General features: G+C 47.3%; 1 protein-coding gene across 1 annotated transcript; it reads left to right on the top strand.

Moving 5' to 3' along the window:
- The first annotated feature begins 27,160 nt into the window (after positions 1 to 27,160).
- Positions 27,161 to 48,476, top strand: CCL28 (C-C motif chemokine ligand 28). Its single transcript, XM_078677292.1, has 3 exons — positions 27,161 to 27,322; positions 32,082 to 32,208; positions 46,634 to 48,476. Exons 1-3 carry the CDS (start codon positions 27,187 to 27,189, stop codon positions 46,821 to 46,823), a joined length of 453 nt encoding a protein of 150 aa, XP_078533418.1. The 5' UTR covers positions 27,161 to 27,186; the 3' UTR covers positions 46,824 to 48,476.
- The last annotated feature ends 23,613 nt before the right edge of the window (positions 48,477 to 72,089 follow it).

Genomic DNA, 72,089 nt, shown 5'->3' with positions numbered 1-72,089 from the left:
GCATTTCTACTGCCCATATTTCACTAGCAGTAGTGATGTTTTCTTCCTCTTCATGGGCATGTAATAAATTAGAATTGAAGTCTCCTGTGAGAATTATCTCCCAGGTTGAATGTTCGAAGCAAAATTCTGCTATAGCAACGCTGACTTTTTAAAAAAGTTCTTGTTTTATTGTTCTTTTCGGGTGTGCGTATATATTAATAAGTATGATTGTACCTATACCAACGGGTGGGCCCATTTCCGGTTTTATTATTTGCATGTCTGGGATGGTCGCGGTTAATTGAGAGGACTTGATTTTTAGTGCCGTGGAAATGTAAACAGCCAGACCCCCCTTGGCTCGTCCATATTGCTGAGTTCGAGTGGCACTGACGTGATGACCTACTCTACCTGGCACTTCAACAGGAGTAGTTAGCCATGTTTCATGTAATACAATGATTTCATTCGGTTCCCAGGACTCGGTCTTGCCTTTGTCACTTAAGATATCTTTTGCTCCAGCGATGTTCCAAGATAGGATTTTTATGGAGGCTTGATCAGTTTTATCGCCCAGAATATGATTTCATTCCTCTCTGGTTCCTCTGTGTGTTCTGTGTTAGTGGTCATATTTTGAGTTTTCTGCCCCCTTGACACCTTGCAACACTGAGTATATGATATCTTTTTCTGCTGAAATTTTTTCTCTTGGGGCACCTGTCATTAGGAAAGGGAGAGGGTAGCCTGGTATAACCTCTTCCCTGAGTGAGATTCCCCACTCTTCAAATTTTGTAATTTCTTATAATATGTCTCTAACTATTTCGGCGTTCCTCCAAGTTGCTAGGGTGCCTTCCTTTGCTGGGTTGTTTCCTGGATTTACAAATTTTATCGCTAGTAGGTCAGCAGTGGTTATGTATTGTAAACTTGGGATTTCTGCCATTAGGCGTAAGATGTTTCCTCTGTTCAGGTAGTCTTGTGGGCCTTGTGATTGATAGTTTGGGATGAGAAGTATCCTTCCTTTTATATTCGCTGTATTATTATCTTTTGACACGGGGAAAGTTAATACCTGGTCATTTTTCCGGTAGCCTATTACGGCTTTTTTATCTTTGTCGTTCGAATCATTGGGTGGATTTTTTCCTTGTACCTGTGGTTGTCCATCCCAATCTTCGCTCGAGACTCATTTAACTTTGCTGGAACATTCAAATTATCTATCTTCGGGGCACTGGACCTAGTGAGTAGGACGTGTTCTTGCTTGGTTAGCTGGTAGGCAATTTCCTTTTCCGTGCCTCTGGTGTTCTTTGGGCCGTCATATTCCGAGTTTATGTTGACTAATAGCTGGTTTCGCTGGCTCTTGTCAACTTTCACTGTGACTTGCCTAGAGTTTTTAGTGACGCTATTAGTAACATTTGCTCCAGGACTGACCGTTTTATGCTGAATGAGGCTTACTTTTTGTTTTTGTTTTTTAACATTGTTTGTTGCCTCTCTTTGTGATCCTCTTTTACCACTCTCGAGATTTTGATATTTGATAGTTTTTCTATCTGTTGCAAGACCGTTCTCTGAGTCAGTTGCGATATGACCATTTTCAGGCTCTGTTGACTGAACAGTTTGTTTTATTTTGTTACCGATGTTTTTGGATTGTCCCATTGGGCTCCCAACTGATCTATATGTTCTTAGTGATTCGGAGTCACCACTCTCAGGACTCCCGTTTGTGCTACTCCTGCCAGGCGAGTTCATCTTCATTACTCTCCTCCGTATATGCTGTTGTATTTAAACTTGGCACAACTGCTTTCCCGCGAGGTTGTACTTCCGTACAGGTGGACTGGATTTCAACCTTTTTAGCAGTTTGTTTTTGGGGATTACATGCGTTCTTTGAAAGATTAAAAATTGGGTAAATGTCCAAAACCTGCTTATTACCAGGTCTGCTATTTAGTTGTTGATTTCTGGCTTTACTAGCACTTTTTTTTGTCTTTTGGTTAAGACCAGCTGGTGGCTACCTATAATTTTTGTCTTCTCATGCATTTGTTGATCTATTTCAGTGACCAGCGAGTCAATGTATTTGGGAATTGGTCATTTGGCGATATCTCATCCTCAATTGATTCTCCCGATTTTATCTTTTTTCCCGTTTTTTGTAGAGTATTTCAGTTCAGGATTCTTTATTCGATAATTAAAAATCATCATAAAAGTACATATAATATACATTCCCCCCCCCCCCCATTTATTCCCCTTTTTTTTTTAAAACTATTAAATTTACATGAATCCCAATATTAATACAAACAAAGTCATAATATTTGTTAAAAAAGGACATAACATGGCCTATAGAACCTTTCGCTAAAATCTCACAGTCCCCCCCCCCCCCCCCCCCCCTCTGGTTGTCCTCAAACGTACCGCTACTTTAATGAAATTAATAATGCAGCACAATGTGAGGGGATCGGTCACTTGTTGTAGAAAGATCAAAGCTTCTTGAGCACTTTTCATGTTAGCATGTTTTAAAATATCAACCAAGAATCTACGCCTGGGCTCGGAGTAAAAAGAACATAACAATACAAAATGAAGGGAATCCTGCGGAGACCTATTGTCGCAGCCGCAGGTTCCCTTCTGCTCAATTGTAGACGAATACCCTAGTGGTGATGCCAATAAATACGGTAAAAGATTGAGCCTAAAACGGCTCATTAAAAACCTGTCCTGAGCATTATATATCAGATATAGGTAGGGTTCCATTCCTTCTGCAATCTTTACAAGGTTATAGGCACACACTGTGGTCTTGGCCCTTTCTTGCTCTTTTCTCTGTGTAGCCCTGTGTACCAGAAACGCTTTTTTACAGACATTTCATGCTGAGGGATAATTGCTCCCGGGTCGGAGAATAGATTCCCAAGGCCCAAGGTTTCCAATGCAGACTTAACATAACTGAGCCTCGGGATTCGCATCCATTTATCTCTACCCAGGCAGTCGTTCATGATTTCCCTGCTTAAAGTCGCCTCTGGGTTTACCCAAATTTTTAGCCAAGCTAAGATTGGCCTAACCTTCACCAGGTCTTCAAGGTAGGGTATCCCTAACTCCCTGTGTGCAATTGATGCAGCTAGGCTCTGTGGGGCTTTCAGAACGGAACGTAGATGTTTGTTCTCCTCCCGCTGCAGTTGGCAGGTGTTCACGAAGCCCCACACCTCTGCACCATAGGTGACCTTAGAGCAACACATGGAGTTATACAAGTTCAGAGCCTGTTCAGGGCACCATCTCCCCAACCTTCGTCCATATCCTGCAATTGCCCCGTTAGTAACATTCATCTTGCGACAGCGTTCCTCCACCAGACAATTAAATTTTAGAGCACCGTCAAATAGCATGCCCAGATACGAGAATGATTTAACTTTCTCTATCTTATGGCTTCCTATCACGAATGTACATTTGTTACAGGGTTTAGTGCACACAAATAAGACGTAGGATTTACCCAAATTAATAGACAGGTCCAATGAACCCATAAAAAGTACAAAACCATCTATTAAAATCTGTAGACTCTTTGGTGTGCCTCCGAGGAGGACCGCATCATCTGCGTAAAGTAACACAGGAACATGACGCGTCCCTACTCGTGGACAGTCAGTTCTCAGCTGTAGTAGATGCTGCTCCAAATTATTAATATAAAGGGAGAACAGAAAAGGCGCCAAAATGCAGCCTTGGTGTACCCCACTTTTGCAAGGGAAGGAGTCAGTACAACCACCCTCCATGTTATACCTAACTCGCGCTGAGGTATTACTATGCAATTCTCTTAAGATGTTAATAAGGCCGATCTCTATCCCCATTCTGGTCATCATGTCCCAGAGCTTGTCCCTGTTTACATGGTCAAAAGCAGCTGCCAGGTCCATGAACCCCATATAAATTGATTCATTACTGGCCTTCGTGTATTTGGCTGCTAGCATGTAAAGGTTCAAACATTGGTCGCTCGTGGACCGGCCCATCCTGAAACCATACTGGGTGTCTGAGATAATATTATTTGCCTCTGTCCATTCCGACAGCCGGTTTAGTATCCCCCTTCCTAAAATTTTGGCAGATACATCAATCAGGGAGATCGGGCGATAACATTGGGGATCGTCCCTGCTACCCTTTTTAAAAATAGGGACAATGATGGCCATTGACCAGGACGGAGGCAAGCCCCAGCAAATTGCAGTATTTATAACTCTTGTCATTAAAGGGGCCCATAATTCCACAGCACTTAGGAACAAATCTGGCGGGATGCCGTCTGGGCCGGGGGCTTTGTTTTTAGACAAGCCCTCAATCCCGACCTTGATTTCCTTTAATGAGAAAACTACGGGCTGGCCCTGATCAGCATTACCATATTCATCAGGGGTTCCCGTTTCATGATTATATAAACCCCTATAATGAGTGATCCACATGTCAGGCTTGATGTTTGTTCCTATTTCAGGTGCCTTGTCATCCTGGAAAGTGGGTCCATTAATAATCCTCCAAAATTCTGTCATATCCCTCTTTTCCCCCGCCTCCCTTAAGTCTGCCCAACCTTCTGCTTGTAGTGCCCTTTTCCTCCTACTCAGCTCGCTCTTATATTTTCTCCTACAAGAGGCAACTCGTAAAGCATCCCTTGGCCTCATTTTAATACTATTTTTAAGCTCCCTCAGGGCCTTAGAGCAATCCCGGTCAAACCACCTCGGCTGACTACAAGTTATTTTTACCGGGGCACTAGTCTTTAACAGGCCATCTACTAAACCAACGATCTGTTCGAATGCTGTAAGTAGCTGCTGCCCTTCTTTTGTTATATTTAAGCACTTCTCAAAAGCTGATTTCCACTTTTCCATCAGTGATCTATAAAAACAAATCTCCATCGATTTTGGACCACCTGAGGCGTCTGCCCTGATCAGTGACCCTCTCAATTATCGCATAAGGCTTTCTCCCTCTGGGACTTGCCCGATAAGGTACATCAAGTACCAGGGGGTTATGGTCACTGAACGGGTTCCAATCAATCCCAACTCTAGAGATTCTATTTATAAAAACCCTTGAGACAATGATATAATCGATATATGAGGAACATCCCCTACCCTTGAAAGTTGGTGGCAAGGTACCATCCTGCGGTATATGCGCCATATCCATGGTGTGAACCAGGTCTTGGTTGTGCAAGAATTTTGTCAATGCATTCCCATCCACTGAGTGCTCAAAATGAGCCCCATTATCCTCTGGGAAACGTGACCAGGCCTCATCTAGTGGGAAAATAGCCGGACAGAGATGACAATTGAAATCCCCCATGACCAGGAAATTTTGACCAAGGCTCCCAATTTCACCAATAGAATCCTGGCACAATCTGCTTTCCAGTTCTCTTATCAGTGCATTACAACCTCCGCCCGCTCTGTTGTTATAAACATTGAATATGGTCAGTTTTAATCCTTTACCATTAAACCGTACCTCTTGAATGTCTTGTGAGTTACAGTTTAAGGTCGACCATGTACCAAGGAGGTTCAGGTCTACATATAAAGATAGCCCTCCCATGGCCCTACCTGAACTAGATTTCTTTGCCGGAACAAAGAAACATTTATACCCCTGAATATGTAGGGGACTATTGTCAACTGCCCAAGTTTCTTGTAAGCAAATTACATTGTATTCGCTTATATACTGGCGCCATTCTTTGTTGTTAAATTTGGCTGCCAGACCGGCTATATTCCAGGACACTATTCTAATTGCCTCATCATCTACCTTCCCACTTTTACCTCCCAAACCTAGAACTTGTACAGGATCGGTTTGCCCATCATCTACAGCCACATTATCAATCAATCTGTCCTGAGGGCATATGTGCTTTGGGGAAGGGACATATGAATTGCCATTATGGGTTAATTCTACAGTTAGAGAAGACACCTTTTGTGAATCAGCAGTGTCCACATCTGCTGGACCCCCTAGGACAAGTCAGTCAACTCCCTCCATGCCCGCTAAAGCCGAAAAACGGTTATAAGTGGGCAAGGAGTAATCAAACTGTTGATGAAGAATCTATCTAGATCCACCTTCCCGCATTCGGACTGAAGACTCAAAACCAAAACCAACATTCTGATGTCGAGGTGTGGGACCGGTATAGTTGCTCTCGTGATAAAACGGGGGCCTAGGGTTGGGTACCGGAGCCACTATTCCTCTGGGGTAGAAGTAAGTCAAATCATGTACGGTGATTGAGTTACTCGCATTATAGGGGAACTAATTCACAATGTGTCTGACTGCTCTTACGTCACGAAAATGTATTATAATAATATCGCCCGTTATGTCTTTAGTTCTTTGACCTAACCAAGGGAGACGCCTAACATTAAGAATTACCCCATTTATATTTGGTGGTATTGGACAATTCTGTTTCAGCCAATATATGACTTTGTTTTTCGGCTGATGCTGGTCTTCCCCACTACCATCCTCTAGAACTGACACTCCTGTGAAAACCACTACATACGGAACTGCTTCCGGGGGCAGTTCTACTCTAGGTCTCTTGGATGAGAGTTCCCTAGCGGATTTATCCTGGCCAGTAGGTTTAGGGGCATTACCTAAGGGATTCGATTTTACACGTTCCTGTGCCTCCCTTTCCTTAGTTTTGCTGTTTAACCCTGCTGTATTGAGGGGCATTATTTTCGAGGGTTTCGGTTTGGGCAAATTAATCTTTTTTGATCCATTTTGGGCGATAGAAGTTAAGGACAACAAGGGGATGGGGACACTAGTGGTGATTTAGCTAAATCCTTGATTGCCCCTTTGATTTCCCTAACAGCCCGTTCTAGTTTCTCCAATTGGTGGGTTAAACCTTTTAGTCTCTCTACTAATGGCAGTGTGAGTGATTTCATTAATGATTCTATACTGCCCATTAGATTGACACTAGATGGGTCGTTTGTTGGAGTGAGTGTTGGGTTAACCGTTATGGGAGATGTGAGTACATTTGATGTGGAGCTTTTGAAAAGGCCAGAATTATTATTATGAGTAGACTTATTTTTCCGTAAGGAGTTCCCCATCTTCCTTCTTCTTTTGGGCGGTGGGCCTTGAGCTCTTGGAGTTTTAGAACTTGTCTTTAAATTATGAGCTGGGTCAGCTCGTGGTGGCAATGTGTCGGGCAGAACTTCTACCTCCGGTGATATGTTACAATGGAGTGCTGAGTCGTTTGCAATCAAGTCACTGATTGCGACTACTGGGGGAGTTCTCTCCTGCAAAAGTAATGGAATACTAGCATTGAGGGATGCCTCGCAGTCCTCATTTACAGAGGGGGTACTGTGAATTGGTGAGATCGCTAATTGAAGCGAGCCCAAGGATGATCGCTTATTCTTAATAGATTCATTGGAGCGACGTCTCTCAGCCCGTCGCTCTGCAAGAGCGATTTCCTTATCTGTTCCTGTGGCTACCCTGATTATATAATTATCCAATGTGCGTTGGTTAGCTCCTCCTATTGGTAATAGCATATCCTTAATAGAGGACGACATCGCCATCGCTTGTGAAACCTGTTCCAACCTCCCTGGTACGGCCCACCCAAATGACTCGAGTAACAGACTTTACAGACAATCCCGTTAGATATTAATAGCGCACCAGCTTACTACTGCATCATGCAAAGAGTCTGAGTCTCCAATCGATCATTAAAAAGGGGGGCCAGCCCGGTCTCCTGCGGTCTCTGAGGGCCTCAGAGGGCCCGCCCTTTGCCCGGGCTTAGCCCCGGGCGCTCCCACGCGCTCCCGCGCGCTCCCGCGCCGCGGTAGAGAGTACTCAGTAAAATAGGGCAGGTAACGTGCTGTGGGCGTGGCGGACAGGGAGCAGGTGTAACAGGTCAAGCAGGGACTCCTTGGAGAGCGAGTCCCTGCAGCGTTGCTCTAACTGCCTAGCCCCACAAACACACAGCTCCTCCGGTCTCCTCCCGCTGTCAATCAGCGAAGCGGCACTCGCGGAGCGGGTGCGGCGAGCAGTCGCTGCGGGTCACAAGCAGGTCCCAGGCTCCTCACGGGCAGAACTCCACACAAACACCCAGACGTTCGTGAAGGTAGGCAAGATGTCCCACTGCTCCGGGGGAGGGGCGGTGTTTTAGGTCCTCGGTGTGCTGTGGGCGTGGCGGGCAGGGAGCGCTGACCAGGTGTAACAGGTCAAGCAGGGACTCCTGGGAGAGGGAGTCCCTGCAGCGTTGATCTACCTGCCTAGCCCCACAAACACACAGCTCCTCCGGTCTCCTCCCGCTGTCAATCAGCGAGCAGTCGCTGCGGGTCACAAGCAGGTCCCAGGCTCCTCACGGGCAGAACTCCACACAAACACCCAGACGTTCGTGAAGGTAGGCAAGAGTATTTAAATCTATTGTTTGTGACCTTTTTTGGATAATTTTTCCCTCCTCTTTTCTGTTCTGTCTGTTTCATCATAGCATGTTTCTTTTTGGTGAGCTATGGTAATGATGTCTCTTACATCAGATGTGCGACGTTTAACATTTTGCTCCGTATTTACTGACTCACAATTTGCACGTTTGCATTCCTGTAAAATATTTGTGAGTATTATTGGTAAATCCCTTAGCTTTTCTAATATGGGGCTACACGGGCAATTTGGGGGCAGAACCCAAGGATTACTTTGATCCTGAACGTTTGTAAGTGTGTTTGTCATGGTGTCCAGTTTTTGTTTATGTCTGAAATATGCTCGGCGGTGAGACTCATTAGATTTATTTGAATATCGAGTTTGTCGGACTGCATGTTCAGCGTTTTAATAGATGTTTGTAATATTTTCCCCTGCGCACCATGTAATTTTATTAGAGATTCCAAGTTGTCATTAGAGTCATGTTTTCCCTTGAGAGTTTTATCTGCCTGCAGACAACAGTTGGTGTTGTGGTTGGATTGGTGCCCTGTACGCTTTGTGTTTTCAGCCGTGAATTCCCTTACCGTGACAGCTCGTAGTTCCGAGTTTGGTTCTGATGTTTGGCGTGTCTTGTTATATGCTTTTGAGAAGGCTTGATCAGCCTGTTCCAACATGCTCGATATCTCTATTATTGTTTCCTGTCTTTCCTCTTGGCATATTTTAATTGATGCTTCCGTGGGTGCTTGTTCTACCTGTTCGAACCCGCTTGATATTTCAATTGCATTTTCAATTTCTGATTCTGAAATTGGTCGTTTGCACAATTGGACGACTGCTCTTTTTTTTCTTTGCACATCACTAGATGCACTTGTCAGCTTATCAAAGGTTTTAATTTGCTTGAGGTCAGTTTCTCTTGTATCCTGGGTTTGTTTATCATGATTAGACGTTGTGTTCAGTACTTGGAGAATTCCGTTGTTATCCTGAAAGGCTTGAGACGCCAGCCACGTGTCACAGACCACATCAATTTTATTGAAATTGACCTTTTCTTGATTTGATCGTAACTCTTGTCTAGGTGTTGAGTGATTGTTGGGTTTTTCTTTGTACCCAGCATCAGATTTGCTTATGTCATTGCCGTCTGGGCTTGCCCTAAACCCAGGGGGCTCAACATGTGAGGGTGATGTGCCGCCCCCGATCGGTCCTTATTGGTGTCACTGGTTAATGGTAATGGTAGTGCAGTTGTCGATGTTGCACTAGTTTGGCTTATATACATTGTGAGGTTTTCCAGTGCATTTTCCAAAATACTATCCGTGATTCTGTTCATAAATTCATGTGAGTTATTGTGTTTTACTAGTTCTTGCTCCTGGCCGTAGCCGCCCAATTTTGTATGTACTTGTGCTTGCGTTTGAAATATATGCTTATTATTCCCCTGGTTCGTTGGCCTGATGGCCTCTTGTGCTGTTAGCTTGGTCATGCTTGATCCTTCTTTTCCAATGATATGCACTGTACTTGACGTAGGGTGAGGTGAGGGAGTTAATTTATCTGTGATCATCTGTGTAATTCCTTTGCACGGTGTCAGTGGTCTTCGAAGACCGTTTGGCGTTGCTGGCATTGAGTAAATAGCCGCGACTGGGTCTTTCAAAAACGTAAATTTGCCAGTTCGTTTCATTGAGCCAAATATCGAGTAAATTGGTGGAATTAATGAAGCTGTTGATAGATTAGTTGCACTACTCTGGGAGGTATTATTGTCTGTTTTGAGTTTGGTTTTCCGCTTCGTGGGTTGTGGCGGGTTCCTTCGTGTCCTACCGGACCTCATTATTCTGAGGGGAATTGACTTGGGCTGCCCTTTGCTGCCAATGGGGCTAATGTGACTAAGCCTGCTTTGGTCTGGGTTATCACTGGGTTGTCACTAAGCCAATCTACCTCCTCCTGCAAGCTCTGTAACAATTAAACCATAGACCCGCCGCTGCCTGCCATTGCCAGCTGCTGCTGCCGCGGCTACCTCCTCTAGACGCGAGTGCCTTTGTAGGTGGCTCCTGCAGCGTTTCTTATTTCCAGCGGCTTCGGCCGCGTTTGAACCTCAAGCGGCGCCAGCCGCGTCAGCGTTTTGTTCTTAGCGGCTCCTGCCGCGATAACAACCCCCAAGCGGCTTCAGCCGCGTTTGAACAGAAAGCGGCAACGGCCGCACCTGAGGGTTACGAAAAGCGGCTCTGGCCGCATCAATTACCATCAGCGGCTTCAGGCGCGTTAGCCCAACAAGCGGCAAAGGCCGCGACTGAGGTGTTCAGAAAGCGGCTCCTGCCGCGTTGATTTCAAATCCCAGAAAGTATTTTCTCACTGCTTCTAGCTCCCAGAGTCTTTTTTGGCAATGATAGGAAACCTTCTGATTCTTCTGCGTAGACTTAACCAGCAAAATACTCTCCTCTTGATCACCTGCGCTTGCCTCCGCTCACCTCTGCTCCACTCTCCACATTTGGTGGTGTTAGGGTGGCAGCAAGCTGATGATTCAGGGTGGTGCAGGGCTACAGGGCTTGCAGTTTAAGTCTAGTTTAGTTTTTTAGTTGTATGGTTATACGGGGCTGCAAGTGCAGTGCAAACGTACAGATGTATATGGCATACAAAATGGGAAAACAAAGGAGGAAAAAGGAATCACGAAGAACTCACGAGCGGCTGGTCAGTCTGCTCGCTTTCACCACAGCAATCGGCAGTCAAAGTCCGTGGTCAGAACCAAATGGGCTCCGCAGCCGTTATTTTATGCTTTTTCAGAACATACAGCAGACACATAAAATATGCATCAACAAGCCCCCCGCGTGATAGATGAACCCCAGGTAGGAGTAGACTAAGCTGCATACTTCTGAGTGAATCTTAGGACCATGGGACTCACTCGCAAGCACAGCACATTGCCGCCCTGTCTAATCGAAATTCCCTAAACAGCTACCCCAGTAAATACTGCAGCCCAGCCTGGAGTAGTGGGATACCGCAAAGTAGCGAGCTGAGTACATGTGACACGCCTGGAGGGAGGGGAGGGTGGGGAGAAGTTGTGTGATGGGAGTTTAAGGGCGGGACTGAAGTTTAGCCTAGAAGTCCCAGAATCAAGTACTTTCCAATGTATGTACACTGGACTGCGGGAGAACAACAGGGCAGTTGGGAAAAATGTGTTGACTGGCAATCCTCATGTTTGGTTACTACCTTAATTGTGTTCCCAGCCGATCAAATGTAAGCCTGAACTATGATGAGATTCTTGTATAATGGATAAATGGTATCTTTATAAAACCCAATAAAGTTTGTTAAAAAAACAATATGCCCCCGTGTGACAACATAATACAATCATCTTTTGCAAGATACAAGAAGATACACACATGCCTCCCCCCGTTTCGCTCCGAGGCCACCGAAGTCATCTGGGGTGTCCCGCAAGGATCTTCACTCAGCCCCACCCTCCTCAACATCTACATGAAACCTCTCGCAGCCATCGCACGCCAGCACAACCTCAACATCATCTCTTACGCCGACGACACCCAGCTGATCCTCTCCCTCACCAGAGACCCCGACACCGCCAGAACCTGCCTACACGAAGGGATGAAAGACGTTGCCGAGTGGATGAAGGACAGCTGCCTGAAACTGAACTTAGACAAGACGGAAGTCCTCATCCTCGGACCATCACCCTCCGCCTGGGACGACTCCTGGTGGCCCCCAGCCCTAGGCACCGCCCCCAAGCCGACAGACCACGCACGCAACCTGGGCTTCATCCTGGACTCCTCCCTCTCCATGACCAGACAAGTCAACGCCGTCTCCTCATCGTGCTTCAACACCCTGCGTATGCTTCGCAAGATCTTCCGCTGGATCCCGACCGAGACCAGGAAGACTGTCACCCAGGCACTCGTCACCAGCCGACTGGACTACGGAAACGCCCTCTACGCCGGAACCACAGCCAAGCTACAGAAAAGACTCCAGCGCATCCAGAACGCCTCCGCCCGACTCATCCTGGATGTCCCCCGACGCAGCCACATCTCCAGCCACCTGAGGAACCTGCACTGGCTCCCCCGTCGACAAGAGGATCACGTTCCGGCTCCTCACCCACACACACAAGTCTCTCCAGGACCTGGGCCCCAAGTACCTCAACGACCGCCTGACCTTCTACACGCCCACCCACCAGCTACGGTCAACCAGCCTCGCCCTCGCAGCCGTACCACGCATCCGTAGAGCCACCGCCGGAGAAAGATCCTTCTCTTACCTGGCTGCCAAGACTTGGAACTCCCTCCCCATCCACCTTCGGCTGACCCAGGACCATCTCGCCTTCAGGAAACAACTCAAGACCTGGCTGTTCGAGCAGTAGCATTCCCCTCCCCCCAAGCGCCTTGAGACCCTCCCGGGTGAGTAGTGCGCTATACAAATGGCATGATTGATTGATTGATTGATGTAGTGTTACCAGTCCTGTTACATTTGGATACGGGTACATCTAGGCCATTCCCCCCATCAGCAGGGACTTCCTTGACCTCGGTCGGACCTGGGGATCTGGGTTCGAGTCTCGGTTACGACGCCAAAAATAAAACCTCCTGTGATTCTGGGCAAATCACTTAATCTCCCCGTGCCTAAAATGAATGTGTGTCCGTCCTCATGTAACGTAACTGGTGCTATGTAAAGTGCTCTGATACCTGATTCGGTTCGGGTCTAGTTCACGCTATATAAAACTCTGCAAAACAAAAAAAAAAGCAACAGATATGCAGTGAGTGGTGCCCAGATATCCTTAGGCCTGGACGATCAGCTGTCTTTTTATGTTCTCGGCATAAAAAGACAGCTGATCTCTGCAGATGACAACGTCTTTCAGCCAATTTTGAAATTAGGTGTGCGCCACCTTTCTCTTTGCCAATAGCAATACGATCAGCACCAGACGTCTACTCTATGGCTTCAGATGCTTCACAAGCCCCAATAAACACATCTGTGGTGTACAACCCACCTCCTCCCGGATCATGTCAGTCAGAGGCTGTGTGACCAACACCCAGAATCTCGATGTAAAAGGTGTCATGCTCTGGAGGCAGACTTCATTCATTTAGCCTGGTTGTGCGATAGGGTGCACAGGTTCTGGGTGTGGTACGAATTGGGACCGAATTATGACCCCACAGTGGAAAGAAAACATTGGGGTGAAAGAGAAAAGAGCAAAGAGTTGGTGTAATCTGGTTGGTGTCTTCATTCGTTAAGTCAGGTAAGGATGGGCCAGGTATGTTTGAAAAAACTGTGGTGTTGATGACGTCTTAAGTGTTCTAAACACGCCCACATATGTGATGCATTTTGAGTACAATGGAGGACTTGTAGGAGGTGTTAAAAGTGGTTAGGATTAGGGAAAGAGAGAGATGAGTAGTGCAAAGTGGTAAAGGGTTTACGCAGACTTTAGCTTTGTGGACAGCAAGGACAGAGAAGACAGAGGAGTGGGATAATGCACAGTTGAAGGGAATGGAAGGGAAATATGCTTCAACTAGACTGGTGAGGAGGCTGGAAGGGGGTGGATAAATTCAAGGCAGGTTAGGAGGAGGGGTAGAGGGGGTTGCTTTTTGAGGTGGAGTGGGGAGGAAGAATGCTAGGAGGAGGCAAGGAGTGTAGGTGTGGGAACTGAGAGTTAGAGTGATGATGAGTGAGCTTAGGAGCGAAGAGACAGGAGAGAGCACTCAGGAACACTGAAATGAGATGTTAAGCCTTCATCTGACATTGAACATGGGTAGGCTGGAGTGGTGCCAGAATGCCTGTAGGTGTGAAATGAATGTTCCATTGCTCATGGTTTCTTCATGGGGTAATGAAGAATCTAGGATGCGGCCTACTTAAAGACACATCTTCATCAAACCAGAAATGTGATTATCCTACAGGAGATGCAGTTTCCCAAGCAATAAGTAATTCAGCAACTATCACCAGCAGCAGGGGCGGCTCCTCTGCAATGGCGGAGGAGTGTCGCCCCACTGGCTCAGAGCCAGCCGAAAAACAATAAAACAATATTTCATTATAGTTTGATTTTTAAGCCACTGGCTCAGCCAGCGTGTGCGGGAAGGGGCGGCGGGGCATGGGAGGGGGAGGAGAAGTGCACTCCGTAAGTGTGCATATGTGTTTGGCCACCCGTCTCCGGTCGACCAAAACACACATGCACACTTAGGTTTCTCTAACCCGGCTGTATTGAACAGCCAGGGTAGAGAAATCCCACAGACTCCCTGACCTGAGCGGAGCGTCTTACCAGCCCGCTCAGGCCAATCCCCGTGCTGCATAGCAGTACAGGGATGGAACAGGAAGTCTGTGATGTAGCCACAGTGTCTGCTGTGACAAGGAAGTCCCAGCACCAAGGCGCGATGCAGGAGGCGACCGGCAGCAGGTAAGTTAAGCTTTTTTTCTACGTATTATTATTATAATAGTCCCCCCTCCCCTGCACCCCCTCTTGAGCTCCTCCCTCCCCCTGTGCCCGCTTGCCCCAAAACGTTTTGTATGATGCGGCCGCAACTGAGCAGCAGCAGCATTGGTACAACCCAATGGAATATGCACTTTCCCAAGCCCACAGGTAACTTTAAGACCAGCAGTTATATAGAACTCTATGGATTGTTTTAGACGTGGTCAGGGGTTCCACAGTGGAAGGTACAGCTTCCAGAAACCAAATGATAACTTGGGGATAATGGAGTTTACTTAGAAGTGGCTAAGATGTAAACTATTGGACACAGTTTCTCAACAACCGCCAGGTAAGTTGAGAGTCTATGTAGTCGATTTACTAGAAGGGTTGCTTGCCATTAAATCACTGATACATTTCTTATCCTATGGGTCCTCCTAGAAGTAGCCACGGATGAAGCATGATGATGTCATTGTTGTGACAGGGATGTCCCCTGCATGGTACATGGGTATGTACTGGTGCCCTTTGTGTCCAATCGCATGTGATACCAGTTTTCAGACTTTTATTTTAGCCCTGTGTCACTATAATCTACAATGTGTGCAGCAGATGCCTAGTCCTTCCCATCACACTGTGAAGCCCAGGAAATGTCATAGGACCTGGAGGGGTGCCCCAAGCTTGCCCTTATAGTCGTGATGGGGCAGGATTCTATCTAGACTTTCCTTACCAATTTTTAGAATCCATGGTCGACTGGACCGTTGTTGCCTGCTAGGAAGTGTAGAGAGAAGATTACCAAATCATAACTCATAACAACTTGGGCATAAAACCAACCAATTTGGAAGAACCACTGACTCACTGAAACATGGATGAACGCCTCCTCAGCCCCCGACATCGCCATCGCCATCCCGGATGGATACAAGATCATCAGGAGGGACCGCGTCAACCAGACCGGGGGAGGCATCGCCATCGTCCACAAGAACACCATCCGCATCACGACCGACGCCGACGACACCTACACCGCCGCCGAACACCTCCACTTCCAGATCCACACCGACCCAAAGACGACCCTCAGAGGCACCCTCATCTACAGACCCCCGGGACCACGCACACAATTCAGCGAAGACATCACGGACTTCATCAGCCTGCACGCCCTCCCCTCCGCAGACTACATCCTCCTAGGGGACCTCAACTTCCACCTGGAGAACAACAAGGACCGCAACACCGTCACCCTGCTGGACAACCTCGCCAACCTCGGACTCAAGCAACTGGTCAACACCCCCACCCACTACGCCGGCCACACGCTTGACCCCGTCTTTTCATCCAGCAAGCACATCGCCTTCAGCCACTCCACCGGACTTCACTGGACCGACCACAGCTGCGTCCACTTCAGCTTCAGAAAAACCACCACCCGCAACAGGTTCCCCACAGAAGCTGGAGCAAGATCACCGCCGACCAGCTCACCGCCTCCCTCAGCCAGAACCCACCTGCCAGCACACTGGACCCCAACGAAGCAACCCGCAACTTCACGCAGTGGCTGACCGCCTGCGCCGACGACCTCGCACCACTGAAGAACCCTCCCAACAAACCCAGAAGCAAGAAGGCCCCCTGGTTCACCGACGAACTCAAGGACTCCAAGAAGACCTGCCGCACCCTCGAGAAAGCCTGGCTCCTCAACCGGACCACAGACAACATGACCGCCCTCAAACACGCGACCCGCAAGCACCACCAGCTCATCCGCACCACCAAGAAGAAATCACTGAAGGATCGACTGGACAACAACGCCCACGACAGCAAGGAACTCTTCAGCATCGTCAAGGAGTTCTCCAACCCCAGCACCTGCAACAACGACATCACCCCCTCACAGGATCTCTGCGACTCCCTCGCCTCGTTCTTCCACCGCAAGATTGCCGACATCCACAACAGCTTCGACACACCATCCCCGCGCCCAACCGTCGAAACCAATGCACCCCACTGCCACCCTCCGCACCTGGACCGCAGTGACCACCGAAGACACAGCCCGCACGATGAACACCATCCACTCCGGATCTCCGACTGACCCCTGCCCCCACCACGTCTTCAACAAGGCCGACGACACCAGCGCACCCCAACTCCGAGACATCATCAACGCCTCCTTTGACACCGCCACCTTCCCAGAGAGCTGGAAGCATGCCGAGCTTAGCGCCCTACTGAAGAAACCAACAGCGGACCCCACCGACCTCAAGAACTTCTGCCCTATCTCGCTCCTCCCTTTTCCCGCAAAAGTCATCGAGAAGATCGCCAACAGACAGCTTGTCGCCTTCCTCGAGACGAATGGATCCCTCGACCACTCGCAGTCCGGGTTCAGAGCCAATCACAGCACCGAGACCGCCCTCATCGCAGCCACCGACGACATCCGAGCCCTTCTCGACAACGGGGAAACAGCGGCACTCATCCTCCTGGACCTCTCCGCCGCGTTCGACACGGTCTGCCACCGCACCCTAGTCCAACGCCTCAGCAACACCGGTATCCAAGAGAAGGCACTGAAGTGGATCATCTCGTTCCTCGCTGGAAGAACACAGAGAGTCCGCCTCCCCCCGTTTCGCTCCAAGGCCACCGAAGTCATCTGCGGCATCCCGCAAGGATCATCAATCAGCCCCACCCTCTTCAACATCTACATGAGACCTCTCGCAGCCATCGCACGCCAACACAACCTCAACATCATCTCCTACGCCGTCGACACCCAGCTGATCCTCTCCCTCACCAGAGACCCCGACACCGCCAGAACCAGCCTCCACGAAGGGATGAAAGACGTCGCCGAGTGGATGAAGAACAGCCGCTTGAAACTGAACTTAGACAAGACGGAAGTCCTCATCCTCGGACCATCACCCTCCGCCTGGGACGACTCCTGGTGGCCCCCAGCCCTAGGCACCGCCCCCAAGCCGACAGACCACGCACGCAACCTGGGCTTCATCCTGGACTCCTCCCTCTCCATGACCAGACAAGTCAACGCCGTCTCCTCATCGTGCTTCAACACCCTGCGTATGCTTCGCAAGATCTTCCGCTGGATCCCGACCGAGACCAGGAAGACTGTCACCCAGGCACTCGTCACCAGCCGACTGGACTACGGAAACGCCCTCTACGCCGGAACCACAGCCAAGCTACAGAAAAGACTCCAGCGCATCCAGAACGCCTCCGCCCGACTCATCCTGGATGTCCCCCGACGCAGCCACATCTCCAGCCACCTGAGGAACCTGCACTGGCTCCCCCGTCGACAAGAGGATCACGTTCCGGCTCCTCACCCACACACACAAGTCTCTCCAGGACCTGGGCCCCAAGTACCTCAACGACCGCCTGACCTTCTACACGCCCACCCACCAGCTACGGTCAACCAGCCTCGCCCTCGCAGCCGTACCACGCATCCGTAGAGCCACCGCCGGAGAAAGATCCTTCTCTTACCTGGCTGCCAAGACTTGGAACTCCCTCCCCATCCACCTTCGGCTGACCCAGGACCATCTCGCCTTCAGGAAACAACTCAAGACCTGGCTGTTCGAGCAGTAGCATTCCCCTCCCCCCAAGCGCCTTGAGACCCTCCCGGGTGAGTAGTGCGCTATACAAATGGCATGATTGATTGATTGATTGATGTAGTGTTACCAGTCCTGTTACATTTGGATACGGGTACATCTAGGCCATTCCCCCCATCAGCAGGGACTTCCTTGACCTCGGTCGGACCTGGGGATCTGGGTTCGAGTCTCGGTTACGACGCCAAAAATAAAACCTCCTGTGATTCTGGGCAAATCACTTAATCTCCCCGTGCCTAAAATGAATGTGTGTCCGTCCTCATGTAACGTAACTGGTGCTATGTAAAGTGCTCTGATACCTGATTCGGTTCGGGTCTAGTTCACGCTATATAAAACTCTGCAAAACAAAAAAAAAAGCAACAGATATGCAGTGAGTGGTGCCCAGATATCCTTAGGCCTGGACGATCAGCTGTCTTTTTATGTTCTCGGCATAAAAAGACAGCTGATCTCTGCAGATGACAACGTCTTTCAGCCAATTTTGAAATTAGGTGTGCGCCACCTTTCTCTTTGCCAATAGCAATACGATCAGCACCAGACGTCTACTCTATGGCTTCAGATGCTTCACAAGCCCCAATAAACACATCTGTGGTGTACAACCCACCTCCTCCCGGATCATGTCAGTCAGAGGCTGTGTGACCAACACCCAGAATCTCGATGTAAAAGGTGTCATGCTCTGGAGGCAGACTTCATTCATTTAGCCTGGTTGTGCGATAGGGTGCACAGGTTCTGGGTGTGGTACGAATTGGGACCGAATTATGACCCCACAGTGGAAAGAAAACATTGGGGTGAAAGAGAAAAGAGCAAAGAGTTGGTGTAATCTGGTTGGTGTCTTCATTCGTTAAGTCAGGTAAGGATGGGCCAGGTATGTTTGAAAAAACTGTGGTGTTGATGACGTCTTAAGTGTTCTAAACACGCCCACATATGTGATGCATTTTGAGTACAATGGAGGACTTGTAGGAGGTGTTAAAAGTGGTTAGGATTAGGGAAAGAGAGAGATGAGTAGTGCAAAGTGGTAAAGGGTTTACGCAGACTTTAGCTTTGTGGACAGCAAGGACAGAGAAGACAGAGGAGTGGGATAATGCACAGTTGAAGGGAATGGAAGGGAAATATGCTTCAACTAGACTGGTGAGGAGGCTGGAAGGGGGTGGATAAATTCAAGGCAGGTTAGGAGGAGGGGTAGAGGGGGTTGCTTTTTGAGGTGGAGTGGGGAGGAAGAATGCTAGGAGGAGGCAAGGAGTGTAGGTGTGGGAACTGAGAGTTAGAGTGATGATGAGTGAGCTTAGGAGCGAAGAGACAGGAGAGAGCACTCAGGAACACTGAAATGAGATGTTAAGCCTTCATCTGACATTGAACATGGGTAGGCTGGAGTGGTGCCAGAATGCCTGTAGGTGTGAAATGAATGTTCCATTGCTCATGGTTTCTTCATGGGGTAATGAAGAATCTAGGATGCGGCCTACTTAAAGACACATCTTCATCAAACCAGAAATGTGATTATCCTACAGGAGATGCAGTTTCCCAAGCAATAAGTAATTCAGCAACTATCACCAGCAGCAGGGGCGGCTCCTCTGCAATGGCGGAGGAGTGTCGCCCCACTGGCTCAGAGCCAGCCGAAAAACAATAAAACAATATTTCATTATAGTTTGATTTTTAAGCCACTGGCTCAGCCAGCGTGTGCGGGAAGGGGTGGCGGGGCATGGGAGGGGGAGGAGAAGTGCACTCCGTAAGTGTGCATATGTGTTTGGCCACCCGTCTCCGGTCGACCAAAACACACATGCACACTTAGGTTTCTCTAACCCGGCTGTATTGAACAGCCAGGGTAGAGAAATCCCACAGACTCCCTGACCTGAGCGGAGCGTCTTACCAGCCCGCTCAGGCCAATCCCCGTGCTGCATAGCAGTACAGGGATGGAACAGGAAGTCTGTGATGTAGCCACAGTGTCTGCTGTGACAAGGAAGTCCCAGCACCAAGGCGCGATGCAGGAGGCGACCGGCAGCAGGTAAGTTAAGCTTTTTTTCTACGTATTATTATTATAATAGTCCCCCCTCCCCTGCACCCCCTCTTGAGCTCCTCCCTCCCCCTGTGCCCGCTTGCCCCAAAACGTTTTGTATGATGCGGCCGCAACTGAGCAGCAGCAGCATTGGTACAACCCAATGGAATATGCACTTTCCCAAGCCCACAGGTAACTTTAAGACCAGCAGTTATATAGAACTCTATGGATTGTTTTAGACGTGGTCAGGGGTTCCACAGTGGAAGGTACAGCTTCCAGAAACCAAATGATAACTTGGGGATAATGGAGTTTACTTAGAAGTGGCTAAGATGTAAACTATTGGACACAGTTTCTCAACAACCGCCAGGTAAGTTGAGAGTCTATGTAGTCGATTTACTAGAAGGGTTGCTTGCCATTAAATCACTGATACATTTCTTATCCTATGGGTCCTCCTAGAAGTAGCCACGGATGAAGCATGATGATGTCATTGTTGTGACAGGGATGTCCCCTGCATGGTACATGGGTATGTACTGGTGCCCTTTGTGTCCAATCGCATGTGATACCAGTTTTCAGACTTTTATTTTAGCCCTGTGTCACTATAATCTACAATGTGTGCAGCAGATGCCTAGTCCTTCCCATCACACTGTGAAGCCCAGGAAATGTCATAGGACCTGGAGGGGTGCCCCAAGCTTGCCCTTATAGTCGTGATGGGGCAGGATTCTATCTAGACTTTCCTTACCAATTTTTAGAATCCATGGTCGACTGGACCGTTGTTGCCTGCTAGGAAGTGTAGAGAGAAGATTACCAAATCATAACTCATAACAACTTGGGCATAAAACCAACCAATTTGGAAGAACCACTGACTCACTGAAACATGGATGAACGCCTCCTCAGCCCCCGACATCGCCATCGCCATCCCGGATGGATACAAGATCATCAGGAGGGACCGCGTCAACCAGACCGGGGGAGGCATCGCCATCGTCCACAAGAACACCATCCGCATCACGACCGACGCCGACGACACCTACACCGCCGCCGAACACCTCCACTTCCAGATCCACACCGACCCAAAGACGACCCTCAGAGGCACCCTCATCTACAGACCCCCGGGACCACGCACACAATTCAGCGAAGACATCACGGACTTCATCAGCCTGCACGCCCTCCCCTCCGCAGACTACATCCTCCTAGGGGACCTCAACTTCCACCTGGAGAACAACAAGGACCGCAACACCGTCACCCTGCTGGACAACCTCGCCAACCTCGGACTCAAGCAACTGGTCAACACCCCCACCCACTACGCCGGCCACACGCTTGACCCCGTCTTTTCATCCAGCAAGCACATCGCCTTCAGCCACTCCACCGACTTCACTGGACCGACCACAGCTGCGTACACTTCAGCTTCAGAAAAACCACCACCCGCAACAGGTTCCCCACAGAAGCTGGAGCAAGATCACCGCCGACCAGCTCACCGCCTCCCTCAGCCAGAACCCACCTGCCAGCACACTGGACCCCAACGAAGCAACCCGCAACTTCACGCAGTGGCTGACCGCCTGCGCCGACGACCTCGCACCACTGAAGAACCCTCCCAGCAAACCCAGAAGCAAGAAGGCCCCCTGGTTCACCGACGAACTCAAGGACTCCAAGAAGACCTGCCGCACCCTCGAGAAAGCCTGGCTCCTCAACCGGACCACAGACAACATGACCGCCCTCAAACACGCGACCCGCAAGCACCACCAGCTCATCCGCACCACCAAGAAGAAATCACTGAAGGATCGACTGGACAACAACGCCCACGACAGCAAGGAACTCTTCAGCATCGTCAAGGAGTTCTCCAACCCCAGCACCTGCAACAACGACATCACCCCCTCACAGGATCTCTGCGACTCCCTCGCCTCGTTCTTCCACCGCAAGATTGCCGACATCCACAACAGCTTCGACACACCATCCCCGCGCCCAACCGTCGAAACCAATGCACCCCACTGCCACCCTCCGCACCTGGACCGCAGTGACCACCGAAGACACAGCCCGCACGATGAACACCATCCACTCCGGATCTCCGACTGACCCCTGCCCCCACCACGTCTTCAACAAGGCCGACGACACCAGCGCACCCCAACTCCGAGACATCATCAACGCCTCCTTTGACACCGCCACCTTCCCAGAGAGCTGGAAGCATGCCGAGCTTAGCGCCCTACTGAAGAAACCAACAGCGGACGCCACCGACCTCAAGAACTTCTGCCCTATCTCGCTCCTCCCTTTTCCCGCAAAAGTCATCGAGAAGATCGCCAACAGACAGCTTGCCGCCTTCCTCGAGACGAATGGATCCCTCGACCACTCGCAGTCCGGGTTCAGAGCCAATCACAGCACCGAGACCGCCCTCATCGCAGCCACCGACGACATCCGAGCCCTTCTCGACAACGGGGAAACAGCGGCACTCATCCTCCTGGACCTCTCCGCCGCGTTCGACACGGTCTGCCACCGCACCCTAGTCCAACGCCTCAGCAACACCGGTATCCAAGAGAAGGCACTGAAGTGGATCATCTCGTTCCTCGCTGGAAGAACACAGAGAGTCCGCCTCCCCCCGTTTCGCTCCAAGGCCACCGAAGTCATCTGCGGCATCCCGCAAGGATCATCAATCAGCCCCACCCTCTTCAACATCTACATGAGACCTCTCGCAGCCATCGCACGCCAACACAACCTCAACATCATCTCCTACGCCGTCGACACCCAGCTGATCCTCTCCCTCACCAGAGACCCCGACACCGCCAGAACCAGCCTCCACGAAGGGATGAAAGACGTCGCCGAGTGGATGAAGAACAGCCGCTTGAAACTGAACTTAGACAAGACGGAAGTCCTCATCCTCGGACCATCACCCTCCGCCTGGGACGACTCCTGGTGGCCCCCAGCCCTAGGCACCGCCCCAAGCCGACAGACCACGCACGCAACCTGGGCTTCATCCTGGACTCCTCCCTCTCCATGACCAGACAAGTCAACGCCGTCTCCTCTTCATGCTTTCACACCCTCCGTATGCTCCGCAAGATCTTCCGATGGATCCCGATCTAAACCAGGAAGACGGTCACCCAGGCCCTCGTCACCAGCCGGCTGGACTACGGAAACACCCTCTACGCCGGAACCACAGCCAAGCTACAGAAAAGACTACAACGCATCCAGAACGCCTCCGCCCGACTCATCCTAGACATCCCTCGACGCAGCCACATCTCCGGACACCTGAGGAACCTGCACTGGCTCCCCGTCAACAAGAGGATCACGTTCAGGCTCCTCACCCATGCACACAAGTCACTCCACAACCTGGGCCCCAAGTACCTCAACGACCGCCTGACCTTCCACACGCCCACCCGCCAGCTACGATCCGCTAGCCTCGCCCTCGTACCACGCATCCGAAGAGCCACCGCCGGAGGCGGATCCTTCTCCTACCTGGCAGCCAAGACATGGAACTCCCTCCCCATCCACCTTCGACTGACCCAGGACCATCTCACCTTCAGGAAACTACTCAAGACCTGGCTGTTCGAGCAGTAGCGCCCCCCTCCCCCAAGCACCTTGAGACCCTCCGGGTGAGTAGCGCGCTATACGAGTGTTATGATTGATTGATTGATTGATTGACTACAAAATAAAGTTTGACAATTTATTACAAAGCCAGAAATAACTGAACATACAAGTACCTCAGTAAGAGGTTCAAGAAATAAACCGGCACTAATACAAACATAATCCTGCGCAAGAGTCTCAGTCGACTCAATATAAAAATCAATGTAAGTTCAAGAAGCATCAAGCAAACTATAACAGACCCAGCTTGAAGCCTCGACTGCATTTGTTCAAGAAAAGACAAGGTTAGTCTGTCCCTACACTAACTCTAAGGTGACATCCCTACTTAGCATTCCCTCCCAGACAAGAGAAAAGGTGTCAGCAGTGATGACTTCGTAAGAAGTACACTCACTTTACATAGGTAAGAAGCTTAAGCTACAGAGCTCGTTCTAAGATGCCCCTTCCTACACCCCTCTCCTGTCCTGTCTCCCTCAAGTCTGAACCGAATCTGCTCTCCACCCGCGGGGTGCTGTCCCTAATACAAAATCCCAAAAACAGTAAACACGCCCTAAAACACACCCCTTCAGGCAAGTGCTTCCTTGTGGAATTTTCCAGCAAGCCTCCAACATCGTCCAAAAAAACGTTGCTGTGTCCTTGGGTCCCAGGCACCTTCTCTGCCAAATGTATCAGCTGTGCATTCCTTGTCATTCCCCCATCATTCGAGTCTACCAGTCTAACTCCTAAACAAAGGACTATTCTACCTAAGGAGCTATGTGTCCTTGCACCTGCAGCAGAAAGCGTATGAGAAAACAATTTTGCACACACACACAATACAATTAAAACCTTACTGAGAACGGAGCCTTCCCAAGGTAAAATACATTTCAGGTCTGCAACGTTCAGCTAAGCCAAGAAATTACAGTTAGGCCTCTGCTGGCGTTTTCATGGCTCAGGCCTTTACACTTTTAAATGCATTTCTAATGCTACAACATAAGCTTTACATTTAATATCATTCTAAAAAAGCATTATTTCATTGCACTTATAAAGCATTATTCTTTCTCATGTTAAAGCATTACTTTATTCATTAGTAGGCAACCTACACGTGCAACTTTAACATGGCACGTTCAATCCTAATGCAACATTTTTAAACACGAAGCAACCTTTTCAACATTATCTAAGGCATTTTGTCGGTTAAGGAACTACTTTAGTCTTTGATTAACATGAACAAACATCTAACTTTTGCAATATACTAGGTCTAATACTACATTTTAATAATCACACGTTAACACAGTCCTCTAACTATGCAGGTGCTGACTACTTGGGATTATGATGCACCCCTACAAATTCCAGAATAACATGGCGCTCTATCAGTCGACAGTGGACTTCTGTCGCTTTCCTTGGTTTATTACGTAAAGCAGTGCTGTCATCATACCATGTTTGTGGTTAATTGTTTTACCAGACCTTTTTCTCTGTGTCAGTGAGAGGGCTGTCTACTGACCACTCTCAGGTAAAGTTACACTGTTATGGGAAACCCAGAGTCTTGTGCTGACATCCTATGTGCAAGATGAGTGTGTGTTTCCAGTGAGCGTGTAATAAGTGTCAGTAGTACCACTCTGAGTAGGTGTGTGTGAGTATTGAAGCCTGTGAGATCCATTTTGAGTTGCCCAAATCTTAACAAGACACAGGATGGAGGGTGGGGATAGCTTACCCAGCCAGTACAACTGGTTGGCGTGCATTCCTGTGGCTGGAGGTTGCAGGAGGAGAGAGTTTCCGGGAAGACAAGCATAGCGTGGTCCCTATGTGGGAAGCCCCAAAGAAAGCTATTGACCCAAGAGAGCGATCCAGGAGTGACCAATGCTGAAAAAGGGGATCACCCAGTTTCTCTGCGCAGTACAGGAGTGAACTGTGCCAAGCCTATACCAGCAGTCTGTTCCAAGCTAGAGAGACTGATATTGCTGACAGGGAGAGGTTTACTGAGTAACCACCACAGTGGAGAATTCTGATTGGCCCGGAGGTCCCAAAGTCAGGTGTTGCATGCATGACACCCTCAACCAATCTGAGATTGACCTGTGAACCTGAAGAAAGGCTTCTCCTGAGGTAGAAAGGCCAAGTTGTTAGAGCTGGAGTGTGACCGCATCTGCTGCCCTGTCAATAAACCCAGACAAAATGCAAAGCTTAGCCTGCTCTGAGGGACATTAGACTGAGGGACGCCGGTGAGCCCCGCGCGTCTGCCTGAAGTTATTGTTAAAGTAATAATAAGACACATTGAATTAATTTCTCCTTGAAACACTGAAAACTTTCTGAGCTATCTGCATTTGGGACTTACCGTTTCTAATTCCACAGAGGGGTAAGGACAGTAATAGTATGAAATCTGACCCTAGTGGGAGGAGAACATTACCAGGAATGAGGGGGCTGTAGTACCTCACTCTAAGGGCACAACTTTTCAACTCTGTAGATGCCTATGGAATTGGATAGTATTTAGTTCTGCTGTGAGATTAAGGTACTCTCTTTTCACATAAAAGATATGCGCTGGTTGGGTGTTACTTTGTGTCTGTTGATTGATTGTTGAGTCTGAGCCCTACTCCATCTCTCTGAGAAGCCTGTGACTGCTGGAAATGGTTTTTCTTGGCCCTGTTTGCAGGAACATAGTAAGATGGGTCCCAGGACCCCGGTGGCAAAGGACCCCCGCCAGCAGGGCTGGGTTCCAGACTAGCCCGTCTGCCTGTAGGCCCAAGAATAAGGTCTGACAGTCACCATCAGGCATGTGGGGGTTCAGAATATCACAGTCGAAATAACGACCTGCAGCATGACTAGCGGTCTATTGTCAGGGTAAGTGAAACAGACTTAAGAATTGTAAATGTAACACTCCCCTAGGTACACCTACCTTGATGATGCAGTGGTGGTCTATGTTGTGGATGCCGTGTTTTTGCATATCGATATTACGACAACGATATTGTGACGTATAACAATCAGACACCACAGTGAGCATTTAACAAAGAGGGGAAACCCCGTTTTCATAAGCACTATTGAATTGATTATAAGCTACTTTCTAGAGCAAAAGGGGACAAAAAAGTGGATGAACTGTAGCGACGATGGTTCCTGTCGAGCAACCATGTCCACAAGTTTACAGCATTGTTATAAGGAGAAACATCCTTTGACAACAACGACAAAAGCAGTTAAACAGGAACAGAGAAAATATGTACTTTCTGCTAAAAATAAACCTTTGCCAGCTCTACTTTTCTACATCTAAAGACTTGTCTAATGATGATGATGTACATTTTAAAACACAGGTTGAATGTGGAAAATCTGGCGGATTTTGCCCATCTATTGATCTAGAATTAGTCTATAACATCAGAAAATACTGAACATATATGGAGACAGTTTAAAACGTGTATGCATGTGTGTTTTTAGTGCGGAGTGTTTCGCTTTCTGTCTCAGGTAAGACAGGACCTGATGCTCAGGTTTCAGCTCCTGCGGGGGTGGGGAGAGGGAGCGAAGAGTATTTAATCCTCGGCACCTCTTGCACAATGCACAGGTTCGGAGCTAACGCCACAATAGTTGTATCGCGACAACGACAGGCGACAGCCCGCACGATGGATCCGAAAGCTCTGACAGCCCTCGCCGGACTCGTGCTCGCGTGCTGCTGGTTCCAGCCCTCCGAGGGTGAGTTGGGCGTCAAATCTTGGTGTATTCTTTGATACCAGGAAGTTTATTTCCCCAAAATTGAAGCCCCATAATATTCGGCGCACCGAAAAAAAGCATAAGGCCGTCCGTAGGGTGCCCGTGTAACCTGTCGTTTTATGATGCCAAGTTGCAGCTTGTTGTTAGAGTTTCTAAAACGACGCCACAGCCAGTGTGCAGAAACAAACTTCAGCGTGACAGTTGCAGTTTTGATTGCGCATGCGAGCACACGAGTAAACGCGCCCGTGTGTGCGGCTGCCACATGGGAAGCACCTTGCGTGCCCGCCTTAGAGCAGCCGCGTGCGAACTGGGGGCATTTCCGTCAGCATGAAGTGCGTCACTTCTCTCAGTGACTTGGAAAGCCCCCACGCCCAGACATCGCATAATCATGCATTCCTCGCTTTTGACCATCTCAGGGCTCTGGTGCTCTCTACTGACCACTCGGACTCAGATTTTGACGTGTGTCACATTACTAGAACCCTTCGAGGTAAATGTACGAATACAATATATATAGAATTATAGATGAGCAATAGTGAGTAATGTGAAGCCATATACTGCATGGCTTCGCCTCGCCGTCCCAAATGTAAAAGAAAACCTGCACCTCAAGCCACCCAACCCACCACCCCCTGTGTCATCCAACCACCCTTTCCCAAAGCGGTGCCCTCTGCCCTCAATCGAAGCAGAGCCAGCGCTGCACTGACAGGCTGCCACAAAGACCTGTCGGAGGAGTCTCGAGTTCCTTTATGATGCAGCAACAGTAGGTAAACATGTTTTGTTACCCACTGTTGCTAGAGAAGTGTGGCTCAATGGTTAGAGCGGCAGACCCTGATGCAGAGGTCTAGCCCGGGACCAGGGTTCAATTCCCTGCCTCGGAGGGTCTTGGGCTCAAAATTCCACAGACCTGATCATTCTCGCCTCGGTGCCTATTCTAATCATGGGTCCCACTCTGTGACTCTGGGCAATAGCTTGCTTAATCTCCACAACGGCCCCCACAACGCTAAGGATGCGTGGCCTCCACCTTGGGGGTGCCCAGGAGTGGACACCTCACAGGGAAAGCCAGGATGGGTTCCATAGCGGTATTCGTACAAGCGCCTTGAGACCCTTGCGGGTGAGTAGTGCGCTATACAAGTATCAATTTACAATCAAAGCAGTGAATAGCCAGATTTAGAATCTGTTGTTCATACTAGTGATTCTCAATGAGAGCCAAAGACACCATATAGATTTACAAATGGGTAACAGTAATTTAAGGGCATGTTTTTGTCAATGGGTTCTGAGTGACATCGGACAGAAAGAGACCAAAGCTCGAATTCCCTAGGATGTTACTTGGAACCTCGTACTTCATTTTTTACCCATCTATAATTTTATGTTCTATATGGCCCCCCCAAATAGTTTTTGCTTTCAACTGCTATGCAGGGGGAGAAGACTAAAGGGAGCGCCTTTCTTCACTTTGCCTTTCCTCCCTTTTGCCTCTAAGTTAAGTCGACTGCTCTGTGCCAAGCTAACAGAGTGAGAGAACAGGTTAATTTAGGGCTCACCTGCTTTTCACCCTGGCTAGGATTGTGGTTGCTGCTTGACTAGGGCTCATATCACAGTCCATCTACAACCCAATTTCTAACAGATGTGAAGTATGATGTGACAGAAATCACCTACTCTAAGAGCCCCTTGTTAACTAAAGGGGTACTCCATCTCTCATCCGATTGATTGTAGTGGATAGAGAAAAAACAAATTGAAGAACATCTTCTTGACAACAGTCTTATGAAATGCCAATTTGGTGTATTATGAAAAAGGAAAACAGCAATTTTGCTACAAAGTGGACAATTTTCATCAATACTTTTTCTGCACCCAGCCTCATATCCTTGGTCTCTATTTGGAAAACGTTATTCCTAAACTTGAAAACAAGATACAGTAAGAACAATATTTAGACTAAAGAATAGGAAGAGTGTTCAACAGTAAAAAGTAACAGCGGCTGTAGTCTGTTTTCTGTGTCCAATGTGTGATACTGTGAGAGGAACGAATGGAGGAAAACAGACTATAGGATAGGGAAAAATACAGAGGTAAGCAGGTTTTGAAAGTTATATATACCCTGAAAAAAACAAAGGTTAAAGTAACTTTATAGTTAAGTAAATATTTATGTGATAACACAAGCATTTTGAAAAACACTTACATTTGCTTGGTATAGTTAGCAGCGGTAACTACAACTTGTGCCGCTGCCATGCTCTGCTTATGACCTCACATATGACATTACTCATGACATGTTCCATGACATAATTTATGACATCACTCATGACATCTCAAATGAGATCACTGATGACATCATCAAATGAGTGTGCTAGTTTGTTTTATAGTTTACATGGTGGTGGGTAAGTACCATATTACTTGTCCCCTATATAGCAACACCATGCTGTGCACATCTTTTAGCCATGTGCAAAGGGGGGTTGGACATTGAGCCTTGCCCTGGCATGCACATCCCCCTGTGCATTTTATTTTGAATGAAAGGAAAGGCGAGCCCCCTTTGCTGAGCTGTTATTGCCCCGGGGACCGCATCCCCCAGGGCCACTCTTTTAAATGAAGTGGAGGGGGTGCTCATAGCCCCCTCCCTGGCCCGATTTTGGCTCTGAGGACCACATTCCTCAGGGCCCAGCATACTTTTTATGGGGGGAGCACCCATCCTCCCCGGGCTGATTTAAGCCCCAAGGACTTCAACCCCGGGGCCCAGCCGCATTTTTAGGGGGAGGTGGCACATATGACCTTCTCCTCAGGCCGATTTTGGCCCCAGGGACTCCATCTGTGGGTGCTAGGTACTATCTGGAGGGGAGAAGGGGCACAAGATGCCCTTTCACAGGTATTATAGCCCCAGGGACCACATCCCCCATGTCTCTGTACCATTTTATAGGGGTAAGGGGCATGTGGCTATCCTTCCTGGGCCGATTTCGGCACTAAGGACCATATCCCCCAGGGCCATACACTATCTAAGGGGGGGTGCCTGGGCCAAATTTTGCCCCAGAGGCCAGGCAGAAATTTAAAGGGGGAGGGGGTACACAACCTCCCCACCCAGGCCGATTTCAAGCCAGGTACCCCATCTACCGGCTCAACAAGAGGGTTGATGCCCTGGTGTCCACCCAGGGGCAACCGCCACACTGTTGGTGGGGGTCACGGAGTAACCCCAAGGCTTCTGGGGCCCCAACCGGGTCCCTGCATCCAGCAGCATTTGGCATTGCTCCCGCCCGCAAGGAGCAGCTAATAATGCTGCTCTCTGTGAGTGGGAGCAATATTTAAATCTCCCGCCCGCTGGGAGCGGACTAGATGTTTACTCCCTCTTGGCAGGAGATTTAAAAATGCTTCCGCCAAGCAAGCATGCCCTTGGTGTGGGCTACCTGGGGCCTTTTCAGGTTTGGCCAGGGACAGCTTCCTGCACATAAGCAATCATTTGAGGCGTTTTGCTTCTGCAGCACACACAGAAAAAGCAGAAACAAGGAGAAATAAAAGTATTTCTACTCTTTCGCCAATCTAACGCCTGCTTTTCCATGGCATTAGTTTTTGGTGCTGCCTTATATTTACAGATCTTTGTAAATCTGAAGCAGTTACAAAAAGCAGTGGATGTTGCGGTGGAACACCCACAGCAACACCCATTGTACTCCCCTTTCATGCAGAAAACTGCATGAAAGCGTACCATATTTACAAAGCGGCGTTTAGCCATGCAAAGTGACTTAACGCCAGTTTGTACATATGGTACAGGGCAGTGCGCCACCGGAACGTCTTAAAAAGTGAAGTCCCGTGGTGCAATCAGAGATTCATATTCAACCCATAGTCAGTCAGTGAGTCAGTCAGTGAGTCAGTCAGTGAGGTAAACATGAATGAGGTTCTATGGCATTTTCTTCACAACCTTGAAATTAACAAAAAGCACAGCAGACACCAGCTTGTACCTCCCCCAGGGCGAAGGTTGGCAGTGCCCACCTCTGTACACTGGTGGTAGTACGCCATTGACTTTGCCTTGCAGAAAGTTATACAGGCTGTCGCGGCCACTGCAGGTAAGAGCGGTGGGGAGAGGTGGGGGCTGTGGGGTGAAGACGACAGACGATGAAGAAAAATGAAATTAAAGAAACCAGAAAACCGCTTAACTTGTGTTTGCCGCATCGCCGACTCAGCGATGCGGCGAGCGCAAGGTAAGTGGTTTTCTTTTTTGAATATTTTATTTCCCCTTGTTGTTGCCTGTCGACTTTACCCCCCTATCCCCTGCCCTTGCCCCGCCCCACTCAGCCGCGGTCGGTAGGGGAGTACCTGCCGGGGCGGTGACGTGGGGAGGGGGAGGGGCAGGGTGGGGGTTAGTAATGTATGGATAATGGATGTTTGCAGGTAAGCAAACATTTAAATAAATCAATGAATTTCATTGCGCGCACTGCATCCCCAAATGCAATGCAGTGCGCGCAACGAAATTCATTGATTTATTTAAATGTTTACTTACCTGCAAACATCCATTATCCATACATTACTAACCCCCACCCTGCCCCTCCCCCTCGCCACGTCACCGCCCCAGCAGGTACTCCCCTACCGACCGCAACTGGCCCCACTGCTCTTACCTGTAACAGCCACGACTGTGTACAGGTATGTAACAAGGTTCACAGCTCAGAGTTGTAATATTGTGTTATTGTTACACTTTTGTCCGTATTGAGCTGTATTCTATTCTCAGTTTAGCAATACAACATGGCGGGCTTCTAGATCCATACTTACCTTTTCATTGCAGCATTCTCCCCTAATGGCATCAGCTGCTGCACCGAAGTTGGCGATCACCTTTCAATGAAGGCTTTAAGAAGGGTACTCAGCTGTGAAATTCAGAGAGCCGATGGTGTATGTGACATCGCAGCTGTAGTGTAAGTGACTTTAAATTAATTGTATCTGTTAAGGCGTAGGTGCACTGTTAATAGGCCGTACGTGCATAGAATAGTTACAGATATTAATCTTTTTTTTTTCAGTTCAAAAATTTTTTTATTAAAAGAAGTTCAGATAAGGTAAGCATAACATATCATAAACACATGTTACATAAAAATGAATTCAAATATTCTAAAGAAAAGAAATAGGTATAAAGCATCGCAAAAGAGAAAAGAATGAAGGTATAAAGAAGAGAGAAAAGGAAGAGAAAAAGAAAAGAGAGAAGGACAGTAAAAGAAAAATGCAATATGCTATAAGCACGACTAATAACTATAACAAAGTACAGCTGAAAAGGTATATACTATACAAAACACTCACAATGAAAACAGATGTAATTCAGAAATGCAATTATAAAGTAACAACAGGTATTACATTTAAACAATATGGAACATCAAGGCATCCTCACGGAGGCTTAGAAACTTCTTGTTGCAGAGGAGAGATAGGCAAAGAATGTCTGGCACTTTCATCAAACAAGGTGGTAACAGGTCCCCATAACATTTTTCGTTTCGTCGCCATGGACAATGGATAAACATAAGTCGTATCTAGTCTGTGATTATAACAGACTGCATACCACCATGCCTGATAAGATATTTTGGTAAAGTCTTTCCAATTTTTGGTAATTTGTTGAAAAGCAACTGCTAACAATAGATCTATAATTCTGGTATCCATATTGCAGTGTTTCCAAATAGGAGAGACACTCCCCAGGAAAATGTGCGAGACGGAAAAGGGGTGTGTGGAGAGAAAATTTTTGTTAATCTGGGACCATACTTGCGTCCAAAAGGTGCGCACTAAGGAGCATTCAAAAAGCATGTGAAAAAGATCTGCTCCGGGCTTAGCACACGACCAGCATGAGTCCATGACAGCTAGAAATTGCTTGCTTAGAGTGAGAGGGGAAAATAATAGGCGATTATAAATAGAAAATAACGTCTGAGTTGCGCTGGCGGCTCTAGAAGATTTGCGTAGTTTAAGCCAAATTTTATCCCAGATAGCAGTGGTCCAAGAAACTTGTAACTCTCTTTCCCAAGTCTCCTCCGTTTTTGTTTTAAGCCTAGGTGAGGGGGAGGATAAAAGAGCAGCATAAATTTTGGAAGCCTTGGCACGTTTGAGGAGTAAAGAGTGCAAAGACGGCATACTGGAGGGTATTGGATAAACAGGAGACGGAGAAGTGAGATAGGTATTGTGAGCCTCTTGAAAAGCAGAAATTAACAAGGAATATTTGGGTCGGAAGGAAGAAGGAAAATGGAACAAAGAAGTAGCCGAAGAGAAGGAAAGGGGTCGACCGTGGTTATATAATTGGTGAACCCATATAAGACCGCGAGATCTCCATGCCTTCCAAAAAATGGGCTTCTTATTTATCAAGATAGAACCATTATGCCAAATGGGTTGATCAAAAAAGGATGTGATAGGGAGAGTAGGAAGAAGTTTAGATGTATGTTTGACAATAGGAGTAACTACACCGTGTGGTTTGCGAGAGAACATAAGATACTCTCGAAAAAGAAAGGGAGAGATGAAAGATTCCTCTAGATCTAACCAAAGAGGAGAGGAAGCATTAATATCCAAAAGCCACCTGGAGATGTGGTGTAACAAAAAAGATTTATGGTACAAAGAGAAGTTGGGAAAGTTCACCCCCCCCTCTGATTTGGGTCGAGATAGTTTGTTCAAGGACATACGAGATTTTTTGTGCCCCCACAGGAAGGCCGAAAGGATAGAATTAATTTTCTTAAAATATTTGGAAGGGATGGACAAAGGGATGTTGGAAACGGTAAAAAGTATAATAGGGGATAGCATCATCTTAATCGTATCTAGCCTCCCCCACCAGGATAAATAAAGAGGATGCCATTTAGAAGTAAGGGTGAGTATCTTTTGAATACAATCCTCTAAACAGCGAACAACTGTGTCTTTAAGGGATGCTGTAAAATTAAGCCCCAAATATTTAATGGAATAAGAATTCCAGGTGAAGCCTGAAGCAGTAAAGTCATTTTTAAGAGTAAATTTCGTTAAGGGCAATATTTCACACTTGTCCCTATTTAATTTATATCCGGAGACAAAAGAAAAATAATCTACCTCAGTCAGGAACGCGGGAAGGGAGGAGGTAGGTTGTGAGAGAAATAAAAGGACATCATCAGCATACGCTGCCATCTTAATATGAGACTTCTGGAAAGTGAATCCATGGATATCAGAATGTTGGCGAATTCTTAATAGGAAAGGTTCTAGGGCGAGATCGAACAAAAAAGGGGAAAGAGGGCAGCCCTGACGAACTCCTCTCTGAAGAGAAAAATAAGAAGAGAGACATCCATTCGCCGAAATTGCCGCCCTAGGGCTAGAGTATAAGAGTGAAATCAATGTAGATATTTTAGGACCGAAACCAAACCACTTCAAGGTGTGAAAAAGGTACTTTCATTCAACTCTATCAAAAGCTTTCTCAGCATCAAGAGCAATGGCTGCGAGAGACTGAGATGAGCGAGAAGATTTAGAAATGATGTCGAAGAATAACCTGGTATTATCTGCAAGGTATCTACCCTTGACGAAGCCAGATTGTTCTTTTCCCAGAAGATCGGGCAAGTGAGATTCCAACCGCAAGGCCAGTGCTTTTGAAAAAATCTTATAATCAATATTCACCAATGAAATTGGCCGATAATTTTTACAAAACTGCGGGTCTTTACCTGGTTTGGGGAGAATGCAAATGAGAGCGTCTGCAAAAGTACCTGAAGCAGATTCAGACTCAAGAAAGGTAGAGATTAAAGAATGCAATTTGGGGATAAGCAATTGCGAAAAGTGAGAAAAGAATTCAACAGTGAACCCATCAGGTCCCGGCGCCTTCCCGTGTTTCAAAGACTGCAGAGCTCGCAAGAGTTCCGCCTGTGTTATATCAGATTCCAGTGAAGAAAGATCGGGGGGCGAAACAAAAGGAGAGTGAATTAGAGAGAGATAGTGGGAGATAGATTCTGCAGATGAGGTAGATTCAGAAGAATAAAGAGATTCATAAAAATGTTGAAATTCCTGTAAGATTTCATTATCTTTATGCTTAAGGGAACCGTCCTGACCATGAATAGTATCTATATTAACCCTATTTTGTTTGGCTTTTAAATAATTAGCCAACAATTTACCTGCTCTATTTTGGCCCCCATAAAACTTCGCGCTGGATTTTAGTAAATAGTTAGAGGCACTATTGGTGGTATCCTGGTTAAATTTAAGCTTGGTAGCAATAAGTTCATTCAAACAGTCTTTGGATTTGGAAGTGTAATAGGAATGCTCAAGACGTTTTATTTTGGAAAAAAGATCTTTGGTAGATTGTTGTGCTGTCTTGCGCTTGCGCGAAACAAATTGAATTATAAAGTCCCTGGCCGATGCTTTAAAAGCATCCCAAACGACCGGGAATTGAATCTCGTCAGATTGATTCAACAAGAAGAAATCATGAAAAAAAGAGGTAAAGGATGAAACAAAGACAGGATCGAGGAGAAGGGAATTATTAAAACGCCATTTCTTAGTAGAGTTGGGCTTGCAAAGAACATCTAATGACATCGAAACTGGAGCATGATCAGAAATCAGAATAGATCCAATTTCAGAGGAAATGAGGGATTGAGACAAGTGATGCGAGATGAAAAAGTAATCCAATCTTGATTGAGTATGATGCAGAAAAAAAAGAATATTCACGTAGGGTAGGGTGACAGATATTAATCTTATGTTATAGATTAGGTGCACTGTTAATACGCCGTGCGTGCATAGAATAGTTACAGATATTAATCTTATATTATAGATTAGGTGCACTGTTAATAGGCCATGCATGCATAGAATAGTTATAGATATTAATTTTATGTTATAGATTAGGTGCACTGCTAATAGGCCATGCGTGCATAGAATAGTTACATATATTAATTTTATGTTATAGATTAGTTGCACTGTTAATAGACCATGCGTGCATAAATAGTTACAGATATTAATCTTATGTCATTGCTTAGGTGCACTGTGAATAGGCCATACATGCAGATAATAGTTACAGATATTAATCTTATGTTATAAATTAGGTGCACTGTTAATAGGCCTTGTGTGCATAGAATAGTTACAGGTATTAATCTTTTGTCATAGCTTAGGTGCACTGTGAATAGGCCATGCGTGCATAGAATAGTTACAGATATTCATCTTTTGTCATAGCTTAGGTGCACTGTGAATAGGCCATGCGTGCATAGAATAGTTACAGATATTCATCTTTTGTCATAGCTTAGGTGCACTGTGAATAGACCATGCGTGCATAGAATAGTTACAGATATTAATCTTATGTCATAGCTTAGGTGCACTGTGAATAGGCCATGCACGCATAGAATAGTTACAGATATTAATCTATGTTATAGATTAGGTGCACTGTTAATAGGCCATACATACATAGAATAGTTACAGATATTAATCTTATGTTGTAGCGTAGGTGGACTGTTAATAGGCCATGCATGCATAGAATAGTTATAGATATTAATCTTATGTTATAGCTTAGGTGCACTGTTAATAGGCCATGCATGCATAGAATAGTTACAGATATTAATCTTATGTTATAGATTAGGTGCACTATTAATAGACCATGCATGCATAGAATAGTTACAGATATTAATCTTATGTCATAGCTTAGGTGCACTGTGAATGGGCCATACACGCATAGAATAGTTACAGATATTAATCTATGTTATGGATTAGGTGCACTGTTAATAGGCCTTGTGTGCATAGAATAGTTACAGGTATTAATCTTTTGTCATAGCTTAGGTGCACTGTGAATAGGCCATACATACATAGAATAGTTACAGATATTAATCTTATGTTGTAGCGTAGGTGGACTGTTAATAGGCCATGCATGCATAGAATAGTTATAGATATTAATCTTATGTTATAGCTTAGGTGCACTGTTAATAGTCCATGCATGCATAGAATAGTTACAGATAAATTAATCTTATGTTATACATTAGGTGCACTGTCAATAGGCCATGCATAGAATAGTTACAGATATTAATCTTATGTTATGGTGTAGGTGCACTGTCAATAGGCCATGCGTGCATAGAATAGTTACAGATATTAATCTTATGTTATAGATTAGCTGCACTGTTAGTAGGCCATATACGCATAGACAGTTACAGATATTAATCTATGTTATAGATTAGGTGCACTGTGAATGGGCCATACACGCATGGAATAGTTATAGATATTAATCTCATGTTATACATTAGGTGCACTGTTAATAGGCCATGCATGCATAGAATAGTTATAGATATTAATCTCATGTTATACATTAGGTGCACTGTTAATAGGCCATGCATGCAGAAAATATTACAGATAGTTATCTTATGTTATAAATTACGTACACTGTGAATAGGTCGTACACGCATAGAATAGTTACAGATATTAATCTCATGTTATAGCTTAGATGCATTGTGAATAGACCATACATGTATAGAATAGCTACATGTACAAATGCTTCATAACATTTCATTGTATCAGATGTTCACCACATAAATACAGCAACATCTGAGGGCGTAACCTGTCTACCTATGCTACAACACATCATGATAAAAGGAGTGAAGTCAAAGTCCTTTGACGGATTGCTGTTGGGTTGAGAAAAGTCAGGGAGGTAGTGTAATGTCACAATGAATTGATGGTGTTGCAGCAGAGATCAGTATATTAATGGGAAATACGATTTAAATCTCTTATCTTTTCATCCTTCTGAGATGTTTTAAAATGTAAGTGATACTTCTTCTGAGATGCTTTAAAAAGTAGGTAATACTTAACAAAAGTCCATTTACTACTGAAAACGTTATTTCTATGATAAATAAAAGTGCATTTTGTATATGCTGAAATTCACGAAATATATAAGTGCATATGACAAATGCACTCCATACATGCCCATATCTGCCCATCTGCAAATGTGTTGCTGGGGACCGTCAGGGCGTCTGATAGATGCAGATCTCAACCTATGCCTTGTTCAGAGAGGGATGTGAAAAAATTGTATTCTAGGTCTATTTTTAGTGTTTTTTAAAGATAATTATAACTTCAATTGCCATGCATCTATGATTATCAAGTAGCATTGCCATCAATTGTCATGCATCTATGATTATCAAATAACATTGCCTTCAATTGTCATGTATCTCTGAAGTTATACTTACAGAAATGAGGTGCCTCGCTGCATAAAATACCACACTATCGAACGTCTTGAGATTGCATATCTATTTTACTTGGATTAAGAATAGTTTTTGTGCTTGACTCCAAAGCCCTTTGCCTCAGACGAAACTACAACCACATCAATAATTATTTTAATTAACTCAGTCGATTATTGTAGACATCAGTGTTATCATGTCTTGTGCAACCACAGTGTCAGCCATCTATAAGTGTAGGCAAATATCATGCAATCCACTGATCCTACAAGCTCTCTTATAGTACTGTGAGGTGATCCATGGACCTGGGGCCTTACGCAGTGTAAACCCGACTTCAGTGCCAGAGCAGCATAGCATTTGACCTTAAATGCATATTAATAATAGAGAAAACATGTTATTTATTTATCATTTAGTAGTTTTATATAGCGATGATTAGACCCGACGATAACGGAGCACTTTACATGACAACGTGTTAACATCAAAGTAATGAGTATAATCATAAAAAAAAAGTAGAATCATAAGAAACCAATGGTTGGGCATGAGGGAGGAAAAGTAAAAGGCAGGGGTGCAAGGAGAGCAAGAGGTAGAGATAATGACTCATTGGGTGATTGATGACCCGCTAGTTGAAGTGCTGGTTGAGGAGGAGATCATTTAGCTGTCTCTTCGAGCTCAAATAAGAGGGGTTCGTCCTGATATGTATTGGTATGGAGTTCCAGATTTTAGGGCTGTTGCTCGAGAAGGAGCGTGGCAGTGTATTTTGTTTGTGAACTTTAGGCGAGATGGGTAGTAGGGTGTTTGGGCTTCTGCGGTTTCTCATCCGACCTTGCTTTTTGAGTTTAGAGGCAAGGTAAGTTGGTTTTCCAGTGTGAAGTGCTTTGTGGGTAAGACACACAGTACTGAAGCTGCAACGAGCTTCAATCAGGAACCATTTCACTTTTTTCAAGGCCGGAGAGATGTGGTCAAATTTTTTGGATCCTGGCTGCTGCGCTGAAAATGACTCTAAGGGGTGCCAGGTGGGATTTGGCAGTGCCTGTGAGGATGACGTTCATGTAGTCCATTCTAGACAGCACCAGCGCTTGCGTGGCAGATTTCAGGTCAATCGGCGGGGGTAGAATTCTTCGCACAGTTCTTTATATTCTCTGTCATGATCAGCTTGAGGTCCAGTATGATTCCTACAGCATTGACGGAATCACCTAGCATTAGAATGCAGTTAAGAGCGTCTATGGAGTATATCCATTCTTTCATTGGGGGGCTGCTCAGTCTTTGAAATGAGCAGAATTTCTTTCTTATCTTGGTTGAGTGTAAGGTGGTTGCGAGATAACCAGTGATGGATGTCTTTGACGGTGGCAATTAGCCGGTGCATGCTTCATAGTAAGGAGATCTCTATGTAGAGCTGACTGTCATATGTGTAAAGATGGAAGGGGATTTTTGCTTGGTTGAAGATCGCTGTGAGGGGTTCCATGTGAATACTGAACAGTGTGGTTGAGAGGACAAAACCTTTGGGGGACACCCCAGGGTATTGCAGTTGTATCAGAGGTTTGATTGCATATTTTTTATTGTTGGGAGCAGTTTGGTAGAAAAGATGCGATGGTCCATCCAGTCCACACAGATCCGTTTTTGGAGGGAATAAAGCAACTCAGATCTTTGCCAAGATATTTGCCTTCTCCATCGATCAGATTAAGCTAGCGCCAGGACACCTAACAGTAACAGTGCGTTTTTTTAAATCTATCACATTAACATTAACGTTAAGCGTGTTGCAGGGAGCTGATAGGTCTAGAAGTATGAGTAGGGAGCATCGTTCAGTATCCAGGGATTTGTGTAGGTCTTCTACTATGTTCAAAATGGCTGTTTCCATGCTCCATCCTTTTCTGAAACCCGATTGGTGAGGGTCCAGGAGATTGTTGTTTTTGATGTGTTGGTTGAGTTGAGAGAGAACATATCTCTCTAGAGGTTTGGCTAGGATTCGGAGATTGGAAACTGTTCTGAAGTTATTGAGTTGGTCAGTTCCTGGTGTTTTTTAAGCAGTAGCTTGGCTAGACTGAGTTTGAGACAGTATGGCATCACCCCAGTCGGCAGGGAGCTGTTTTTGATATTAGTCCATAGGGGTGTTAGGGCATGGTTGAGTTTTTTTGTCAGGGAGGGGTCTGCAAGGAGGGAGGAAGGTTTGGATGTAGCCAGTAAGCAGACCTGTCTGCCTCCAAGAGTGGATTGAAAGCCTTCTAACTATTAGGGTTTGTGTGGGGTCCTTGGATTCGAGTGCACTCATTGTCCTATGGCATAATTGTTGCTGGGGTGTCGGTGGAGTGTGGGAGGTTGTTATCTTCATTTCTGGGAGGGGGTTCCCATTGGATGACTTGTTGTGATAATCAAAGAGCTCGATTTTCGTGACGTTATCATAGAAGAAGTCAGCGAATTTGTCACACCATTTTTTAAGGCTGGCTTGGAGGTTTGATGTGTGATGATGTTGAAGAGTTCTTTTGGGTAGTTTTGGCTGTATTTAAAGCGTTGCAGAGGGAGGAGGATTTTTCATTGATGATGTGTTTTTTATATTTTTTACGTTCACTACTGAGTTGGCCTAGGTGGGTTGTGGATGGATTTGTTGAGCAGAGTCTTTCAGCTGCTCTTATATGTCTTCTTTCAGTATTGAGCTCTTTACTGAACCATGATCTGGAGGGAATGTTTCTCACTTTTTTCAGTTTCAGAGGGGCTACTTGGTCCAGGATGGAGGACATTGTTGAGTTGTAGTGGGTGGTGAGTTCAGTTGTTCAGTTGTTGAGAGGATCTCTGACAAGGGGGCTTGTAGTGACACCATTCTTTCTTCACAGTACAGTAGAGGAATTTGTCTTCTCTTTCTCGTAAAGTTAAGCATCCAATCAAGGAGGTTTCTTAGTTTATATTAAGACTCAGCCATTCCTGACAAAGTCATAGCCAAAATGATTGATGACCGAATACCACTATTTATTACATTTCTAGTTGTTCATTTTGACTTTCATGGTCCTGCTTCCTACGTATTCTCCAATTAGTATTGATCAGCTAATATTACCATTTATCTTGATTGTTATTTTTTGTTCAGAAATGCAATGTTGACCAATGTTTTAAAGGTAATCACACTTGCCTTTATAACATTTTGTGTTTAGATATTGCAACCGATTATACCGCTTGGCTCCCATACCATGTCTTCTATAAGCTAGTAAACTCTCTCAGTGTTACTGCATTAATACAGTCTTGCAACACATTCCTCTACATATAACATCATTGACCCGTATCAATTAAACTTGTCATACCATAATTACTAACCTATGTCTAAAACTCCTATGCTACTTTACTACCCAGGCATTCTGGGTTTACTAACTGGGTCCAAGGCCAGATAAAGCAGGACAGGTCCTGTTGACTAGTCACGCCTTCCTCTGTCTCGCACAGATGTAGGAAGCTGCTGACAGGCTTTGCTACCTGTTTGTCAACTGACAGGGCTTGCACACTTCTGTCATTCTATGGAGAATGGGGAAAACATGCCTGTTCTCGTGCCTGCAGACAGCTCCCTACTACTACTAGATTTCCACCTGACGTCTCCATCGAACCTGCAATTAAGTAAGGAGTGATAAGGATACTGACTAATGATGTCTGATTCTTCCTGGCCATCTTGTACAGGACTAAAAACGGCTCTAAATTTGTCTTAGATCAGTTGTGAGCAGTGCTTTCAGTGGCTTTTTTCTACTTTTCTTCAATTCATGAATTACTCTAAAGGTTAGGTGTCATTCATACAAGAAATTCAAACCACCAGTTATTTTCATTACCCTGCAGATTATGACATCAAACACATATCTCCACTTTGGCTTAAAAAACCAGACACATTGGCCAGTTTTCTCTTATCTACAACCAGCAAACAAAAGAGATCAGACACCATATTGCATTGCCCAGTTCGAGTATGTCCACCCAAATAGCAGAAAGAGGTGCTGTCTTCAGCATGCATAGATGCCAACATTTGGAGCTTTAGAGCTCAAACCATCATTCCTTGTTTCTCTGAAGATTCCCCGCTGACCCCCATGAAGGTACTGCAGTCACACACCTGTCTTTGGGTCGGGGTCAGAAAGCCCAAATAACTCATTGGAGGCTAACCTGCCCCACTTTTAGCACAAGTTACTGGTCTCTTTCCCACATTAAGGCACTGTGGGAAGATTTACAAGAAAGTGAAGCGTCTGTAGAGATGCGTCCCTTTCCCTGTGCCACCCTGAGAAACCCTTGCGCCACCGTGGATGTGCCGTATTTACAATACGGTAAACCAGGTTGCAGGGATTGACAGATGCATCAGAAATTCTGATGCATCTGCTGGAGCAAAAGTCATGCATTGCTGGAGTTGTGTCACAAGCACAACGCAACTCCAGCAATGCATGGGGAGGCCTATCCTCATTGTGCTGCGTCACTCTTTACACCTGCTGCAAGCTGGTGCAAGGTTTTGACGCAGTGGCGTCCTAGAAGTGGCGCAGTGAAATCTTGTACATTTCAGGGCGTCACTTCTAGGATGCGTTTTGTGTGGGAACTTCCACCAGGGCCGGACTGGGAACCAAAACCGGCCCTGGCAAAGTGCTCGGCCGCCCCCCCCGACCCCCTGGGCGGGCGCTTTGCCAGGGCCGATTTTCAGCCGATTTTGTTACAGGGCCGATTTTGCAGCTATGCTGCAAAAACGGCTCTGCAACAAAAACGGCCCCAGGGCCCAAAACCGGCCCCCACCTTTGCAGCCGACCGGGGGATTGCCCGGTGCCCACAACGGCCAGTCCGGGCCTGACTTCCACCCTACATACATTATACCTCACACAGGTTTAATGTGATACCGGCTTTACAACGTGACACATCTCCCTAGATGCGCATGTTGTAAATGGACCGCATTTGTATGACGCCGCTGCGTCACAATAAGTGATTCAACGGCGGCGTAAAAATTACGCAAGATCTGCCCCAGAGTTTTTTGTCATGTAGTGGGTGTTGCAGTTCGTCTTGTTTTCTGACCTCCATGCCATGCTTGATGCGGAAATCGTGGCCTTTATTGTGTACCTCCTGCCTGAGGTATGGACTCAGGCGGTTCTGCCACACATTTTTCCTGGTTTTTAATCTGTGCCCATCACCTGTCTTATGGTCTAATATGATATTGTTACAGTTCCACAGACCTTAGGAGAGACAGTAGCGCCACGCTTCAATCTCACCTGTCTTCAGTTGTGGAGTCCAGGGGCGGCCTTAGGCATGTGCAAGCTATGCACCTGCACAGGGCTGCCAAACCCCAGGGGCCGCCACACCAATATATATCCTTAATATAATAATCCTCTGAGGATGGATACATATTTGCGTGGCGGCCCCTGGCAGGGATTTGGCAGCCCCGGACTCTGTAACACCTTCCTGAGCTCCGGGGGACTACGCCCCGCCCGGACCCCCTCTTCCGGGGCCCCTGTCTATGCTCCCTGCCCAGGGCCGCCATGAGCCTAGAGCCGCCCCTGTGGAGTCCGACCCCCACTTATCACACCAGGACTCTGGTATTTGCACTGTGACCGGAGGCTCACACCTCAATTCTATTACATGACACTTCCCCTCCACACTTCACTGATACTATCTGACATGAACCCCAAGCTCCTCTGCACACTTCTATACCACAAATGCAAGACCCCATGGTACTAGTAACACACCCAGTAAACCACAATACCATGCATACATTGTCATTGTGATTTAGTGATATGCGTACATTAGAAATCATTTCAATGTAGCAACCATCAATAGTACTATTAATGCAGGAACCTGTACACACCTCCTCCCACTTGTGCGGCTGTACTCTGTACATTCACATACGTACAAGCAGTTTCCTGGTTGTCGTTGTAGCTTGCTCTCTTTTGCAATTGCCAGCGATACCGCCTTTCCTGCCAAAGAATACACCTGATCTCTGTGCTCTCATCAAAACTTTCCACACCCTCCTCCTGGACAGGGAAGTTCTTGCTGATTTTATTTCTATGTACAGCAGACACTGTCATCGGTAAAAACATAACTCTTTTTTGACTGCTACATATGAATTCATAGAACAGTACTGTGTCACTCACACAAGACAGTCAATATTCTTATCATATCAGGCAGTCAGTATACTATCCAATCCTCATTCATAGGGGGGATGGAGCAAATCATTTTGTTTTTGTGTGAGTAATATTAAAGACGAGAGGGCTTGTGTTCCGAGGTTGTGTTCGAAAGGGAGCAGGTATAGAGGGGTGTACAACAATTTAAGTGTCTACACGCTCACATGTTCAGATTGCAGTTTAAATGATGTAGCAAAGCCATGCAAACATAAAGCTCTACTACATTTCACAACACAGCAGACTGACTATTAAGAGTCGATGTTGGTGCAGTCAAGGGCCTCCTATCAGTGACTGGCTCATTAGTAAGTGCACATTCAGGTGTCCACTGTTGCTGGTTTTAGATTAGATTTTCAGATTACAGTGCGAATTTGAAAAACTCTACAGATCCAAAAAGGGGGAAGACAGCCAACGAACTGCACATGAAATGTGAACTGCCTGGTTTGTATGGCTGTCCCAGGGCTATATTTAGCTTGCCAGTGAGAACCACACGAAACACCCAAAATCCATATATTTTTCTGGTATGCTGGCAGAGCGAGTTAGGGTGTCTTCTATAGCCCAACTGCACTCCACAGGTGAACCCAAGCTTGTGGAGTGGTGCACCGCTCGATATTAAAAGGTTGTTGGTCAAATAAGTCAATAAGTCATATGGTCTTGTAAAAATTGAGAGTCAATGTACGCTTCGGAAGTTGACTGCAACTTCCGAAGCAGACGGCTCACTACTTTCTTTGCCTTCAGACTCGCCGCATACTGGCCCTTATCAAGGAGGCCCACCCAGCCCAAATTGCACACATACATTGTCTCTCTCAGGACCGTGATTTTATGCCCTGAAGAAGTTCATTCTTATGAACGAAACAAGTTGGCTGGTATTTTGTATATGGACACTTATGGAAATAAAGGATTGATTAAGACAACTTTAACAAGACCACATGACTTATTGACTTATTTGACCAACAACCTTTTAATATCGAGCGGTGCACCACTCCACAAGCTTGGGTTCATCTATTATCTGCATAGCAGTTGGCACCCAACGATGGCAGGTGCTGGAGTAGCTTGTGCACACTCAACCGAATTGACTACTGAAACAAACACGAAGGGAACACATCAGGGGAGTGCGGTCACTGCATCCACCGATGTCCGCAACCGTACTTTGCACTCCACAGGTGGAAGGAGAAAATCGCAAATTTATCTTGTTTTCCGATTCAAAAACTTTTTTTCCGCTCATCTCTAACTGCGCTCACAAGCCACAAACTTACAGCAGTCTACTGGTCACCCCCTCTCTATCCAGCTTCCCCACTCTGATTACTTTCCATAAACACTCGCCCATATCCATCCTTTGTCTTCGAGACAGAATTCATGTGGCAGAATTCCTGTTCAATTTCATCTTCTTCAACACTCACCAGACCAACAAAAAAATGAGTTATAAATTCATTTAATTATTATAGAGCAGTCATTTATCCTGTTTCCTGATCAGTGCTTTTCACTTTTATCTCTGTTGTCCCTTAGTCCTAGAAGCAACTACAGCTCCACTGAGCATTACCAATATACCTAGGTAACAATAAAAACCAAATAGCTCACAACTGACCGCGGCGCCTGGACACAATTCACTTACCCCAAATATTCCAGGAGTCATGTTAGAATAGTGATTAATTGAATAAAGGAATGTTAGGATGAAAGGAGTAAAGAAACACAAAAACACATGCGCACTCACACATATATTTGTTTTTACCGTTTTAAAGATAAAAAAAATGATACAGTTTATTACATGCCAAATATCCTCTGGGCATGATTGCAGGCCACGCATATCACCTGGATCTAGCCATCCAGTCTACTGATGCTTCTCTCCCCCGCTGCCCTATCAGGTGCTGGAAACATTATGAATGGGTGAATTACTACTATGCATGCTGGATGATTGGGAGGACAGATTCCTCCTGAATGCGTAGATGAGACAAATTTCTCATATAACTGAGTCCTTTACATATTATAATTTGTTGGTGAATTACAACAAACTATTAGAACAGAGGATTTATGGCGCCATCTATTACCGGTACTCGCTCAGATGAAGCAATACAGTTGATCCAATGAAACGGTAACCAGAATGATATATGGTCGATAACACTGTGTTTTGTATTTCACAGGCTACACACAAAGTACAAAATTCTGTGCGCAAACCCAAACAACAAAAATGTCAAGAGATGGATGAAAAAGAAATGCAGAGATGACAAGATAAATAATCACAGCACTTCGAAGAATGGTAAAAAGAGAAGAAAGAATGGAAGAAAAGTAAAACGTGTTGGAAAGAAAAGAAGAGATTGCTGTAGGCAGTAGGACTGCAGGTCATGAACAATCTCTGGGACAAGACGTGTTTGCAGCACAAATAATAAGCCTGCGAAAGGCATTAAACATGTTGACCATTTCTGAAAATACATGGGTGAAAACAATCTACCCCGTTCATAATTTGGTCAGCACAACCAGCTGTGGGATTTCTTTTGTGTAGTGTTCCAAATACATAGATTTTTGTCATACTTAAAAAAAAGCACAGGTGTCTGCTCCATTCTGCTGAGGTGTCGTCTATATTTTCATGTGTGCTTGGTTGAAGAGGAGCACAGACACTTCGATCACCATCCACAATGGTGTATCCGAATGGCTGCTTCTCTTTGCTGTTATCTGACACCCCTTCACCATCATGCAACCTCATTGGCCAGTTTGAGTAGCCACTTGTCTTGTATAGAAGAATGCACATCTGTGAAGTGTGAACCTTGCTGCAAAGCAATAGAGCCCTGTACATGTGTGTGAAAGAGAGAAACAAAGCCAACATAGGGGAAGTGGGTAAATAGTAAGTAAGTAAATATTTTGATTTGCATAATTAATTAAAATCATTGCAATTTGTACAGACAATAGTTGCGATTAAAAGAAAAAAGAAAACTGTAAGCGGCACATAAAAGAAGAGGGAGATGATTTTAGGGATTAAAGTTCATTCTTGGGGTATTACATTTTTGATTCCTAACATACATTTTACAAAGCGAGTGGCCATCTGAGGTGAGTCGCCACTTATTCACAGTTCTAATGCTTCATGACATGTCCTAATGTTGAAAGAAAGCCAGATTGGACGAAGTCAGAAGGCTCGTAGGGAAAGTGGGTGTCTCTTCATGCATCATAAGAGTCTGGGGTCTAGCAAAGCTATATATATATGCACCATGTTTCATAAAAGCTCACACGATGCTACAGGCGAGTGTTCCCTTGTGCTGGAGGACTGGACCAATTTAAAAAAATATATCACAGCGGACATAACTTTGCTTCGAATCCAGGGGCGTAGCTTGGTCAATAAAACATTTTTTGGGAGGGAGGGGCATCAGATTTCTGGGAAATCACGCTGGTAAATAATGTTTAAAAAGATTATATGACAAGCAGGGCGCACAAGAGGGGCTTAAGCAGGGCACAAGTTCTAAAAAACAGAAGTGGGGGGAGTGACCAAGTTAGGCAGTATGCAAGTGACATCATGACGCGTGCCATCAAAGCACATGACGTCACAACGCATGAAATTCCACGTGGCATCACAAGAAATTACCTCACTGGAAGTGATGCTCTGATATGTATATGTTATAACATGCGCCAACTTAAAATGCAATAAAATATGTCTAAAAAAAAGTTGTCTTCTGCAAAGCATATCATGTACCCTGCATATCACAGATTTTTATTTTATGTAGATAGGTAAGTGGATTTCTGCTTTGAACACAGAGATCCTTTTATTACTTGCAGTTAATAAATAGTAATCCTTCTAGTAGACCACAGTGAGCTATGAAGGGTATTTGACTCCTACACCTTGTAACCCTGACTGTCTCATGTAAAACATCTTGTACATTGATTTGACAAACTTCATGATATATTTGGAATGGATAAGGTGTATGCTATGTAAAGCGCTCTAAGACTCTGCATTGGGATTAGTAGCGCTATAAAATAAATAAAATAGTGCTATTTAAATTGTTATTTGTGTAAATACGGGCACAGACCAACCCATCTGACATTCTTACAGTGCATGCAAACTCAAAAGCATGCCTCTCTTAAGTACCTGTGACGAGTTAAGCTGTGTGCTTTTGTTTCCTTGCCGGTGCATTTGCATTTGTGAGGTTCCTGGACACCTCCAGTCCCATACTAGTTCAAAGGAGGCCTGATGACCCCTTAACGTTTGCCGTTATCTTTGCCTAGCTACAGCTGGAGGTGAATCAAAAGCTCCCTGACTGCCTGCACGTTGCTGCTGGGAATGGAAAGCAGACAATCTGCAGGTGCTGCTGAACATGTCTCGGTGTCTGAAAGTTAGACCAGGGTAAGTTCAACATATTTCTGGGCCCAACTTCTTGGCAGGGTACACAGCATTAACCCTGTGAAAATAGTGGGGGGATGCCTTGTACCTGCGTGTACCCTGACTCGTGCTTAAGGGACAGTGGAAAGAGAGAGGAATGTGGACCGGTGGAAGTACTAAGTGAGAGAAACAATATTTTATAAAATAACATATTTTCAAAACAGAGATGAGAGAGTGTCTGATTTTGACAGAGTGCTTATGCAAAAATCTGAGGTGAAATCTGACAGACACCTCAACATACCAGACTGAGAGCACCTGTACCAAACTATTCATCAGAAAATGAATTTATGGGGGAGGGGGATGTAACACCCCAAACACCCCCCTGAAACTATGCCCCTGTGCGGTGAGCAGTCCTAAAAATCGAAAAAAGAATTCGACCTACACCAATATCGATCTCACAATATCGAAAGGACAGAATATAGATGTTGAGAATATCAATGGACAGAGGCATCGATTCCGATCCGGTAAAAAGCGCTCCGAATTGCCGTTCGGAGCGTTTTTCCTCATACGAATCGTACCCGTATGCGTCCCCCTACGAATCAGCAAGTACGATCCCAACCAAAAGCGTCACTCCGTACGCCTCGTAAAAAAATCCGTACAAATCAAAAGTCCATACGAATTGAAGTCGGCTGATGCTCCACGCTACGTCTGAACGTAAATAGACCGCGTCTTCCGAACCAGGAAGTACGATCCGTGTTGAACACACTCCGTACGGCTCTTTTTCTACGAGAGCTCAAAACTACCGTAAAACCAGACTCCGGCACGAACCGCACCACGGTACGCGATAAGCAGGACATGAACGCCATCGTCCGTCTCATCCCAATCTTGTACGGCCACCACCTCGTACATAGAAACCGACGACGGCGCAGACGGTGAGTACAACGAAGTCCAACATACCTGTACGTGGTGCCACACGCGCACATCTCTATTGCACAACTGTAATGTCTGGGTACGTTGCGCCACACACTCCCGCACATCACCAGGGTAATACGGAGACGTGCCGCACCTATGTCATCGACCTCGGGGTACAGTACATCACCGCACAACAACAGTGCAATACAGAGACGTGCCGCACCTACGTCATCGACCTCGGGGTACGGTACGTCACCGCACAACAACAGTGTAATACAGAGACGTGCCGCACCTATGTCATCGACCTTGGGGTACGGTACGTCACCGCACATCACCAGTGTAATACGGAGACGTGTGGGACATACGTCTGCCATGTCAGTGTAAGTGTAAGAGGTGTGTAGAAAACACACCCAGCAGTGCCCAGCATTACAGTGTGTGTGTGGCTAAGACCCCCACCAGTGCCCACCAGTGCCCAGCATCAGAGTATGTGTATGGCTAAGACACCCACCAATGCCCAGCATCAGAGTGTGTGTGGCTAAGACCCCCACCAGTGCCCAGCATCAGAGTGTGTGTGTGGCTAAGACCCCCACCAGTGCCCACCAGTGCCCAGCATCAGAGTGTGTGTCTGTGGCTAAGACACCCACCAGTGCCTAGCATCTGACTGTGTGTGGCTAAGACCCCCACCAGTGCCCAGCATCAGAGTGTGTGTGTGGCTAAGACACCCACCAGTGCCCAGCATCAGAGTGTGTGTGTGGCTAAGACCCCCACCAGTGCCCACCAGTGCCCAGCATCAGAGTGTGTGTGTGGCTAAGACACCCACCAGTGCCCAGCATCAGAGTGTGTGTGGCTAAGACCCCCACTAGTGCCCACCAGTGCCCAGCATCAGAGTGTGTGTGTGGCTAAGACCCCCACCAGTGCCCACCAGTGCCCAGCCATTAAATCAAAAACATACCATTGTTAACATCATTATCATCAGGAGATAGACACATGTTGACATACCCAAATTTGAACATCACACCAGCTCCCAGGCACACAGCAGTCACAGACATTATCAGACAAACTAAAGTTCAGAAACGGAAATAAATAGCTTTAAAAATTGAAAACGCAAATAAGAGTCCTTGCTCATAAAAGGCCAATGGTCAGTCCAAACAAGTCAGAATAACAGTTAGTGCCTTCATGGATGTGCTCACACCCAAACTTGCCTGCACATGGAGTTCAATCCGCTGTGTTAACTTTGGGGACATCATCAGTGGAATCCTCCAGCACCGCATGGACAGGAGAGGGAAGGACAGGTGGAGTGGGTGCAGGTGTCGTGGAATCATCCACACGGGCCGGTGCATCGCTGAAAGTAGCAAGATAAACTTGGCTGCACACCTCAGCCAGTTCGGAAAAACTACCACCTGAACCCGGGGACACATTGGGGGTGGAGGTAGAGGGCTGTGAGTCTGTTCTCCTGGGTCTGTGGATGCATGTGTGAGATGTGTCCCCTCTCCCTGTGGGTGTGCCTAGATCCCCTTGAGATTGTGTGCGTGGAGATTTGAGCTTCTTCTGCAATGTGGGTGTGCTGGGTGTGTCTGCTGTTGTGTCTGACCTGTGGCGTCTGCGTGTATGTTTGGTAGGTATGGGAGAGGCAGAGGTGGATGGGTCTGAAGGATGGGGGGGGACAGATGCTGCTGGGTGTACAGAGCTGCCATCAGTGTTGACTCTATGGCAGCCACACTCCGACGTAGATCAGACATGGCAGATGACATGCCCTCCATGAACGACACCAACTGTGTAATGATGGAGGACAGTCAACATTGATGTCTGACCTACTACAAGCTGCCGGAGTAGGTCCACAGACTCAGCACTGAGGGTAGCAGGGGACACAGGGGCAGGGGCTGCGGTGCCGGGAACAAAGGAGACACGGGGCTAGCACGGACCCTAAGGATACTAACAACTGGGAGGGTGGAGATGGTACTGGAGGAGGGGAGGCCAGCCAAAGATGAAGAAGTGACCATTGCTGCATATTCCCCCTCCTCCTGAGAGTCTGCTTCGGAGCCGTCCGCATGGTAGGATGTGTCAGTCACATGTGGTCCGGCCTGCAGACTCTCCTCACCCTCCGTGCCACTGCCTCCCTCTGACTCCTCAAAGCAGGTGGCACTGTCGCTGGGTCCCTCTGCCTGGTCCGCGCCTGTGTCTCCTCCAGATTCTGATGATGATGCTGTTGGCAAGGAGAAGAAGAAAAACATATCAGTCACCTGTACACATCAGACATATCTGCTACAAATCATTTGGGCACATTTATAAACATGGCATGCATCAAGAGTCACATGCCACAGAACTCTGCACAATGCTAAGTCTAGTTTTGGCCAATTGTAAGAGAGACAACGCTCAATGTATAGTAGGATACAAGCAACAGGCAAGGCAAAAACTTGTATGAGAGACACAATGATGAGCCACTGCCTGACAACAGGATAGCTGATGATGCATCACAGTTCATTTGCCCACCCTGCCACCCAAAGCCAGACCTGGTCATGTTTGTTTTGCTTTGACCTTGTGCCACATGGGAAAAGTCCTGCCTGAACTGCCATGTGATGCCATCCTGGGACCTGAACCAAGTGTCCCAACACCTCACACTGGCATCACAGCTGTCTACACCCAAAGCCACATTGTGTGGCTGACCATCAATATTATATACAAACTACATGCAACATATTTAGAGAATATGCACACACGCACTGCCCAGTGTGAGTATGCACGAGCCAAAAATAGTGCACTTGTACAGTGTGCACCTGTAGCTAACACATGACAATTACAAAGTGTGCCATGGACAAAGGCCACTGAGGCTGACTTGGGCAGAAAACACATGTTGAGACTCAAGATCAGTGCCAAAATATGAAGAAGGGCAGACACAGTGCACATGTGGTGCTACATGTAAGGTACCAACAGGTGTCACAGACCCCCCTCCAACATGATGATGTGCTAAGGAAGATGCATACTAAGACATTGCACCATAGGAGTACATGTCAAAAACAACCATTAGCCAAAGCACTGGTCAAATGTGGAGTAGGGCAAGGCATGTAAAGAAGCAGCTGATTAAACTGGGACATTCTTATGGCAATGCATTAAGTGCCTGTCTGACCACACAACTGCAACTATGGGAGTGTTACCATGCCTCGGAGCACTGCAGGTAGCATGTGACACACATGACAACAAACAGACATGTACCTACCCCCTTCTTGCTGCTGTCCCTGCTACAACTGCCTATGGAGGTCAGGGAACACCACTTCCAGGACCCGGAGCATGTGGGGGGTGAGGTGGCGGGTGCCACCATGCCGGCGTGGAGCTTCCAGCTTCAGCTGTACTCTGGCGATGCGGCGGGTCCAGCACCGGATGGCCTGCCACCTCTTCTTGATGTTTCTGAGCCTCCTGCAAGGCCCCCCTCACTCCTGACAGCCCTGGCGATGTCCAGCCAGATTTCACCCTTCTCATAGGCAGATACCTGTCACGAATGTAAAGTAAAAGAACATCAGTACACCTGGTCCATGTTTCAATGACACACATATGAGCACTAAATACTTGAGGACAAGAGGGCATTGGATGCTCCACACATTTGCATCATTGTCCAGGAGTATGTGGCCTGTGAGCAAACACAACTGCATTACATGCCATTTAAAGGCTACAGATGACATGAGGGGTCCAAACCACTCTTTGAGCATGGCACTCACTGAGCAATATATGCTACATCTGTGTGCACTGCAGCACGTGACATGCTGTCACACACCCCACTACAACTTAGAACTCTCTTGAAACAACACAGTACACCCTGGCACTCACTCCCAACAACATAGCATCTATCCACTATACATACACAGTGGCTATAATATCACACACACAACAGGTGCACACTCCAAGGTATTGCACACATCACTCACCTGATCCTCTGGTCTCCCATACAGCTTGCTGTAGTTAGGCAGGAGGGCATCCAGCAGGGCCTTGTTCTCACCATCAGTGAATGCAGGTGCCCTCTCCATGCTCAGCTAATCAGGGTCCAGAGGATACAGAGACAACAGCTGTGGTTACCACTCCAATGTTGTGCAGGCAAGTGCCCTCCCACAGCCACATGCTGCCTTATATTTGTGCTGCAGAGGGTCTGTGAGTCCAAGGAGTAGTGTGTGATAGGTCACCATAGTTAGCATCCTATGTTTCATCCAATCACATCACACATAAGGCCATGACATACATATGCATGGTTTGGAAACTGAGCCAGAGCTGAACAACAACTTTTGCAACATTGTATACTTTTGCCCAACTGAATTTTCTAGAACACCTGTAGGAGGCTCAACACTCTCTGTATCCATGACAACCTGGTTGCATTCTGATCATTCCACTGTTCCCCTAGATGTTCCCTATGTATTTATTTGAATACCCACACCAGTACGGTGCCATTGCCGTTGCAAATGCAACCCATTCAATGGTGTAACGAGGCGTACACACGCACGTACCATTGGTGTACGCTGTGCTCGCGTATGGTTAAAATGCAATCGGGAAACGAGGCGTACACACGCACGTACCATTGGTGTACGCTGTGCTCGCGTATGGCTAAAATGCAATTAGGAAACGAGGCGTACACACGCACGTACCATTGGGGTACGCTGTGCTGGCGTATGGCTAAAATGCAATTGGGAAACGAGGCCTACACACGCACGTACCACTGGGGTACGCTGTTCTCGCGTATGGCTGAAATACAATCGGGAAATGAGGCCTACACACGCACGTACCATTGGGGTACGCTGTGCTCGCGTATGGCTAAAATGCAATCGGGAAGCGAGGCGTACAGACGCACGTACCATTGGGGTACGCTGTGCTCGCGTATGGCTAAAATGCAATCGGGAAACGAGGCCTACACACGCACGTACCATTGGGGTACAGTGCGTCAACATGCTCAAGTGAACGCTTGGGTAGGCTGTGTTCCTGACCTCCTTCATGTCACCATTGGGAGAGTGACTCCAGTAAATCACATTGCAGGGATGTAGTCTACACTCATGTTGACGATGTGGATGCATACATCAGCATGGCATCCTTACATCAGCATGCCCCAGGTGTGGCAGACATTGAAGAAGCACAGGGACTGTGACCTTGTGGCTCAGTTGATGTGTGAAGAGCTGTTGAGACATGTCAGTAATCATTGTGCACATGTGTATCACATACATTCAACACTTCTCATCTGAGTAATGTCCGCAACATATCGTGATGCACATCAACACTGGAATGGCACACCATTCAGTACAGGGAACTGTCACATGATGACAGCAACATGCCCACTGTCACAGAGGTCGAATTGACGCACAGCATGACCCTGTGTGACCACGTCATGTGTGTGCCCTGTGCGACATTGTGCATGCTGTTTGCATATGAAAAAAACAGGTCAGTATTATATTCCTCATCTTAGAATATCCCCAAGTGTCATCCTGGATATGGCAATTTCCGCTTAGCAGTACACTTGTGTGTCGGTAGGCATCTCCTGCGGCTCCGCGTGTGTGCGCCGTGATGACGTTGTCTGAGTACTCATACGTCGCCTCTGCGTGCGCACGTCAGGTCCTCTTGTTTCACATCACCAGCGCTGTTCCCGTATAAGTGTAACCGTACTCATTTTTCTCTTTCAAATCATAGTACGATCACTTCTGACCATTTAACTTGGATTGTCCGACTCAGGACGGTGCCAATAGGGATGGCCATTTCCAAGCCTGTGAGGATTGCGAGCGACTCATGTCGGTGACTGACCCTCACCGTCGGTGTCTCCACTGTTTTGACGTCAAGCACGACAACAAGAGCTGCTCCGACTGCCGGGACCAGACATATGAAGGTAGATGTGAGTGGTCCCACAAGCCGCTCGGACTCCAGCAGTTGGCCCTGCACCGCAATAGCTCATGGTCTGGACGTAGGTCGAGTGCCTGGGCGTGGGTGTTGAGACATCAGAGCCCCGGGATTTGACATCAGTCCTCCAGGGCAAAGTCGTCAGGTAACCACAAGAAGTCAAAGAGACGTCATCGCAATTCAAACTCACCACAATGCACATGCAATGCTGCACGGGATTCGGGTGAAACCGCCCACGCGGCTCCGTCAGATTTTCAGCCGTCGTAGCCGGCACCACGACCTCCGGTCCCTGGCCAGCATGCGACGCAGGAGGACTAAGTGCGCTTCCTCATGGCCATGATGACCCTCACTCCACCGACGGCCTACGCCGCGGCTTAGGGCCCAGCGGACCCGTCTGGGGGCACTAGCGGGTCTGGTGCTTTGCCCCCGCCGCCGTCACTCGCTTTGGCTCTGACGCTGGCGGCGCCTTTGTGCTGGCCCCGCTGGGACAGACAGGATCCGATTGGTGATCCTGGTCCTCGCTGGTTCACCTCACAACCGCACCGGCAACAGTCCCCCAGGTGTCACCCTTGGCGCCGTTCTCGGGTGATGCTGTCCCCGATACCACACACTATACGGCTCTGGCGTGGGAACTGCGCGGCAGAACACCGCTTCTAATGCTGCATGGGGAAGTAAACTTCAACGAGCCGGGCACAGCTTATGACAACCCTGATTATCAGGGAATGGGTGATAAGGAGTATTGGGAGGGTTCAGAAGACCCACTGACACGTGAGTGTCAGTCCCAAGATGACAGGACAGGTGGACTGGGGGATGAGAGTGGTCCGGACACCTCGTCAGACACTGGTAATGTCTCTACTCCAAATGTGTCTTTGGATGAGCGGGCAACGTACAGTGTTGTGTTTACGTGGGCGGCGGAAGCCTTGCCCCTTCATCTCCCCGTTGCGGCCGTGAGGAGCAACCTCCTCACTGAGGTCCTTAAACTGCAGTCAGGCTCTGCTGAGCCTCTGCAGCCGTTCATGAGTATTTGACTGATGCTATATTGGCCACCATGTCCAGGCCCGCTGCAGGTTTGGCTGTAGATAGGCACGTTGCCAGACGCCCACACCCCTCCCCGGACGACCCATGTTTCCTGTCCTCCCACCCCACCCCAGAGAGCATGGGCATCCAGGCCTCCAAATCACAGACCGCATTCCCGTTTGCTCCGCTGGACAGGGTATCCAAGAGGTATGAACAGTACGGAAAGATGGTATCATCCTCCCTGAGTCTGGGACTGCGGTCTTCCAACATCACATGCCTCTTTTTCCGCTACACACACTCTGTGTGGGACACGGTTGTGGAACTGCTGCCAGAGTGCGCGTTGTAGGTACGGGCAATACTTGGCCAACCCCTTTTAGAATGCCGATCTGCGACACGGTATTCGATCCGGTGTGGGCTGGATAGCACCGACTCACTGGGCAGAGCGATGGCATCCACGGAGGCAATTTGTTGCAAAGCCTGGTATGTATTCCAAGTTAGGAATATGGTACTAACTACTCTTCCTTACAGATATTTTGCTACAAAAGGCAAGTAACTAGTTCATACTGTTCAGTATATCTGCTGTAGGAGCATCTATGTTGGGTCCTTGCCTTGATGTCAGGGTTTCTAATGTACGCACACCATGCCACTTGTGCAAAAGAACCGCTCATATGTGTGATGGCATCACAGACCATTTGTCACAAATCTCACATTTATGCTGTCTGATGATGTCCATGTAATAGTTTTGGAAATATCACACCGCAATAGAAATATGTGTGATCTGTGCAAATGATGGCACATGTGATGCGGGTGTGTGTATTGCTGTCAGCTGTCTGGATGTGCAGACAACCTCCTAATGCAAACTACATTGTCATGCTCACTCAGACCTTCCCATCAGATCATTTGTATGCATGTCATATCCATTCCACAGACCACAGGTCTTTTACTTTTCACGGAGGAGTGGCTGGCAGCTGGCACATGTTTCCTCAGTGTGTATCCCACGCCACACTCAAAATTGTCTAGATTTGTTGAAGCAGTGTTGCTTCTGCCATGTACATTGTTATTGTCTTAGCCTGACAGTTGTACACATTTTCTACTAAATATGGTTTGCAGGGCACCCCCTCTGAAAAGGCCGTTTCCAGACTTGGAAGCCATGAGGGAACGCAATTGCATACGGCGTTACCGCTTCGGCAGACAGTTGATCAAGGACCTGACGGACAGGCTGGCAGTTCACCTGCAACCATGACACAGGTATCCAACTGCGTTCCAATTTACCATACTGATGTGGGAGGGATGTCTCAGACAATGTTCAGTCGTGTATTGTCCGATGTATTGGCAGCTATGTTGCTGCACATCGATGAATTCATTACATTCCCTACTCCAGAACAGTTGACACATGTCAAGGGGGAATTCTATGCCCTGGGACGCATGCCACATGTAATTGGTGCAATTGATGGTACACATGTTACTCTGGTGCCACCACAAGCTCAGGAGCAAGCGTACCGTAACAGGAAACACTACCACTCGATAAATGCCCTGGTGGTGTGTCTTGCCAACATGATTATCTCACATGTTTCTGCACGTTTTCCAGGATCGTGCCACGATGCTTTCATCATGAGGCGTAGCAGGGTACCACAGATGATGCTGCAGCTGCACAACCACGGGGCATGTCTTGTTGGTGGGTAAACTCTGTCAGCTATATATGTCAGTATGTAAAAACTTCATGGACTGCATCATATTACACACTCATTTCCATGATGTCAATTTGCAGGAGACGCAGGATATCCAAACATGCCGTGGCTAATGACTCCGCTACGCAACCCCAGGACAGCTGCAGACCAGCGGTACAACAATGCTCATGGGAAGACCAGGCGGCGGGTGATCGAGTGAACAATTGGACTCCTGAAGAGCCGGTTCAGGTGCCTGGACAAGACAGGCGGAGCCCTCCAATACACCCCACGCAAGGTGTGTGACATCTTCACCGTGTGCTGCATGCTACACAACATGGCAGTGGAGAAGGCCGTGCCACTCTACCTTCATCCTGATGAGCTGGAACATCCACCCGTTGAGGATGAAGGCCTTGCCCAGGATGCCAGTGACGAGGAGGTTAAAGATGATATCCGGAGTCACAGGTGCTATTTGGTTACACATGTACTATAGAGTTGGATGGGTAGCATGATGTGTATGCAACTGACTGTATGTAATGTCACTTGGATGTTTGTTTTGCAGTATCACACAGGTGCAGATATAATGCAACACACATACGTGCTATGTGTGTACTTGGAATGTACAGGTGTACTACAACATCAGGCTATTCAACAGGACAATGTCAGAATGACATTATACGGAACTTGACCCCTTGTGTGCCTCTCATCCCCAGGTCGCCCTGCATGTTGTCCGTTGGGGTCATCGTGGTCAGCCTGCTATTGCTCATTATGATTGCAACGTCATCCGAATCAACGGAGCATGCATGAACATGTCGAGAAGTCAATTTGGGTAAGGACTCATATGAGGCTGTTTAGCGTTGGTATGGTTTCAAATGTGTGGTACATTTTCATGCGCATGTAGTGAGACCATGCATACATGCAACAACATAATGTTCCTTATTACATGTATGCCCACTCCCATGACAGTCATCTGTTGTAGGTTTAGACTCCGGTGAATGCATCAATGTGTGTAGACATTGACACTGCAACATTGCATATACCATGGTTTGACATTGTGTTAGAGGTCACAACCACGGACTCTGTGGGGTATTGCAGCCTCACTGTGTGCATTAGAATGTGTCTGGTTCCTCACCTCCACCTTGTGGGCCAGTCCACTTTGTTTACCACTAAACCATGTCGTGTAGGTGGGGCCCAGTGTATGTTCCACATGTTAAGACAACTGTCCTGTTATTCTGTTCGCATGGATGCATTGCCCCTTGTTGCAGTATGTCATGTCACTGTCATGTCGTTACCTCGGTGCAGGTTGAGAATTCTGCTACGCCAGTCTTCACAGTGAGTAGCAGTTCTGTTTTAATTCACTTGATGCCATGTATGTTTAGCATTAGACATGGCAATGTTGGCGCTGCAGGTAAAATGCTCGCATGGTTAGAGCGCCGGGACCAGGGATCCAGATGGGTGTCTTCCATAGCCAGACCGGATGGCTCTGTGGTGGTAGACCCGCAAGAAATTGCCGAGACATTTGCCGACCATCTGGAGGGGGTTTATACAGCTGGCAACGGCTATTCATCCGCTGAGTCCAGACAACTGTTGGAGGAGATGCGCCTTTCTGACCTGGATCGACAGGCCCTAGATGCAGATTTCTCCACGGACGAGCTTACTACGGCGCTTTTCGCAGTCAATTCTGGAAAGGCCATGGGCCCCGACGGAGTCCCGGTAGAATTCCTCAAAGGTATGGTTCCTGACATTATTCCCCATCTTTTACAAATGTTTACGGAGAGTCTGGAGCGTGGGGTTCTCCCCCTTGACCAGAGATTGGCCTCTATAGCGGTCATCCTGAAACCTGCTAAGCCTCCCACTGACTGCAGCTCCTATCGGCCTATTTCCTTAATCAGCGCTGGGGCCAAGGTCCTGGCTAAACTATTGGCTAATAAACAGAAGAAGAGTGTCCAATGCGTTAGATTATGCAAGACCACAAGAAGGAGCAAACGAACGGCTTCACTTAAGACGTTTTTAGAAAGCCCTCACTCACCACCTAGTGATGACATGCTTCATCATCGGGCCCCACCAAAGAGACCGAGTGTCTCTTTGGTGTGCTGCAACGCCAGATTGCAGCACACCAAAGATCTTCGGGGTTTGGTCGAGGGTAGATGCAGGTACACAGCGGGTGCCGAGCGTCGAGGGCGGTGTGCCAATTACGTTCCCACCCCCCTCCTGAGACCCATGGTGCGAATTCCTAACACCACGAAAGTGCAGAAACCCTTAAGCTGGAAGCCTCCTAAACCAGGAGTAATTAGGAAGACATTCCTCTCTTCCTAATTTTTTTGCACTTTTTTCACCTTTTTGTTAATTTTCACTTTCACGCCCCTAGGTAAGGGTGGGCCTTAGCGCGTCCATTCCACCAGGGTTTAGCACACGCAGAGTCCTGATGAATGCCAGGTAAAATTACACCGTTTCGTGGCTGAAACATGTCGACTGATATTTAGGAAACTACCACTCAACTAATTGTGGACATTATTTCCAACACATAATTTTAAACCTATCCTTAGTGATCATTTAAATAAAGTTATTTTGATACACTACGGACTGTTTTTTAACCATTCACCACTCACTAGTTACTTTTCCTTTGCACAACACTGCCTGAACTCACCAACCCGCTCCGCAGTAAATCTGGCGTTGCAGCACACCAAAGAGACACTCAGTCTCTTTGGTGGGGCCCGATGATGAAGCATGTCATCACTAGGTGGTGAGTGAGGGCTTTCTAAAAACGTCTTAAGTGAAGCTGTTCGTTTGCTCCTTCTTGTGGTCTTGCATAATCTAAAGCATTGGACACTCTTCTTCTGTTTATTGGCTATTACCGGGGAATAAGAGTGTCATTCTACTCTCCCTACCTCTCTTTTTGTTTAGACATAAACTATTGGCTACTCGCCTTCTCTCAGTGCTCCCTTCCCTGATACACGATGATCAGTCCGGTTTTCTTCCGGGCCGGAACACAGCGTTAAACCTACGTAGAGTACACAATGTGATGAGCTGCCAGTCTGTTCTTCTCCAAGATGCTGCCATTTTATCTCTGGATACAGCGATGGCGTTCGACTCGATTGAATGGTCATATCTATTTGAGGTCCTTCACCGCTTTGGCTTTGGACCCCACTTTATTAGATAGGTGCGTCTTTTATATACTGACCTCCTGGGCCAAGTCCGGGTTAATAACTATACATCCCGGAGATTTCCTCTTTGTCGAGGCACCAGACGGGGGTGCCCCCTTTCCCCCCTGTTGTTCGCCCTCACCCTGGAGCCACTGGCTCACTGGATCCGTACGGATGCCTCTATCAGGGGATTACACTGGAACGATGAGATTGTAGACAAGATTTCCCTCTACGCAGATGATATCCTGATATACGTGTCGTCCCCACAGTCCTCCATTAACAGTTTGTTCCATGTCCTTACCAACTTTGGAAAATACTCGGGATATGCTATAAACTGGACTAAATCGGTGCTGTACATGTTACATGGTCCGGCGCCTCGCCTGCCTAGAGGGTTTTCTATCACAATAGCTACTGAGGGTTGTACATATCTCGGCATCTTCGTTACCTCCGACTTCAAACAGTTCTATGACCGTAATCTGCTAGGCCCACTGCGTAGACTCCGTAACGATGTTGCGCATTGGCGATCGCTCCCGCTTTCTCTCCCGGGCCGGGCGGCGCTATTTAAAATGTTGGCGCTTCCACGCTTTCTCTATGTATTACAGAACTGCCCTTACCTTGTCCCGGATTCTTATTTCAAAGCGGTGGAGGCCGGGCTCCGTCTGCTGCTCTGGGATGGTGGGGCCACTCCAATCGCCCTCTGCAAGTTGTTCCAGGGCTGGTATGATGGGGGAATCGCCCTCCCTAACCTCCTTCTCTATTATTGGGCCTCTCAACTTGCGGTGGTCAACCAGTGGATACACGGTTCACCTCTAAATCCGGCCTACCTAATAGACAACATCCAAACTGGGCGAGAGGGCTATTTGGGGGCCCTTTATTGTAAACCAACCAAAAATCGGTATGTTGGGCCCATGGCACATACAGTGGAGGTTTAGCACAGAGCTAACAGGAGATTGGGCTGGGCTGACAGACTCACCAAGGCCTCACCTCTGTGGTATGCACAAGGCCTGGGTTCCCTCTGCTTCTTCAAGGGCTTCGATAGATGGGACATGATCGGGATTTCTGAGGTCGGTGACCTTGTACATGGGGTAAATTGTTGACCTTTAGTGAACTCCAGACTAAATATGCCCTTGCACCCACTGAGTTCTTCAGATATCTGCAAATTACACATGCTATCCAGGCCGCGTTTCCGAACCTCACTTCCATACCCGATACCTCCCCTCTGGAGGACAGCCTGCTGTCAGAACCACTCCCTGCGAAAATTGTCTCCCTCACCTATCGTAAGCTCTGCAATAATCTCCCTGACCTCTTCCTGTCGCTGCGGGCCAAGTGGGAGGTGGACCTGGGTCCATTGAACGAGGAAGACTGGAGACTAGCCTTGATGTCCCCGAGGGAGTCAACTATCTGTCACAGATTTAGGCTGATCCAACTAAAGGTTTTGCATAGGGCGTATATGTCTGCCCTTACCCTGGCTAGGATTGGGCGGCGTCCTGACACGCTGTGCCTCCGTGGGTGTGGCCTCCCTGGTACGTTCTATCACATACTGTGGGACTGCCCAGGAATACAACAGTTTTGGAGGGCTGTGCTGAGTAAAATGAGTGGGTCCTTAGGTAAGCCACTCTCCCCGTTGCCTAGGGAATGTGTCCTTAATATATGGGGGCCAAATGACCTGAGTGCTCAGGAGTTACAGTGGGTGCGCTGGGTTATCTACTCGCCAAACGCTCCATAGCGATGGGATGGGGCTCCCGGGATAGACCGTTGGTGGTGGGCTGGGTGGCTGCCATGGATCAATGTATGATAGCCGAGAAGACTGTGTATAAATTAAGAGGTTGCCCGAAAGCATGGGATAAAAAGTGGGGGCACTGGAACACACACCGGGGCGGACTGTGTGAATCTCCTACGGCTGAGTTGACGCTGACTCGTGGATCCATGGATGTGCACTAGGGGAGGGTGGACGTGACTCTGTGGTGATTTGATCGGGTTTCTTTAGACCTGGTGGCAGCCCCCTGACTCTCTCTAATCTCGATGTGTGCCTGTGACGTTGTGAGAACTGCTGCACATGCTAGACCCTTGAGACGTACCATATGCTGACCGAATTTCTCTGCTGGTTCTTTATTTGAGTTCTTGTTCCTGGTTCAATTCAATGGTGCAATTGTCCTTTCTGTGTCCACTGCAGGACTTGTTCTGTTCCGTTTTTGGTTTACCCTATTGATGTGCCGTCCGACCTCAGGGTTGTGGACTGAATGGCTGTGTATTACAATCCAATCTATATATTGTTTCTTACATTATGCCTGCCTGTATGCGGACACGCCCACAGCATCTGCTTTTTGACAATCACCACAATAAAATATTATAAAAAAAAAAAAAAGACATGGCAATGTTGGGATGATGCATATGTGAATTATTGTGTTGCACCAGTGGAGTGCGGTCATTCACATGATTCTCTTGTCCCGTGCAGCATTTCTGTGCAATGGTAGGGTATCATTATGTGGCTTGGATCAACATCACTTGCTGTAGAGTTATTTTCAACCTGCTTGTCATGTTTAGCATAGTGATGCTAAGTTGATAGAGCAAAAGACTGGCTACAGAGTGCCTTCATTGCATGTAGGTCATTAGCTTCCTCATCATATGTGATTCTTACAGCTGTTGTGGGTGATGTCAAGTTTGCCTACATGGCCCTCATGGGTACACATAATCAAATACAGATATTACACTTTGCTTAAGTAGCATTGCCATACGTTTTAATTTGTTTGTAGGGTCCACATCATCAGAGACCGTGAATTAGTTTTTGTCCACATAGATCTCATTGCATGGTAGCTGACTTGTGAGCGTTACACAAGACTCATATAGATGACAGACTGTCCTAGGTTTTATGTGTCCGTGTTACAGCATCGGATCTCATGTGAGAGCATTGGCTACAGTCGTTACACTTCACAGTTGTGACTGGTACAGTGTATCTCATGAGGTATTTTTAGTGTCACTGATTGAAAAACTACTCCTAATGGTTATTTGCCTCTGTTTCAGGTCTCCCTCCCTGCAGTTCCCATTCTTTCCTTCCCTCGCCTGATCACCCTTTTGTGTCTGTCATTTGTACTCAGACCAAGGGGCTATTTGGAGGTGGAACCCTTTGAGCATCACACCACTCTGATGAAGAAAGGTACGGCCAGTCCCTGACAGGCTTGTAGCGAATAGTTCTGCTGCATTACAGGTGACATCATTCATAGACTTTTTTGGACTTCTTGCCAATGCCAATGCACATGTATGTTTGATATTGCTCCATGGGCTCACATGGTAAATCATCATGTTGTGCATGACGTGTGATTTCAACTGAATATTGTGCCTCCTTGATGTCAACGCACATGTCCTTCTAATGTGCATGTATACTATATGGCATGAAGTAAGCTTATGCTTGTTATGTGTTTACGTGTACAGTGACTACATGTATGGTGTTGGTTAAGGCTAAAATACTATATTGTGTGTGAGGTAGATGGCTGTGTAGCTGCTGTTTAGCTTGGAACACACTAGCTGTAGTCTACACCTGCTGACGCTGTGTGTCCTGTGCCCCACTTGTCCCTAAGGGGCCTGATCCAGTGACCGTGATCTTTGGTGATTACTGTGCCATTTTATTTGCTGTGACCCTGAGTGAAGCAGACACTCCTGCATTCACATACACATGTCACTTTGTGGCTTGCCAATGCCCTTGTGGTATGTGCTTGTTTTTTAAGTTGTCACACCCCTCCACAGCCACAATGCAGCGCACACTATCCAGGACCACACACGCCTACAGGATACCCCTCCTTCCATCCATTTGTAGAGCATGCTCCTGCCACCCTACACACAGAGAACACCAGACAATCATCCTCCTGGTATCACGATGCCTCAAACTCAGCCATTACAGCTTCTATGCCTGTGTATGCAACACATACTGGTAAGACTATGCTGAGCCACATGACATTGTGTCTACGTACCACCAGGTCATGTGCCTTGTACAGCACACACACACCTTCCATAGGCACAATATTGCACAGTGTTACCTTGTCAACACCACAGCAGCAAAAATCGGCTTCCTTACAGTCACGTGGCAGTACATGACCTGGTCACACCACTTCAACATAGCCGTCACAGTCAGTCAAGTAGCCACAGGGGACACACACCATGACCACGTCTCTTGGGTGTGGTGTGATTTGCACATTCTGGTGTAGATAATTGTCAGACGTGGGTAGTTGTTCTGGATGCGTTGCACCCATCACAGGAGTATAGTACTTGTAGCTCCATAGGGGGAGGTCACCTAATCAGGTGTGCTTGGGTAGAGTGCTACAGCTCATTGCCCACAGTCTGTCCTGCCACCCTTGTCCTTTGCGCCATTCATCACATCCACGGTACAGCATCATGCTGATGATAGTTCACATACCTGAGGACACAGATGTAGGTACTCCCTACGCGGACAAACTAGTTTTGTCCCACTGATCTGTACTCCTCAAAGTGACTCTCCTGGGCCTGGCTGTTATAGCAGTTTTGTGATCCAAACCCCCTCCAGCATTTACTATCCCACACAGGTGTGTCTTTCCATCCATGTATCTAGTTTTTAGGAATTTGTGAACGATGTGTGTCCTCACCCGGAATCAGATCCAAGTGTGTGGATGGCTGCAGTTTGTTGAATACCCTTGCATTTCATACATTTGCACACACATATCATTTTATACTGTGGGTACAAGATAACTCACCAAATGCGTATGATGTTTAGAATATTTATTGGGTGATCTTGTGCAGGAAACGTGAATAGGTGCTGTACAGAAAGGGGTGGAATCCAAAGTTCACTGCTGGAGATGAGGTGCCTTACAGTTTGAGTCAACAGAGTCCAGGCCACAGTGCTTGGCATCATTGGGCAGACTGTGACCAGCAAGTCCATGTGGGAGAGTCTCATAGGTGATGCTGTTGCACCCAAGGGCAATATGCCAGGTCAGGTGTCCTGGGAGTTGTGCATGGCCCACTGCCTCTCAACGTCTTAGCCGTGGACGACCCACCTTCCTTGGGGGACCCTCACGTGCAGGCATGGACGATGCATGGGACGCTACGTCAGACAGTTCCTCCTCCTCCTCCTCCCTCCCTGTGGCTGGTGTTGCACTTTGCCTTGATGTAGCTGGCCTTGTGACACAGGGAGGGAGCTGCATGTTGGCAGCAATCTGACGTAGTGATTGGCTCATTTCCCGATGCACCGTCAAGAGCTCAGCCAGACTTGCCTCCACCCGTCCATAATGTTGGTCTTGCCTGGCATTTTGCTCAGCCTGCTGTTGTTTCACCTGGTTGAGGGCCTCCGCTAGCTGGCTTACCTCCCTGGTGTCCCGCCGGTATGCCTCCAGGATATTAGTCTGTTCAGGCATACCAGGCCCTGCAGCTGACTGGCCAGAATCTCGCCTCCGCCTTGCGCCACTCCCACCACCCTGACCCACACGAGCACGGCCTGCGCTTGTGGGCACATCTGATCGACGGGACCCCCAAGTGCTGGCAGGGTGGAGGTTGTCTGCCACCTCAGAGGTGCCCGACAAAGGGTGTCCATCATTTTCAGACAGGCTCTCTGGTGGATCATGGGCAGGGCTCTGACCTGTCTGCTGGGATGTGGTGGGAATGGTTCCGGTGGTTGGCACAGATGTCGCTGGTACAGTTGCTGCAGGGGTTTGGGATCCAGAGGAGCCAGGTTGGTTGGGGTCATCCACAGTGCGTTGAGTGGCGCCGCTGTTGGTGGGGTCAGGGTCCTGCTGAGCCTGGGACTGGGAACCTTCTCCCCCCTGGTTGGGGGGGTCTCCACACGTTGCCCTGTGTGTGGGAGAGACAGACACTGTTAATGCACTATCAAGTGACATCTCAATTAGTTAGCCATTATCAGCATCACAGTTCCACAAGCTTTACATTGTCGTCATTGTTCATTCGTGTATGTAGTGGTAGTAATTTGATATGTACTCTGGGGTATTTTCCTTCTTCCATTCTCTTGACAATGACTGACACAGCCATTGCTGTGTCTTGTCTTGCCGGCACAACACATATACAGCAGTGCTCAGGTTCACGCAACATCCAGGATACGGTGTTAATCCTTATGTCTGCGTCAAGCATGCACAGAGTTTAGATGCAGCATGTTCATGTAAGAGACAGAGCATTATTTAATTGCATTAACTCTTCTACTTTGGATAGGTGTTGCTGTTCCGTGATGGCCAAACAATGCCAACACCCCTGGACCTGTACACCCACTTCTAGATCATGGCTTTGGAACGTGGCACTTCTCCAAGACGCATCACCTTGTCAATACCCATGTCCATGTTGGTACTTAAGTGCATCCACAACGTTCATGAGATGGGGCACGTGCATTGTGTGAGAGGCACAATGGACAGGAGCATCTGCAATGTGCATGTAAAAGTTGTATGCGTATTCATATGAGTGAGTGTTTAGTTGTGGTACATCACATTTGGGACAGTGTTGCACTCCATTGCCTGTCCCCAGGGGATGAGTTTCTGTAAGGGGGGTGTATGACAGGCCATGCTAGTAGTTTGCGTGTGATTTCCAAGCGTCCATCCTTCATGATTTGGCTGTCCCCTCATGTAACATGCTGCCATAATTGTGGTTGTGTGTTCCTGCACAGGATGTGTAACCTTGTCCTGGTGTTTTTGTTTGCAATGATCACAGGAGGGACTTGTGCTGCCTACACCTGTGCCCATTGTGTACTACAGAGCTTTCCAAACTGTGTGTCCTGACACAGTACAGTGTCGCATGCAAATGTTGGGTGTGTTGCAGGCACTTAGTAGATGACTGCTGGTAATTAGGAGACATCCCTAAACACTCTGCTCTATGGTCTTTATAAGGCCTGTGCAGTGCTTGGGTGCAACTGTGCGTGTGCCCAGGGAGCTGGGGTGAGGTGACAGAGGGAGGAACACTGAGGGATGGATACAGATGGAGGGAGGGACACAGAGGGAGGGAGGGAGACAGAGGGAGGGAGACAGAGGGAGGGAGACAGAGAGAGAGGGCAACAGGGATGCAGGGAGTCAGAGGGATGGAGGGTGACAGAGGGAGGGAGCCAGAGGGAGTGAGACAGAGGGAGGGAGCCAGAGGGAGTGAGACAGAGGGTGACAGACAGAGGGAGTCAGAGGGAGGGAGGGAGACAGGTTGTTTGTGCTCGCTTGCTTGCTACACTGCCTTACTGTGTCACAAAATGATGCATCTCCGAAAGGTGTGTCAGCATCATGAAATAGTTTATGAGCTGTGGTCTACTATCTTGTGTGATATTTCCCTATCCCTGTGCATTGGGCATGGTGCTTGGGTGTGTCCCTGGGACATATGGGATGGGAGCAGCCTCTTACCCTACACCTTCCACCCTTTGTGCCTCCCCCTTGCAACTACCCCCATTCGGTTGTATACTGCTGGGACTCATGGCCACCCACCCCATGCTGCTGGGCACTGTTGTAAGTCCACCCATGTAACATGTGTTTTTTGTACACTCACCAGACTCAACGGCTCCTTCAATTCCGTGTACTCCCACCGGTGGCAGCAGGGCCATGACTTTCTCCTCCCAGGGCTGGTATACAGGAGGTGTGCGGGGACCACCATCTCCAGTGTAGTGTGCATTGGCGTAGTCCTGGTCCATTTTCTTCTTCACCATCCTCCGCAGATCATACCACCTGGACTGGCATTTCCCCCTTGTGCGCCTGATGGGTGCAACAGCATTGACCTTGTCTACGATCCTCTCCCACAGGCGTGTTTTTTCAGCCATGCTGGTCTGTCTGACCAATGCGCCAAACAGCTGTGGCTCGACTCTGATGACTTCATCTGTAAGTATCTCATTTTCCGGGTTAGTGAACTTTGGATTCTTGGGTGTGGTCATGGTGTGGGGTGTATGTGATTGAGGGGGTGATGGTGTGTATGGATGAGGGTGTGTGGGTCTGATTGTGAAGGGGTGGTGTGGGTATAGATGAAATAGGGTGTATGTGTGAAGGTGTGTGGCTGCAATTGTTGGTGAGATGTCTGTGTCTTTGCAAGAATGGTATGTTGCAAAGGATGATGGGTTATATGTGTGGACCCTTTTATTGGTCAAATAGTTGGTGTGGCTTAATTTTAATTGGTGGTGTGTGTGTTATATGGGGTGGGTGTTAGTGTTGACCTCTGTTTGCCTGTTTGGCTGTGACCAGGACATTGATTCTCAATGGTGTGTACACAGGAGACATGTTCAGTGTTGTTGTGCGACTCGTTAGCAAAGTCCTTGTGCTGGTTTAGGTGTTGGCGTTATGTGTGCGTGTCGTACTTGTGCATGCGATTGACTTGTACGGGCCGTTGGCGGGTGGGGGTGTTCGCGTAGGCTTGATGGGGGGGGGTGTGTGTGTCGTACTTGTGCGTACGATTGACTTGTACGGGCCGTTGGCGGTGGGGGTGTTCGCATAGGCTTGATGGGGGTGTGCGTGTCGTACTTGTGCGTGCGATTGACTTGTACGGGCCGTTGGCGGGTGGGGGTGTTCGCGTAGGCTTGATGGGGGGGGGTGCGTGTCGTACTTGTGCGTGCAATTGACTTGTACGGGCCGTTGGCGGGTGGGGGTGTTCGCGTAGGCTTGATGGTGGGGTGTGCGTGTCGTACTTGTGCGTGCGATTGACTTGTAAGGGCCGTTGACGGGTGGGGGTGTTCGCGTAGGCTGGATGGGGGTGTGTGCGTGTCGTACTTGCGCGTGCGATTGACTTGTACGGGCTGTTGGCGGGTGGGGGTGTTCGCGTAGGCTTGATGGGGGTGTGCGTGTCATACTTGTGCGTGCAATTGACTTGTACGGGCCGTTGGTAGGTGGGGGTGTTCACGTAGGCTTGATGGGGGGTGTGCGTGTCGTACTTGTGCGTGCGATTGACTTGTACGGGCCGTTGGCGGGTGGGGGTGTTCGCGTAGGCTTGATGGGGGGGTGTGCGTGTCGTACTTGTGCGTGCGATTGACTTGTACGGGCCGTTGGCGGGTGGGGGTGTTCGCGTAGGCTTGATTGGGGGGGGGTGTTTCGTACTTATGCGTGCGATTGACTTGTACGGGCCGTTGGCGGGTGGGGGTGTTCGCGTAGGCTTGATGGGGGGTGTGCGTGTCGTACTTGTGCGTGCGATTGACTTGTACGGGCCGTTGGCGGGTGGGGGTGTTCGCGTAGGCTTGATGGGGGGTGTGCGTGTCGTACTTGTGCGTGCGATTGACTTGTACGGGCCGTTGGCGGGTGGGGGTGTTCGCGTAGGCTTGATGGGGGGGTGTGCGTGTCGTACTTGTGCGTGCGATTGACTTGTACGGGCCGTTGGCGGGTGGGGGTATTCGCGTAGGCTTGATGGGGGTGTGCGTGTCGTACTTGTGCGTGCGATTGACTTGTACGGGCCGTTGGCGGGTGGGGGTGTTCGCGTAGGCTTGATGGGGGGGTGTGCGTGTCGTATTTGTGCATGCAATTGACTTGTACGGGCCGTTGGCGGGTGGGGGTGTTCGCGTAGGCTTGAGCGAGGGGTACACGTGTGGTATGTGTTGATGCCGCTTGATGTGAGGCGAATGATCCCATACGAATCAATATTCATGCGCGAATACTTTGGGCCGAACGAATCGCGGTCAGCCTTTTCGTACCGGATCGGAATAGTGTGTTTGTACGGCCTGCTTACGGTAGGATTCACGAGGCTTATTTGTACGGGTCAACGACTGTGATTCGTCCCGGTTCGCTGATATTCGTACGGAAATCGACGGAAACGGATCGGAATTGGGAGGTCAGACGGTAGTTTCCCATTCGTACGGATTCGGCTACGAATACGATTCGTACGGCGGATTATTTTACCGGATCGGAATCGAGCCCAGAATGTCGACCCTAAGGTAAGTAATATCAATTCTGTTTATATCGATGTAATATCGAAGTTATTAATATCGATATCAAATATATCGATGTTACTAATATCGATGTTACTTATATTGATATTTATATTATTGTTATGTATTTTATTATGTATTTAATATGTATGTGTTATATGTGTTTTGTTAAGTTTTCCACATGTTTTAAAATATACGTATACAATTTTTATATGTTATTAATGTTTTTTTAAGTTATTTTTGTTTTTTAGTACCGTAGCGGGTTGTGGGTTTATAGGGGAATAGGGTGGGAAGTAATTTAATTATACTAAATTAATTATTAATTTTTAGGAATTATAAATTCATTTGAATTCATTTTTGCATTTAAGTTCTGTAGCTGGTTGTGAGTTTATAGGGGAATAGGGTGGGAAGTAATTTAATTGTAATGAAGTAATAATTTATTTTAAATAATTGGTATTGATAATTATATAATTGTTAATTAATTAATACTTGGTAATTAATTGTTAATAATTGGCAATTAATTTGTGTTAATTGATTAATTGATAATGATGGTAAGTGCATTATTTTATTATTGGAGTGTGTTGTGTGTTTATAGGGGAATAGTTTTTGAAGTAATTGAAATGTAATTAAATAATTATTAATTTTTGGGGGATATTGATAATCAATTTATTGGACATTAATTATTAATTGGTAATTATTATAATGTATAATGTTTTGATTATGAAAATTAATTTATTGTTGTTTCATCATTAACTGGTAATTAAATATTATTAAATATTATTTATTGATCATGTAATTAATATATTACGTACGTATTAATTGGTGGTTAATGTTTAATAATTATAATTTGTTATTAAAAATATT

Source organism: Lissotriton helveticus, chromosome 2_1, assembly GCF_964261635.1.
Source record: "Lissotriton helveticus chromosome 2_1, aLisHel1.1, whole genome shotgun sequence".
Classification (NCBI taxonomy): domain Eukaryota; kingdom Metazoa; phylum Chordata; class Amphibia; order Caudata; family Salamandridae; genus Lissotriton; species Lissotriton helveticus.
The sequence above is the reverse complement of the archived record's forward strand: the minus strand, read 5'-3'. Positions and strand labels throughout refer to the sequence as shown.

Bases quoted from the DNA above. Each gene is read 5' to 3' on its own strand.
- CCL28 (XM_078677292.1), top strand. From the start codon at position 27,187: ATGCACAGGTTCGGAGCTAACGCCACAATAGTTGTATCGCGACAACGA. The intron at 27,323-32,081 runs GTGAGTTGGGCG...TTTTCATTGCAG, and splicing joins CTGGTTCCAGCCCTCCGAGG to CATTCTCCCCTAATGGCATC. The intron at 32,209-46,633 runs GTAAGTGACTTT...TGTATTTCACAG, and splicing joins TGTGACATCGCAGCTGTAGT to GCTACACACAAAGTACAAAA.